This window comes from Hakea prostrata, chromosome 8 (assembly GCF_041222555.1).
Source record: "Hakea prostrata isolate BN-2017 chromosome 8, UWA_Hpros_2, whole genome shotgun sequence".
NCBI classification, from domain to species: Eukaryota; Viridiplantae; Streptophyta; class Magnoliopsida; order Proteales; family Proteaceae; genus Hakea; species Hakea prostrata.
In genome coordinates this window covers 27,383,876-27,455,964 of record NC_142607.1, presented here as the reverse complement: position 1 = coordinate 27,455,964, position 72,089 = coordinate 27,383,876, and the positions used below count along the sequence as shown (strand labels likewise).

Genomic DNA, 72,089 nt, shown 5'->3' with positions numbered 1-72,089 from the left:
GTTATTGAATATTCTTTGCTCTTGATTATCTATATTTGTCTTAAATATTGTTGATAGACTAAAACCGTGGATCCTGTGACGGATCGCACCCACAGGTTGTCGGGTGGGTAACCGAGGCTGGCGGGTGGGGTGTGACAATACCGGTCTTGAGCACCCACAAATCCACACTACTACCATGGGTTGTTCGGTCTCAATGCCCTTCCGAATCGGGTCTGATATGATAGGGACATCCTAGCCATACATCTAGACAAGTCTTATATATGTCATCCAATAACCCAGGAAAGTGTCGATGGACACCTTCGGAGAACATCCCATACTATTCCTTCCAATGTCCAAGGACAGAAGCACCAGTAGGGTACTCCTCAATCCCAAGTTATACTTCAGCAATCACATGCCCAAGTCCATCATATCAATTCATAAAATACAACCATCATAGTAAACATTTGATTCATGACATTGACATAATTCATCATATATTGAAATTGATAAACATGATAAGACATTGAAATAAAATTAATGTAAACACAAAGCTACTGTTGAAAGACATATGTAGCAAGTCTAACATGATAAGAATATGAAATAGAAACCATGTTCACCAGGTTAGGAATACCAAGTCAAAATTTCATGTCCTATGTAATTATACCGATAACTATCCTTACCTTGAATTGGAGAAGAGAATGGTCCAAGGTCACAAGCAAGTGGTCCAAATGGTCTTAAAACCCTAAACAAGCTAGGGGTGCAAGTTTGGCCCTGACCCGCCCTAAGCCCGCCCTGAGCCCGAATAGGGCTTGGGCTAAAGATTTTGGCCCTAAGGGAGGGTTAGGGCCAAAATATTTTGGCCCTGAACTAGGGCCAAGGGCGGGCCTGGGATTACTCTCTGGCCCGCCTAGCCCATCCCGGCCCATCCCTGATTTTTTGCCCTGACCCAGACCCTGATTTTGGCCCTGATCTTGGCCCTGACCCAGGCCCTGATTTTGGCCCTGACCTAGGCCTTGATCCTGGCCCTGATTTTTGCCCTGATTCTGGCCCTGATCTTGGCTCTGATCCTGGCCTTGATCTTGGCCCTGATATTAGCCCTGATCCTGACCCTAATCCTGGCCCTGATTTGAGTCTAAAGACTCTGAACCCTCCACCCACATGGAGAGGAATTAATTGTAATACATATGGGTGGATACTTGACACGTGTCAAATTTTAGAAACATGATCATGTTTTGTAGAAAATTAATAAAAATAAATTATAACCTCATTACCAATGTAATAAGCATCTATTTGATTTTGGCTCTGATCCTGACCCTAATTTTGGCTTTAATCTTAATATTAATTTGACGATGATCATGTACTACAGTACTAGATTTTTACCCTGATCTTCATACTAACATTGATATGAGTCTTGATTTTGACATTTAGGCACTTGATCATATTAGACTATAAATTCACTTTTTATATTATTTTTAAGGTAATTTTTATTTTTCCAACAAAGTCATTTTTAGTTCAATAAAATATTGATTTTGTTTTTTGACTAAGGCGAGATAATATATTATAAATAATAAAAACTATTACATAAAGAATTAATATCTAACAAATCTATACCTCAACTTCTCATCATGAATATCTAACAAATCTACTGTGATATTTCTAAAAAATTTATTAAAAACATATAGCTATGTTTGTAACTAAAACATCATTTTCTTTAACTATGAAAAAATACATTTTTTTTTTGTTGAATACTAAATTATCGTCGATTTACTTGTTAACAAGGTTTTGAATATGAATTTTTTTATATTGAATAAAGATATCAATTTATTGAACAATTGTGAATGAAAACATACACACCTACGGCTTATGTTCTTTACTTTGAAGATAAAATTTCATTTATCAGATTCCTTTTGAATTATGAATCTTTGATGTTTCTATGTTTACAAAAAGAGTTTGTGTTATATTCTCTATAATTGACTTGACTTTCAAATATGCCTAAATTTAATTAAAATTCTTCTCTCTACTTATTCTATTTTATGAATAATTTTAACTCTTTGCTGCTGGAGAAAAACCAAAGGAAAAAATAAAATAAAAGAGAGAGAGAAACTTGGGGGAAAGACAAATTGGAAATTTTGAATGAAGTTTGACCATTGTCTAAGAAGTTAGAAATTAATTGAGAATTGAGATAAATCTTTTTCTTTTTCCCTTTGAGCTTACATATAATAACCATAATTTTCATCGAATAGCAAATTAAAAAACCCTAGAAATTTGGATTTCTCTATTTCTCTAAAATCTAAATGGGTATAAATAGTTAAATACATATTGAATATAAGTTTTGGATGATTTGTTGACATCTTTACTATTTTATTTTCCAGAACTGAGTTTGGAATTTAAGAATTTAATTACTTTAATATGTATTTTAATTACTACCTATCTTACATTTGATATTTACGACCGAAGATATGGCCAATTAAAGCTAGGGACAAGGCCAATTAGGGCCTAGGCCAATCAGGGCCTGGGACAGGGCCAATCAGGGTCAGGGCCAGGGCAGGGCCAATTAGGGACAGGGATAGGGCCAATCAGGGTCAGGGCCAATTAGGGCTAATCAGAGCCAATCAGGGCCAACCCATCCCAACCTGGCCCAATTAGGGCCAATTAGGGCGGGAATGGGCTTGGCTTGGCCCTGTAGGGGTTAGGGCCAGGGACAGTAATCATTGGCCCTGAACTAGGGCCAAGGCGGGAATGGGCTCAAATTATATCATATAGGGCTGGGCTTGGGATTGCAAAAGTCCAGCCCAGCTTGGCCCAGTTGCAGCCCTAAATCAAGCATATATGAAAGGTTAGAGAAGAATTCAGAACAATCGGAGATCAAACGAATCAGAACTAGGCAAAAGTTGCTAACAGAACCTCTGTTGGTCGATACATTTGGTCGATAGTATTGACCAACAAGCATCGACCAAGAAGATTTCGGACAGCAAGCTAGCTTTTTGGGTTTTGGCCCAGATCTGGTCTTCCGGGTCTCGGATCAATACGAAACTTCAGGAATAGTCTAAGCATAACATAGAGACACTAAATATCAAGAATTTAACATAATCCAATGGTCCATTTAGAAATCCCCAAATTGATTCATCAAGGTCAAGAGTTATTAAACATGGCATTAGCAATATCTTAATGCAAATTGGGGGAAAACATAGGGGATTAGATAGGGAATCACTTAGAAGCCATATTGAACTCATATGCAAGGTGTCGATTAGGTTAATCATAGGCTTCATCTCAGTTTTGCTAAATAAAGCAAGTTGGTGAGCAATAAATCATAGAAGTGTGTAGTTAATGATCATGAGGTGAATAAATCATAGTCATATTGGTGAAAGCATCAATATATGACATATAGAAGGCTCATGGCAAGGTGTTTGCAAGGTTGCAGCACCTACCTTGCAAACACCTTGGCCATGGTCCCAACAGTAAAATAGAGAAAAGAGGAGCGAGAAAGTGATTAGGAGAGAGAGTCATACCTTGAGAGTGGAACAAGAAAGTGGAAATAAGTGGTTGGCAATGATTAATGGAGTATATGCTTCACCATTACCAAGGAAAAGTTCTTGAGAGGCTCTCCCACATTCTCAGATGTTGAAAATGCTAGAATAGGGCTCCAGTCTCGAGGAATAAATAAATAGAAAAGAATATTCCAGAGAATCTTTAAACTTGGGTTCAGCAAACCTGTTGGTCGATAGTATCGACCAATAGTATCGACCAAAACATGTTTCTGCAGAATTTAGCAGAATAGTTCAGCAACTTTAGGTGTGGACTTGGAGGGCTATACAAGGTCAAATTGCATGGGGTTTTCTCCTACAGTTCACTCAAGAGGTCTAGTTTTAGGGAGTACCTTCGGATTATGCACAGGAGTCCGTTTGATATCTCAACTGTCTCACTCTTCAACAGTGCGCAGATTCTAACTTAACACTGATAATGTGCTCAAGGAAGGAGCAGCATCATCAATGTCCATGTACTGGAGTTTCGACACCACGTCCTCAACCAGCAGGGCCCACAAGTCCCTCCTACCACCACTTCAGGTCTTTGGACCTACAAACACAACAATGACCGGGTCGGGTCAAGGTTAGGTAAAAGCTGGATTTTACAGTTACTATTATGGAAGGTTTGTTTCCAAATTTGTATCTTGTGCTTTGATCAATGTTGGTGTTTAGACTTACTCTTTAGTGTTAGAATACTATTATAGTAATCTCCTCCAAGTTTGGTGATGTTTTGGATCATGTAAATCAAGTTTCGGATCAGAAACATCAATTCTGTCTCTTACTGTTTCAGTTTATTGAATGGGTGTCGATTGCTTGGTCAACTGGGTCAGTAGACCAACCAATCGACCAAGCAAGTCAGTAGCTCTGTGTTTAGTCTGTTTTGAATGGTTTGACCTTCTATCTTTTAGACCCCTTTTCTAATAAGGTATCTATGATTGTTTAGGATCTTCTTACTAAGTTTGGAACCATTCTCCTTGATTCTTGGGATATTCTTCGAAGCTATATAAGGTAAGGACAGTTACTTCTATAATGACATAGATTGCATGAATCTTAGTTTCTATATTTGGATTCTTTTGGATTCATTACCATAAATGTATTCTTTTGTTGTTATACTATTGATGCAAGTAGTTCAACTACAGTAGCATTACACATATGTAATCTTTTGTTTATGAATATCTTTTATTGTCAGTTGTATATGAGATTGATCATGTCATTGTGTATTTTCTATATGATGAGTTACTGGAAGTGTGTATGATATGACTGATTGGTGAATGTGACTAATTAGGTATGGTTTGGGATTGAGAGATGTCCTTTTGACACTTCTGTCCTTGGACATCAACGGAAATAGTATGGGATGTATCCGGGGGTGCCCATTGACACCTTCTTGAACTATTGGTTGTCATACCTAGGGTTGTCTAGTAGTGTTGGGCTAGAATGTCCCCGTTATATCATAATCTAATCGGAAGGGTATTGAGACCGAACGACCCGTGGTAGCAATGGGGATTCATGGGCGCTCAAGGCCGGTAACCAATCCGTGAGAGGACAGGAATCACATTGTGAATACTCGCGAGAGGACATTTATTGGTAGGGGTGCAAATGGATAGACTTGGGCTCACGGGCACTCAAGATCGGTAACCAATCCATGAGAGGACGTGAGAGCTTCCCGTTTACCATTTGTGGATGACCAATAGGGTTGATGAGTCTGTAGTCAGGGACTATGAGGACTTTAGTGTGAAGGATACCGGAAAGGATCGCCAGGGGCGAGGAATGGACGTATCTAGATCTGACATGATATAACTAAGTAGAAGACTTGCATTTGGCTAGGCTTAACCCTGACATGCGCCAATACTTAAACCAATGGTGATGTGAGAGAGCGGTGACCTATACCCCAACCATGGATTTTCCTGAGGGATGAAAGACCCACTACCAAACAGCATTGTGTGATGAGACCTTCCTAAAGAAGTATGGTGCTATGACTTAAAGCATGTCTGCCAATAGAGACCAGCATACATAGAGTTAGAATCATACATACATCGTCTATTTCATATCATATTGCATCATGTTATGCTCTGTAATCATGCTATTTATGTTGTTGTGGATTTAACTTGCCTTACTGAATTTCTTTGAAACTCACTCCTTTTGTACAATATCTTTTGTTAGACTTCTCTACAAGTTCTGAGTACTACGACGACGATCCATATGAGGTAGCGCAAGGTGAAGAAGTATACTTCACGCAAGGTAATAGCAATTACAACGATTTCGGTGAAGATCCCTCGTGTGATTATGCTTCGTACTATGATTAGCCCGACCGTGGAGTGGAAGCGTCCGTGCCTGATTTCAGAAGTCTACACTTATAAAGACATTCTTTATAAAGTTGAAAACTCTTTGGCTTAGTTTTATTACTTCCTTTTTGAGAACAGTTGTAATTTCTTTCCTTCTTTTGAGCTACTTTCCGCTGCACTTGTGGAGTGAGATTCCGCCTAACTCTACTTCTTTTGATTAGATACTTATCTATTATCTTTTGCACTCTAATTGTATATAATCTTACTCTTTCCTTATTTGGATCTCTTGTTTATATTATTACACATTGATTATGTATGTTCATGATTATGTTATTGCTTATATGGGAGGATGATTTCCTCGATACTTGATCTTTGGGGCTGTGGATCACACACTCGGGTATGCTAGATAGGGGACCGGCTGGGTGGATGTGACACTTCCTCTGAGATGACCCGAACAAAGGGGTCTTCTTTTAAAATTGAATATAATGCATCTTTACCTAAATCTTTTAACTTCAACTTTTCATCAAGTTCATCGAAAAGTTTGTTCAGATAATCATCATGTTTGTTAGGACCACCATTGTTGTTCTTATCATGTGGATCATCAGTCGGATGAGAACTGCTTCCCCACTCTTCATAGTTATCGCCTGGAGGAAGGTCCTTAGAAGCTGCCTCCCTCGATGGTCTAGACTTTTCTCCCATCTTCTCCTTTCCTTTCTCCCGATTTCTTTGAGACAATCAGGATGAGTAATCGGGTTGTTGTGCTCGTCCCTCTTTTTTCCTGGATGGTCGACCATCCCTATTGCCATCAGGTTAAGTGGATCAACTTGCTGGTTGGTCCTCCGCACTGCCACTTTTTAACGGATGCTGGGCTCGATCAATTCATTTAGATCTAAGATTTGTTTTTGTAACTCATTTAACTGACCAACTGTTACAAACTGATCATAGATGTCTACTAGGACATCTGAATGAGGAACCTTTTCAATTCCCAAAGGAGGATCTCACTTGTTGATTTCTTGATCGCCTTCACTTGAATAGTCTCACCATTTTCCCTTCACTTGAATCGCCTTCACTTGAATCGTCTCACCATTTTCCCTCTGGTTTGCATGATAACTTTTTGATCAAGTTCCCACAGAAGATGCCAATTGATGACATGAAATCTTGCTCAACCGTCCAAGCTCGGCTCCTGCAAAAACATGCTCGACCTGATTGGACGAGGTATGCCTCCAATGAGCAAGTCAGTCACGAATCATATAGAAACCCAATTACTTTTAGAACTCAAAGTAATTGATCTCACCAGAAAGCTTACCCTCCTTTTCTCGCTTGAGGAGTTTATATATTAGAAGTCAAGTTGTAGACAGAGTGGGGAATCTGTCTAAGAGTATTTCATCCCACTACGAAGTCTATCCCAAACATCTGGTGGTTGAAGTACCATAGACAACTATTACTTAACCTTTACGTTTTCCAAGTGGTCAAACCAACTGCTTGGTTAGTTCGATGAACCAAGTCGAATAGGTTTCTTAACCTGGTCTGATCACTATGTTCATTCCAGTCATTAACACATAATGACGTAAATACCTAAAAAATAGTGCATAAGACAAACCACCTAAGGATCTTGCATGGTAATTCAAGCAACTGACCCATTCGGTAAAAACTACACTAGAGATATAACCAAGGTGCAAAATTTCAGCAAGATTTTGGCGACATTTGACTTTTTCAGTCAAATTTTAATTTTTATCAACAATAATTATATTATAAAAATATACAAATATTATTGATACGGAGAAAATATAAACGAACCGGGTTCGTCCTTGGTTCGACCCTCGACCTAGGTCGGGACGAAAGAAATTGACTCGCTTCCAAGCGGGCCGGGTTCAAAGGTAGCTTGCTGAGGAAGTAAACTGACTCAGTCAATAGGCACGCCCGAATCTGCTATAATCGGAGTGGACTAATCGTCAAGGAGACAATTAACAACATTTACGGAAGATACCGATCGTTATTATATGGATAACTACCATATAACGCTCATATTATCAAAGGAGTTATCTATTAGCCCAACCTCGAATGGATCTATCATTAACGGATCTATTCGTTAAGATCTGACAGCTATCCGAAGAAGGCTCAAATACATCCAACGAAGGAGATTCGAAGGTACACACTATATAACACATCATCTGCCCACAAGGTAGGGGGAGACAGATACATACAATCTGAATCGTATTCTCAATATTCATTCTTTAGCTCTATGCTTAAGCAGAGCCGTTTATGATCAGTTCATCAACTGACTTAGCCTTCGGAGGTGGACTCTCGACCCCAACAGTCGGGCCACATCTGACGTTTGTTTTTGCAGGTCATTCGCAAGAGATCTAAGGGCTGAGCAGATTTTGGACGCATCATTTGGCGCCGTCTGTGGGAAACGCTTCAGAAAGCCATTGTTACTAGATTAGCAGCAGCAACTACAGTGGCCCAGCGAGAAGCTGGCGTTCAACTCCCCGGAGCAAATAATCTAGATATCCCTGAAGGAAGTCGAGCTCTTGAAGTACTGGAAGATGGTGGTCAGGGAGGTAATAATCCTCCTAATCCACTCCAGTACCAACTAGATCAATTGAAACTCCAGCTATTGGAGGTGAGTCAGACGCTCCGTACATTGACCAGGCAAGTGGTGGTGCCGCAAGCTCCTGATGAACGCCATGCAGGAAGGCGCGTGACATATAGGGAGGAAGTATTGACTTCACTCCCACCAAGACGTTCTCCGCAAAGGGAGTGAAGACTGATCAATGACCAGAATGTCGGTAAGAATTTCCAGGAAGGCGCCCGGAGGCAAGAAAGAGAACCTAGGAGAACTGGAGAACTCCCTAGGAGAGATGAGCGGTTTGAAGGACCGCAAGGAAGCACAACTGATTCAACTACAAGGTTGGGTGCAGGAGTACGAACTCACTCACCAACTATCAGGCTTACGGTTCGTGAGAATGATCGTATCGTTGGCGATCGATCAGCGCATATTGGTCAAGAATTGGCCAATATCAATCAAAAACTCAGACAATTGGCGAGAGGGAGAACAACTGATGATATTTATTCGGTTATTCATAAGACTCCATTTGCCGAGGCCATAGCCAGATATCAATTTCCTCATAATTTCCGGTTGCCAACCTTTTCCACGTTCGATGGTTCGGGAGATCCCATCGCTCATATCAGTTACTACCAGCATACTATGGCTGTTGTGGGCAATTCTGATGAAATCCTTTGTAGGGCTTTCGGTTCATCTTTGACTGGAGCAGCACAGAAGTGGTTTTCAAATCTCCCGTCGGGAAGGATCGTGGACTTCGAAGAGTTGGCGCAAAAATTCATAGGACAATTCCAAAGTGGAATCCAGATCAAAAAGACCGAGGAGACCTTGTTTACTATTAAACAAGGGAAAAGCAAATCGATTCGGGAATATCTGAAAAGATTTAACAGGGTCACAATGGAGATAGAGAATCTAGATGAACAGGTAGCTAAAACTGCTTTGTTCACTGGACTCACTAACCAACGACTCTTGGAGTTACTACTTCAAGACATGCCTACCACCTATGTTGAACTAGTGCAAAGGTGTCAGAAGCATGCGGAGGTGACGGAGATCCTGGGTGCACGCCAGGGGAACAAGGCCTCTACAAAAGAACAGAAGGCCTCTGAGAACAAGCAGAGGTCGAGGCAAAATGTTCGTGACCAAATTGGAAAGCCCCGCCAGGCATGGTGGCAAAGATCTCCCAACAAGAGTGAGAATACTCCATTAAATACTCCTCAAGCTAACATCTTAAACATTATCAAGAGGCAGAATATCTTGAAGTGGCCACAAAAGCTTCCCACGAAGCCTGGGGAGCAAGATAGGGAGAGGTATTGCCGTTTCCACAAGGATTACGGTCATTATATCAATGATTGCAAGCACTTGAAGGCCGATATCAAGAGATTGATATCGCAAGGACACTTGTCCAATTTCGTCAAAGGGAGACGAATGGAACCACAAGACAAAGGTAACAAGAGGGAACGTTCGGTAAGTCCAGAACGACCGACCGAGGCTCCTAAATCTAAGAAAGGTAAGGAAGTGATCGATGCTACTCGATCACCCATACTGACAATATTTGGAGGTCCCGAACTTGAGTCGCTTCGGAAGCTAAAGGCCAAATCCAAGTTCATTGGGACTGGAGAAACGCAGAAGCGGAAAAGGCCGAATGGTGAGGGTTCGATCACCTTAGGTGAGGAAGATGAAAGAGTCGTATGTTTACTTCATGATGATGCCATAGTCATCAAGGTAGAGATTGCACGCAGAGAAGTACACAGAGTGTTAGTTGATACAGGGTCTGCTGCAGACCTTTTATATTATGCAGCTTATCAAAAGCTTAAAGTGGATGAAGACTTGATGGAACCGTCATCCATGCACCTATATGGCTTTGCTAGATCGTCCACAATAGCTGAAGGATCAATACAGCTAGATTCATCAATTGGAAGCTTCCCTAAAGAGGCTACTATTCGGGTAAACTTCTTGGTGGTTTGAGAACTTTCGGCCTACAACGTCATTCTCGAAAGGCCATCCCTATCAAAGTTGGGTGCTATAGTTTCAACAAAGCACCTAAAGATAAAATTCCCGATTGAAATGGGAATTGGTCAAGTTTCTTTTGACCAAAGAATCTCTCGACAGTGCTATGTAGCATATTTGAAAGATAAGGAGGGCCCGAGGAAGGTAACTGCATTACCAATAGAAATACGAGATGATCGGGACGAGGCAGAGATGCAAAGGCACGAGCCAGTCGAGAAGTTGGAACAAATCTAGCTGTATCCCGATAATGAAAAAAGAATTACTTACATCGAGTCTGAGCAACTAGAGGAGTTCAAAAAAGAGCTGAAGTTTTTTCTTCAACAAAATAGCGACGTGTTCGCGTGGTTTGCAGAGGATATGCTGGGAATTGATCGGCAGGTTGCAAAGCATAAACTTTGGATAGGTCCAGGTAAAACCAGTAATTTAGAAGAGGAGAAATTTATCCATAGAAAAGCACGAAGCCATTCGAGGTGAGGTTGAAAAATTGAAGAACTCTGGTTTCATTGAACCCATAGAATGCCCAGTCTGGTTGGCCAACGTGGTAATGGTCAAGAAGGCAAATGGAAAGTGGAGAATGTGTACAGATTACACAGATCTCAACAAGGCTTTTCCAAGAGATTGTTATCCGTTGCCCAGGATAGATCTGTTAATAGATGCCACCACAGGATATGAAACATTGAGTTTCATGGATGCATACTCGGGATACAACCAGATACTCATGAACAAAGAGGATGAAAAGTTTACTGCTTTCATGGCCGATCGTGAAAGCTTCTATTACAAAGTCATGCCGTTCGGCCTAAAAAACGCAGGGGCTACTTATCAGAGGGCTGTCAACAAAATATTCAAAGACCTGATCAGGAGAAACGTGGAAGCGTATGTTGATGATATGCTGGTAAAGAGCACCGCAAGGTCAAAACATATTGAAGATTTAGCAGAGGTATTTTCAGTACTACGGAAATACCAGATGAAACTGAACCCGGAAAAGTGCGCCTTCGGTGTCTCATCGGGCAAGTTCCTGGGCTTTATGGTGTCACAAAGAGGTATTGAGGCTAATCCGGCCAAAATACAGGCTTTGATAGACATGGAGCACCCAAGACTATTCGAGATGTGCAATGCCTAATAGGAAGAGTAGCCATGTTGAACTGGTTCATATCACAGTCGGGAGAGAAGTGCCTACCTTTTTTCAAAGCACTCAAAGATTTCAGAGGTAGTAAAGAGGCGAAATGGTCTGAGGATATCAAAAGGCGTTCGAAGATCTGAAGAAAATAGTAGGAAGACCACCGCTCCTGTCACGACTAGAAAAAGGAGAAATTTTGCAACTATATTTAGCAACATCCCCTCGGCAGTAAGCGATGTGCTCGTTCGGGAAAAAGACAAAAAGCAGTGGCCAATCTATTATGTTAGCCACGTACTACTCGATGCGGAAACGCGATATTCCCAGATTGAAAAGCAGGCTTTGGCTCTTATGATAGCAGCCAAAAAACTACGGCCATACTTTCAGGCGCATCCAATCGAGGTATTTGCTACTTTTCCCCTTAGTAAAGTTCTTCATAAACCTGATTTGTCTAGGATAATGGTGGCACGGTCGGTCGAGCTAAGCGAATTCCAAGTAAGCTTTAAGCCTCAAATGGCAATCAAGGCCCAAGCATTGGCTGACTTCGTAGTAGAAACTACTGCACCAATGGAGGAGATTGTCGAGCCTAGTATTCCGACAATGTGGGAGGTATACGTGGATGACTCGAGCAATAAACAAGGAGTAGGGGCTGGAATTCTTTTGAAGAGCCCAGCATGTTTTATTATTCGGTATGCATTAAGATTCACATTTGAAGCAAGTAATAATGAAGCGGAGTTCGAAGCTCTAATAGCTGGACTTCGCTTGTCAAAAGCATTGGCGATAGCGGAGGTAACTATCTTTAGTGACTCGCAGCTTATTGTCAATCAAGTACAAGGGGAGTATGGCGTCAAAGAACCTGACTACAAAAATATCAAGAGATTGTGCAAACGTTGCAGAAAGAATTTAGGAATCTGAAAGTATGTCAAATCCCAAGAAAAGAAAATATAATGGTAGATGAGCTATCAAAACTTGCTAATGCGAAGGAAAAGAATTTAGACCCTTCGGTCTATATAGAGAAAGTAACATTCCCAAGCAATCAAGAGAAGGAGATATCCTATATAGAAGTTGAACGATGCTGGATGGATCCGATCGTGGAATATCTGAGAGACGATAAGTTACCAGAAGATCCAAAAGAGGCAAGATTAATCAAGATACGGGCAGCACGATTTATAATACAGAATGGAAGGCTATATCGAAGGTCCTATGCTGGACCCCTCTTGAGATGCTTGGGTCCCGAAGGATCGGAAATAGCTCAACAGAGGTTCATGAAGGAATTTGTGGGGCTCACATGGGTGGTCGGGCTTCTAGCCCAAAATATTTTGAGGCTCGGCTTGTATTTGCTGGAGCTCCAACAAGCTACTATGGAATATGTTCGTCGGTGTAGCAATTGCCAGATCCATGCTACGGTATCAAAAAGACCGGCTGAAACCTTGACATCAATTCTAGGCCCCATCCCTTTCGCAATGTGGGGAATCGGTATCATGAGAAATTTCACCAAGGCATCCGGTGAAAGAGAATATCTAATAGTAGCAATTGATTACTTCACCAAATGGGTCGAGGCTAGTTCTCTGGCAACCATCACTGAAAGAAAAGTGGAGAAGTTCGTGTTAAAGTCTGTCATTTATCGGTTCGGGATGCCAAAAATTCTCGTGACTGATCATGGCACAATTCAATAATCCACAATTTTGAACAATTTTGCAATAAATATCTGATCGAGAATTGTATGTCATCAGTAGCATACCCCCAAAGCAATGGCCAAGTGGAGATTACAAACCGAACACTACTTGAGGGGATAAAGAAGAGACTTGAAGCTGATAAAGCTTTATGGGTCGAAGAATTGCACAATGTTCTGTGGGCCTACCGAACTACGGTTCGAACTCCCACAGGAGAAACTCCTTTTAAACTGGCCTATGGGTCTGAAGCATTGGCGCCTATCGAGGTAATGGCTAGAACACTACGGGAAAGAGAGTTCGAGGAAAAAGCAAACGAACAAGGATTGCTAGATAGCCTTGAATTATTAGACGAAGTTCGTACAAAAGCAATAGCACGAACTCAACATTATCAAAGAAGGATAGTGTCACATTACAATTCCCGAGTGAAAAATCATCAATACCGAGCGGGAGACTTGGTATTAAGGAATACCTTAGCTTCAGACCCACACCACCAGAGGAAATTGGACCCTTCATGGGAAGGCCCATATATGGTAATTAAACCAGTCGGTTCAGGAGCATATAAGCTGAAGAACATGACAACAAACAAAGAGCTGGATCGTTCGTGGAATGCTAGACACTTGAAGAAATATTATCCTTGAGAAGATTATCATTTTCATTCATGATGTAACAGCATTCAACTCAATCAATACAATTCTCAGTTTTCAACACACTATCTTTTGATTGGGGGCAACACACAATACTCAAGATCAGATTCAGTGACAAAATCAAAAGGCATCGGTTTAAAACCCGTGTGGGACCTTCTACAAGGCGTCGGTTTAAAACCCGAGTGAGACCTTCTCAAACTTATTGAATTTCTCTGAAAATCCTTAAGTAAAGGCATCGGTTTAAAACCCGTGTGGGACCTTCTACAAGGCGTCGATTTAAAACCCGAGTGAGACTTTCTCAAACTTATTGAATTTCTCCGGAAATCCTTAAGTAAAGGCATTGGTTTAAAACCCGTGTGGGACCTTCTACAAGGCGTCGGTTTAAAACTCGAGTGAGACCTTCTCAAACATATTGAATTTCTATGGAAATCCTTAAGTAAAGGCTTGTTCTAAAACAACTAAGACCTATAGCAGCAGAGACTCAAGTGGCTGATTTCACATCCACCCAGCCGGTACCCTACCTGGCATACCCGAGTGTGTGATCCACAACCCCAAAGATCAAGTATTGAGGTAATCAACCTCCCACATAGACAATAACATAATCATGAACATAAATAATCAATGTACAAAGTATAATCCAAAAGATCCAAATAAGGAAAGAATAAATCATATATCATCAGAGTACGAAAGACAATCAGAATGTCTAAATCAATAAAGTGAAGTGAGGCGGAATCCCACTCTACAACCAGCGGAAAAGTAGTTCTAAAAAGAAAAGGAAAAGGGATGAAAACTAATCCCAATAGCAGGTACAATAAGTCACTAAATTGTTCTCAATCTTATAGACAACATCTCTATAAGTATAAATCTCAAAAATGGTGCAAGGGTGCTTCCACTCTATGGTCGGACTAAGCATCGTACACAACATAACCACCCGCAGAATCTTCAGTGTAATTGTCGTAATCGCAATCACCTTCCTGGAGATATGCCTCTTCTCCTTGCGCTTCTTCATACGAGCAGTCATGATACTCAGAACCTGTAGAGAAATCTAACAATACATTGCATAAAAGGAATGAGTTTCAAAGAAACCCAGTAAGGCAGTTAATCCATAACAACATAAATGACAGGATTTCAAAGTAAAGTAAAATGCTATATGATATGAAACACATGATGCAATATGATTCTAACTCTATGTATGCTAGTCTCTATTGGCAGACATGCTTTAAGTCATAGCACCGTACTTCTTTAGGAAGGTCTCATCACAGTTGGCCTTTTGGTAGTGGGTCCGGCCTCCCTCGGGACATTCCATGGCTAGGGGTTAAGTCACCACTCTCTCACATCACCATTGGTCTAAGTACTGGCGCATGTCAGGGTCAAAGCCTAGCCAAATGCAAGTCTCTTACTCAGTTACATCAAGTCAGATCCAGATACGTCCATTCCTCGCCCCTGGCGATCCTTTCCAGTATCCTTCACACTAGAGTCCTCATAGTCCCTGATTAATCAACCCTATAGGTCATCCACATATGGTAAACGGGAAGCTCTCACGTCCTCTCACGGGTTGGTTACCGGTCTTGAGCGCCCGTGAGCCCAAGTCTATCCATATGCAACCCTACCGATAAATGGTCCCCACAATGTGATTCTTGTCCTCTCACGGGTTGGTTACCGATCTTGAGCGCCCATGAATCCCCATTGCTACCACGAGTCATTCGGTCTCAACACCCCTCCGATTAGGGTCTTACATAATGGGACATCCTAACCAAACACTACTAGACAGTCCAAAATATGTCATCCAACAGTTTATGAAGGTGTCTAAAGGGCATCTCCGGAAACATCCCTTAATATTCCCGTAGTTGTCCAAGGACAGAAGCGCCAAAAGGAAACCTCTCCTTTCCAAACCATACTTAATCATTCACAAACATAAATCCACAACATCACATATATGGCAACTTCTTATATGGAAAGAAATCAATAATAACATCCAACTTGCATATATTTGGTAAGTAAATCATACATGAATCAATTTAACATATACAATTAATGCTACTGTAATTAAGGTAATGCATCAGTAGTATATCATTATAAGAATCTAATTAAAGAAATAAACCAAAGATTCAAATATAGAAACTAGATTCATGCAATCTATGCAATTAAGGAAATAACCATCCTTACCTTATATAAATCACAAAGGATCTTGGGGAATCAAGTAAGACCTTGACTAAACTTGGGAAGAAAGTCCTAAACAAGTGTATATAGCATATTAGGAAAAGATACCTAAAAGGAAAGATATCAAAACATCCAAAACAGACCAAATATGAGGTTGTTGTACTCATTGGTCGATTGGATTGGTCTACTGCCTCAGTCAACCAATGAGTCGACCAACAGAGACAGTGGCCTTCAAAAATCAGAGTTTTAGAATATGAAACCGAATTTGGTGGTCCAAAAGGGTACTAAACAAGGGGGAAACTACAGTGGTAGTATACTAGAATATAGAGGACTCCAAAACACTAATCAAATCAAGTCTTCAAGTTACAAATTAGGAAACAAAAAGTTACCATAATTAGATCAATCATGGTTCTTGAAGAATTCATAGTAAAAATCATGGACAAGAACAATAGGATGATGGATCACTAATTGTGGTAAAGAAATCATGAAAAGCGTGCTTAGATCTTCAAGAAAAATATATCTAAGACTGAAGAGCATCAATCTAAATAAGGAAAGAGAATGAATACAAGCTTTCCTTCAAAAGCGAGTGATGATCTTGATGAAGATCATCCACCAAGCTTTAGATCCTTAGGAAAATAGAGGGAAAGAGTATAGTGATGGTTGCAACAAAGATACAACATCACTACTATCATCAATCAGAAAAGGAAAGAAAAATAATGAAGAATCAAAGATGAAGCATAGAAGAGGATGATCACATACCTTTTTGTGTAAAAGCATGAGTTTTGATGAAGATCCGTCAAGATAATCACCAAGGATGCAAGGGAGATGACTTGCAGAGGGCTCTGGTACATTCCAAAGAGTTTGGAGGCAGAAAATATGAAGTAGACTCGAGATTGAACTTAAATAAAGCAAGCAAAGACCTAATTAGCAAAATCAAATCCCATTGGTCGATTGGATTGGTCGAACAGCAAATCCAAAACAGGGAATTGAAGGCTCAAATCAAATCCAAACATAAAGGGGTTTTGCACACAGACCATGTGACTTACCTAGTAGGTAGAAATGCCTTCGAACCATGACAGAGAACACTCCAAGTCCATCAACTAATTCCATCTTCATTAGGGTGCAGTTTCCATAAATGGAACACTGGCATCAACACTCATGGATTATAAGCGAGCCACCAAGTCTTCCACTGGGATGGCCCATAGCTGACTTCTTGATTTACTTCGGGTTGTCGGACCTACAAACAACAGGGTTTCCGAGTCAAGGTTAGGGCTGGGTTTCCGAGTCAAGGTTAGGGCTGGGTTTCACAGCTGACAAAGTTCAGAGATGAAGTTAATTCTTTATTCCTTTAAACGACCAGAAGGGGTCAGCCTTTACATCAAATGTACATATGAGATAACAAGTGTTGAGATACAATCCTCGTTCGGTCAAAAGGAAAAATCATCATCAGTGATTATGAAGAACTCCAAAGACAGGATTGAAGCAGCTTTGTCAGAAGCAACACAGAGTCAAGAAGAACAGAGTCGGGAAGACATATGATGGCTATTGGCCATGGAGACATTGGTCCTCTCATCATTTGGTTCTCTTCCTCAGGGATTGTGAAGGATTCCGTAAACTCCCACCTACAAAATCCTCCGCAATTCCATACTCATTATCCAGCTTTTTATGAAGAGGCCTAGCCTTTGATCAGACATGCATTCAAGGCAAGCTCTTCATAGTTGAATCCTTTAAGAGGAGACAAAGGAGGAGAGTCATCAAGTGTAATATCCAGCCCTATTCTAACCTTGACCCTGACCCGGATCCACTGTTGTATTCAGGTCCGAAGACCCGAAGCGGTGGAAGAAGAGATTTGTGGACCATTTTGATTGATGATCATGATTCGGAGACCGAGCCCATGGACATTGACAATGATACCCCTTGCTTAAATGTATTGTCAGTGTTTAAGGAAAGTTTGCGCATCGGAGAAGATTAATATAATTGATGTACCAAATGACCTCTTGTGCACAATCCGAAGGTATTCCCCAAAACTAGACTTCTTGATTGAATTGTGGAAGAAAACCTCACTCAATTTGACCTTGTATAGCCTTTCAAATCCCTACTTGAAGTTGATGTTCTAAACCTGAGTTTTCTGCTGAAAATATTTTGGTCGATCCTTTTGGTCGATACCATCGACCAAGGACCATCAACCAAAATATCCCAGTCTGCCAAGTTAATGATTCCATGGAATATTCCTTTTCTATTTAATATGACCTTGAGCCTTGAGCCTTTTGCAATCATTTTTCTCACCTGGGAACGTGGGGAGAGCTTCCCAAAGCAGCTCCTTGGTTAGTGTGAAGGGTATCTCATCAAAGACACTTAGTTTATCATTGATTCTTGTCTTCATCTTCCACACTAAGGTATGACTCCTCATTCCACTCTCTACCCTACCATTTTCTACTCTTTTCTATTGTCACCTTGCTGATGAGACATTTGGAATGGTGCTGCAACCTTGCAACCACCACTCCAAGTGCCTACTCATGCTCAATCCATGATTCCCTTAGCTATTCATTGATGCTATGCTTATATCTCATGCCTAGCATATGTATTCCATGATTTACCTATTAACATCATACCATTTGATATCAAACTGAGCTATAGAGTGTATTATGTTCATGTTTAACATTGCCATATGATTCCAATCGAATTTCTATTAGTTCCTCTAACTATTGCATGCTATTCCTCATCAATGCAATCAATTCCAACTCATGCCATGATGTTTATCACTTGAACTTGATAGCTCAAATTGGGGCTTTTTAATTAGACCATTGGATTGGGTTAGTTCCTTGATTTATAGTGTCCTACTACTGTTGTTAAGTATGCCTCCAAGTTTCAGATTGATGCGAACACCGGAAGACTCATTTCGGACCAAAATCCCCAAAATCCACTATTCTGCCCCGAGGACAATTTTGGTCGATACCATCAACCAAGACTATCGACCAAAGTTGTTGCTGACAGCAACCTTGGTCAGTTTTGACCCAAATGACATCCGATCTTCCCGATTTCTTTTCTAACTTATTATTGATGTTTGTTTAGGGCCTTAGCAATTCTATTGGACTATTCTTGGTATTCTCAATTCATCATCAATTCATCCAAGGTAAGGATGGTTATATCCATAAACATATAAGTCATCAAATATTGAACTGTGCTTTATTTAAAGAATGAAATCCCTAAATTTCCTTTCAATCATTATGAGACTGTTACATATGTGTTAGAATAGTAGCATTTAAATCTTTATACTCTTGTTGTGTTACTTTATCATTTTGATTTGCTTATGTTTATAATGATTCGTTTCAATATCATGATTTGATTACTATTATGAATATGCATTGGATGCTTGAGAAATGATCAGATTGGATGTGTGATTGCTTACGTATGACTTGGGATTTGGGGGTGTCCTACTGACACTTCTGTCCTTGGGCATCGGAGGGAATAGTATGGGATGTTCTCCGATGGTGCCTATCGACACTCTCCCGAGTTATTGGATGACATACATAGGATTGTCTAGTTGTGTGGCTAGGTTCATCCTTGTCGTGTCAAACCCGAATCAGAAGGGCATTGAGACCGAACAACTCGTGGTAGTGTATGGTTGGATGGGCGCTTAAGGCCGGTAGCCAATCCGGTAGGGGACATAAACCATGCTACGGATACCTGAAAGGGGCCATTTATTGGTAGAGTTGCATATGGATAGACTTTGGCTCACGGGCGCTCAAGACCGGTAACCAATCCGTGAGAGGACGTGAGATCTTCTCGTTTACTATCTGCGGATGACCAATAGGGTTGATGAGTCCAAAATCCGGGCTTTCGCTGACTCTAGTGTGAAGGATACCGAAAAGGATCGCCGGGGGCGAGGAATGGACGTATCTGAATCTGACTTGACCTACTGAGTAGATGACTTGCATTGGGCTAGGCTTTACCTGTGACATGCGCCAAGATTTGACCAAATGGTGATGTGAGAGAGTGGTGACCGATCCCCTTACCACGGCTTTTTGATGACTTTACCGATCTTCCCCGGGCATTCCCAATATATGGAAATGGGAGAGTGACTGACGACCCAGAGAAGTACGGTGCTATGACTTAAAGCATGTCTACCCTAGAGACCAGCATTCATAGAGTTAGGCTCATATCTGCATCATATGTTCCATATCACATTGCATTATTATATGTTCTGAATGTGTATGATTTCTAATTATGGAATAACTTCCTTGCTGAGTTCTTCGAACTCATTCCTTTTTGTGCAAATGTTTTAGATTACATTCCAGGTACCGAAGATTACGATGGCACCTCCTATGAGGCGGACTATGATTCCACATACTACCCTCTGGGTAGTGGCGTCGGTGAGGATCCATATATTGGAGCCGAGGAGGATTACTATCCGCACCAGGGTTAGCCCCACAGTTCTGCGGGAGCGGCAGCGTTGGGTTTACTTCATCCGTACTGTTGAGGAGACCACCATTAGTATAGAAGAAACCCTAGCATAGTGCCCCATTCCCCTGGTGTATTTGTGGAACCTTGGATCTTGTAATTAACTTGTCTTTGAATTATTCTGGTGACACTTGGATATGTAACTAACTTGATTTACTTCTTTTCCGCTGCTCTGAGAGGGTGGCTACCACACCTTCTCACCCTTTATGATTTTGATCACACTTTATTATTATCTATATTCCGTACTCTGATTTAGTTAATCTTATCTTATTCATGATACTTAGTATTAGCTGTTTTTACCATTGATTATTACTGTTCATGATTGTGTTACCGTGTATGTGGGAGGCATGGACCTCAGATCATTGATCCTTGGACTGTGGATCACATCCCGGGTATTCCAAATGGGGTACCGGCTGGGTGGATGTGACATCAAGATAATGCATTATATCCAGATCTGAAGGAGGGAGGTCCACCACGTCCTTGGCCCAAGCAGGAAGAGGAAGTCCCAGCTTTGCAAACACTTCGGGATGACAATTTGCGCGGTGGGGAGTCGTGTTGAAATAAGGATTTCTCCTTAGTATCAATTCCCATACCTCGTTCTCACTGTCCCGATATGCCTGCAAGTTATAAGCGTTCAGCATGTCAACAAAAGGCTTACTCTGCAAATATTTGAAGATGCAAGCCCTGCGAACATCAGTCGGAAGGGAATCGGGCAAAAGGGTAACAACTTGCCTTTGTGGCATTGATAAGGCTCCAGACCCTTTTGCCCCTGCCTAAAGCTTCTCAACTTCCCGCTCCAGCTTTCTGATTTTCTCCCTAGCACCGTCCAAATCAGAACGAAGTTGCTCGTTTTCAAAATTCTTTACTCAAGCAGCCTCCCAAGCATTGTTTCCAAGACGAGCAATCTCAGCATCCTTGGCTTTGGATTCTTCCCGAAGCTTGGAAAGCTCATCACTCAGTCTATTCAATTTAAAAGCTACTTCCACCTGATTGTGGGAATTACCAACAAGGCTCCTGCAACAACTCAAGAGTTAGTCAAGAGCAAAAAATCTTCAGAACAAAGGGCAGCGAAGAGAAACTTACATCACCAGGGAATTTACAAAATCCCTATCCAGGACCGTAGAGAAGGCTCTACTCTCGGTATGCATCTTGACAGAAGTGCACCATTCTAGTGCCTTGTCAAAATCGCCTGTCACCAAGTCAGACCTCTTCAATGACCAGGAAGGTTGGAACACATCATCATTTAACCAAGGGCGATTTCTAGAAGCAGCACCCTCGGCCTCCTCGGAAACCTCCACAACAGTTGGAGGGTTGGAGGAGGATGCCAAACAAGCACTAGAGGCAGGTTCAGGAACCCGAACGATGACCACAGGAACCACATCTTCCTTATAAGACCAAATGGTCTTCATCATGGAAGAAGACGCCAACGAAGCGCTAGCAGGGGTTTCGGCAGTGTGAACAGCTACAGAAGGAGCCACATCCTTCTTGGGAGACCGAACGGTCTCCATCAACGAAGTAGACGCGGGAGAGGCACCAGCGGAAGCTACAGGAATCCACACTTTAGAAGATTCACCAACAACAATCTCCCCGCGTTTAGAAGATTCACCAATAGCAATCTCCTCACATAGGACAACCTTCGTCAACATTATTCGTTCTTATCTATAGATAACGCAAGAGAGAACTTATGACCTCGCGGATGGAGAGGGATTCGAACCCCCGGTATTTTGGAGCAGTCTTCTTAAAAGATTTCACCCTAATATTATCCAAGTTAACTCTTGGAGGCACTACAAAGGAAAAGAAAGCATCGTCAGTATGAGAGATCAACCAAAAATAAAGAAGAAAAGGGAAAACCCTAGATTTTTGAAGAACAGACGAAGCAAAGAATATCCAACAGGGAACTTCTGGAATGAGTAAACCCCAAGTATACTATTGTGGAGATTACTCAGGGAGAAGAAGTTCATATTAAAACTGAATCACAGAGGGGAAACTCACTTGTTCAGGTTCTGATCGAGATACCGTCAGAAGATAAAAGCACAGAGGCAGCAAAGGCAAAACAATACTTTGCAAATGATGAAAACAAAAACGACTTGTAGATAGAGAAGACAAGGATGAAGCACGCCTGAGGAACTTAAATAGCCTCAAGGAGTGACGTGACAGTTGAAAACCCAAGTAAATCAAGGGTTAAAACAGAAGGGATGTTTCGAATTCCGAAAAATGCAGGATCAACGGTCAGGAGATAACGGCGCTTCAAATTCGAAACTTAAAGATTGTCCTAAGTTTCCACGTGGAGCAACGTGCACCTGATACAAGGATACTGCCAAATACCAACCGTCACACATGTATTAAATAAGAGAGTATTCCCAATCCCTTGGGAAGAACAATTTATACGTGAATACGAGGAAACGTTTGGGCTCCGTCATAAAGAGGAAGCAGTCAGGGGAGAAATGCACCAAGCGTCATAAAAGGTTCGGTAAGAACCAAATCAACACTCCCGAGGCATATCCCTCGATGTCCCGAGCGTTGTCTTCAATTAAGGTACAAGTTTATAAGAGCTTATCTCATTCCTAAATGTCATTCTACGTAAGGGAACAGAGAAAATTCTCTAAGTGCGCTATGAGAAAGTATTATCAGAACTTTATAGCAATCATTGAAAGAGTTCGAGAAGGAAGGAGGCAAATGTCTATTTCATTATCAATAGGCCATGGGGGCCAACCCTTACCAAAAAAAAAAAAAAGACAGCAGGCAGCTTCCTATTATTCTTTAACGGTTTGAGCCGAATGATCCTTGTCTAAGGCAGGCTTTGGAGGTTCTTCGAGAAGAGGTGGCGAATCATTAAGATACTTCTCTATATTTGGATCCGCTGGAATAAGGTCCTCTTCCCCCCAAACCCAATCAGGAAAAGGCAGTTCAAGCTTCTCAAACACTTCCTTGTGGCAAACACTCTGGAAAGGATTTGTGTCAAAAGAGGGGTTAGCCTCGAGAATAGCCATCCTGACGTCATTTTGCCCCACTCGATAAGCTTGAAGGTTGAATGAAGTCATCAGATCACTGAAGGGGACGCTGTTTAGATACTTCCAAATGCAATCTCTTCGAAGATCTTGAGAAAGATGTTCAGGTTTGCTGGGAACTACCATCCCCTTCAGATGCTCATTCTCTATGGCTTGAAGTTCGAGTCTGTCAATACTCTCAGTAGCAAGCATTTTCTGCTTCTTAGCCTCGCGCTCGGTAGCAGCAGCACGACTGATTGACAAGTCAAGATCTTTTTTCAAAGAGTTGATAACCTTGTCATTCTCCTCCTTCGACACTTCAGCTGCTTTCTTCAGCCGGTCCACCTCAGAATTGGCCTTCGCCAAATTCTCTTCACAAGTCTACAGTAAGGAGCCGCTACAACCAACTTGGCTCAAGGCCTCCATGTGTTGGTAGAAGCTTAGCACGGCATTCCTGAGAAAGCAGGCGAATCATCAAAAATCCCAGGAGAGATTACAAAACAAGTACCAAAAGACCAGGAAAAATAATACCTTGAGGAGAGACAAACGAGAGAGTCGTCTTGCAAGGTTTCAAAAGCTTGGCGATCAGCCAGCATGAGGCCGAGAGAGCTCTACTCGGTAGCCTTCTCATGGTCCTGTGTGACCCGATCAGACACCACCAATGACCATTGCGGAACAAAGACCTCTTCAGAATCTTTGTTCTTTTTGGATTTCTTCGGGGCAGAAGCATCGATCGAGTCATGCTTCCTTTTGGTTCAAATGGGAGAAGGGACTTCGACCTCTTCCACCATCGGTATTTTCCCCCTCCCCGAGACCTCAACTATTGGCCTCAAGTTTCTTATACCCTTGTAGGAAGGAGGCATAGAGGCCACCTGATATGCAATCAATGCTCGAGGAGACCATTGCTCTGCAGTCACAACGGCCTTAGCAGCCTTAACCCGAAGGTTGTCTGGGTTAATTCTTGGAGGCACTGCAAAGAAGGACAAAAGTCAGAAAGTTGAATAAGGTTGCAGTACACTCAAGAAAGATGAAACGTGACAGTTAGAAAGCTCACATTGAGCTAGCCCCCAACATTGAAGAATGAGGTGTATTCCATCTCATAACCATGTATCTCTTGATACCGTGGAATTGATTTGATTTTCCTGATAGCTGCTCTCTTCCTTGGATAGTGGAGGGACCTGGTTGCCCTCAGAATATGAAGTGAACAGCTTCTAGGTGGTCGGGAAGTTAAGGTCTGATTGAGGCGCTCGGCAGAAGAAATACCGCTTGTGCCACCCCTTGTGATTGGAAGGACAGGTTCCCCTGGCAAGAATGCTGCCCGACTAGTCAAGCTCAACTTTGTTGCGCTTGGAAAGAACAACCCAACCCGGAGGGTGAGAAAGAGACAGGACATGAAAATGTACAAAAAGAGGAAGAGAAGGTGTGATGCCAAGTTCGAAACATAAACCCAGAAAGTCGACGATGAGACGCCAACTATTGGGATGGAGCATGCCAGGACAAATCTCCCAGTGATTTAAAATGGCAGAAAACAAAGTATTAAAGAAGGGAAAGCGAACTCCACTTTCCAGAGTATCTATATACAGGGAAAATTTGTCAGGAAGGATCAAATTAACCCTCTCATCAGGAGTGGGGGCTCTAAGGTGGAACGAAGAAGGAAAGTCGAAGCGTTCGATGGCCGAAGGAAGGTTCTCCTCAGTAAAGGAGGAGGGAACAGAACCAGGTTCATCAGTGGACTTGATAGGTTGTTTGGAATGCCCAAAAGATTCAGTAGTCGTCTCTGGAGTTCTGGATGGTCCAGACTCAGGAAGCGTAGAGGGGGCCTCAGCACTTTCTTCTGCTCTTTTCTGTTGGCTAACTTCTTCGAAGTCACGCCAAAGAGAAGTTATGGTTTTCTTGTCACTACCTGACTGCTCAAGAGAGACAGAAGCAAAGGCTTCATCACCAGAGTCGCCCTTACTAGTGCTATGTTCACAACTCACGAATCAGAACAGGCGATGCAGAAACCGTCGTCTCGATTTCGTGGACAATGATGGTTTCGGCTGCAGAGGACGTGTGGCATCACCCCCATAGAAAGTGAAGACATTCACGATGCTCGAGGAAAAAGCAATACAGCCTCATTAAATGCGATAGACATTTAATAAGCTGAGGATTATGCAAAGCCCTCTTTCAACAGATTACCAAGTTCAAAACCAAGCCCTCATAGTTGCCCAAATGCTTGGTCTGGGGGGCTCGTGATACAGAGAAAATATAATCGAACCGGGTTCATCCTTGGTTCGACCCTAGACCCTGGTCGGGACGAAAGAAATTGACTCGCTTCCAAGCAGGCAGGGTTCAAAGGTAGCTTGCTGAGGAAGTAAACTGACTCAGTCAACAGGCATGCCCGAATATGCTATAATCAGAGTGGACTAATCGTCAAGGAGACGGTTAACAACATTTACAGAAGATACCGATCGTTATTATATGGATAACTACCATATAACACTCATATTATCAAAGGAGTTATCTATTAGCCCAACCTCGAACGGATTTATCATTAACGGATCTATTCGTTAAGATCTGACAGCTATCCGAAGAAGGCTCAAATACATCCAACGAAGGAGATTCGAAGGTACACACTATATAAGACATCATCTGCCCACAAGGTAGGGGGAGATAGATACATACAATTTGAATTGTATTCTTAATATTCATTCTTTAGCTCTATGCTCAAGCAGAGCCGTTTATGATCAGTTCATCAACTGACTTAGCCTTCAGAGGTGGACTCCCGACCCCAGCGGTTGGGCCACATCTGACGTTCGTTTTTGCAGGTCATCCGCAGGAGATCTAACGGCTAAGCAGATTTTGGACGCATCAATTATCTTATGATTTGATTTCTAATTATAAATTAATAGATTTAATCAACCTTACCTTTAAATTTTAATTTCAATTATAATTTTGATCAATCTTATCGGTTTTTTATTATGCATTTCAAATTTTCAATCAATCTTACCATACTTTGTGTTTCTGTCAATCAACCATACCTTTTGCCCTAATTTGGTATATAAATGACAAAAGGTCGCCAAAAAAATTTCCTTGACAAAAGAACAGACGAAAAATCAGTGAGAAATCAACAAATCAGATATTTCACTGATTTTTCCTACTATGATTATAACAAAGTTCTTATCAAGGAATGACCTCTCGTTGGGATTCACCGGTTCGCCACCTAGAGAACCAGGCGAACCGGCGAAATCTCGTTCAAAGAGATTTTGCCGATATTTACCTAGGCTGAAAGGTTCCCTGCAAATCTGCTATTCTGCTACTCATGGAACGTTTTCCCTATATTTCTGCAACTGCTTTTGTTCTTCCGTGCTTCCAAGACTGTCCAAGCGCCATCACGACTCGGAAGTTCTTTCATTCTTTGTGTCCCTTCTAGAATTTGAATATCTTCGTTTTTGTTCTTGTTTTCATTCTTATTTGTTATCGCCTCACACGACGAATTCCCATTAGAAATATCCGATTATCGTTTCTTGTGTCTTACTTTCTTCGCTTCTTCATATTCTCACCCTTGAGATCTCTTTCAGAAGGTAAATCCTTCCTCTCCGTCCACCTTTTTTGGCTAAACATTAATTGAAACTCGCTGGTTTATTGTGCCCTAGTTGGGTCTCCAACTGCGGCGGTGCTAAATAGCACTGCTGCTGCTACTACTTTTCTTTTGTTTCTTTCTCTCTTTCTTTCTTCTTCTTCTCCTTCAACGATCCGGCGATTTTCGCTGATTCGCCGGAAAATCGTCATTAAAAAATTTAATTTCGTTTCACCCCCGAGTTTCGGTTTGCCAAGGGGTGAAATCACCGAAATTCGGCAATATTTTCGCCGAATTTCAGTGATAAAATGTTCCAAGGTTGTTTAGATTGTCAAATTCCATGAATATCCCTTTCTAATATCTACTTAAACCTATGTGGCACCCGACTTTTGCTTTGAGAATTAGCACAACTACAATTTAATGTTGCGTCAAAACTATTTCTTGAAGCAGAAATTTTCATAAATTTTAATTTGTTTTTCAAAAATCACCTGAAATTAAACAAAATCACCTTTATTTAATTTCACCGAACGGTTATCAGCTGATTTTTTTGTTTCTCAAAGTAAAAAAACACAAGACTGTTTTTCTGTAGGCTATCAAACAGGTCCCGAGACAACAAGCTCTGTTTCTCATTAAGTACAACACCAACTAGAAAAGATACCACAGGGACCAGCGCTAATGGGTGAGGGGTCAAAGCATACTGCAAAAGACAAGGTTACCATTGCTAATCTGGATGAAGTGGTAAAAATGAATGACAATATCCATATTTCTCTGAATTACTTGCAAACTTATAGAAACAGCTGGGTAAAGCTAACAGAACTCCACAAAGTACGGTAAAAAGTCAACACCAGAATCACAACATACAAACTCAATCTCTGAAAGAACTGACATAAGCATGTTCACAAAGTAAACTATCTCTATGAAGATAGTCTTTTCAAATTAAAATACAGAAGTTATTTCTTTGGTAAACATACAGAACTTATTATTACTACACTAAACCTGCGGTGATCAAGGAAGATAAGAGATAGTGCTGCTCTTTAAGTAGATGATCCCATTTAAGTAGTGAGGATTGGAGGCAGATAGTCAGATTTGGCACCAAGAATGCGAGCCTTAGTGTCTGGGAAGTGTTCCACACCTGGAAATTCGGTGACAGTCCCATCATTAGCAATTGCAACTGGGTAGCTGAGAAGATGACCTGGTAAATCACGATCCAGAGAATCACTGGAGTAAATATCCCAATACTTCTCAGCAATCTTGTTCACCTTTTGCACGCATTGCAGATTCTCAGGCTGGAGGAATGAATCATCAAGCATGCCAAGATGCTCATACCATAATGCCATCCGGAAGCCATGGATCTGACCTCTAGCTGGCTCCCTCCTGGCTAGATGATATGGTTGGTATGCTCCCATGGCTATCTCAGAGTCCCTAGCACCATCCATTGACCTCTGGTTGATATTTGCAGAACCGATGATTATGTATTCATCATCAACTGCAAGAACCAAAGCATGAGTGGAGTAAGAATTCAGCATCAAATTTTATCCAAATGAATACCACAGAACTGCCAGAGTGAGACATATTAGACAATTGAAATGCTATGACAGATCGTACACGTCTAGGAGAGAAATCTAGGATTCCTGTGAACCTGCATTTTCAACTAGACAGATTGTACATGTAACAACTCATTTTTCCAGTTCCCAACTAATATCCGTCCAACCAAAAATTAAAGCATAATCATTTTACAACTATCTAAGGGTACAAACCAGGCAAAGAGTTAATGAATTTGCAACAGCAATAAGTTAGGGATTCGCAAACAGTTCTGCAAGTAAGGTGTGCAAAGAGATGCATTTTTCTGCATGTAAGGGTGTGCACAACACATGCACCTTTTATTTTCTTTTATATTTGGCTGTGTGCAAGAACATACCTATCATCATCTTAGCATGAACATATATCATGAAACGCCGTGCTTCCTGAGCTCTGCTGTAATCTGAATCTGACTCTGGTTGTTCTGAAGGTTCATATTCACCACTCTTCTTCATCTCTCTATTCCCAAGGCAAAAGAATGTCAAATAGTCCTTGGGGTTTGCCTCAATCCCCTTGGCATGAAGGGCCTGAATTACATCAGTATACATCATTTCCATTGTCCTCCTCTGCCAATCTAAGATTGCCAGTACTGATCCACTCTCTGGAATCCCTTCTGGCCACATAGGGACCACAACATAGACAGTAAACCTCTCCCCTGCTTCAATCTTACTGACAATCTTAAGTGAGAGTTCCTTCGGAATAAGATGCAAGGCACCAATATCCTCAACCTTGATGTCATCTGCCTTCCAACCAAATGAGCTTCCAAGGAAATATTGATTTTCAATATAAATGAAGTCCTTCGCTCGTCTAATGGCATTTATATAAGCATCCTGGATACTTCGATCAATGATGTTGTCCTTTCCACTGACAAGCCCAGCACGGGCTGCATCCTCTGGTGTTTCAGGGAAACCAAAGGCAGCACCGCCATCAATGGAGCGAAATAACTGGACATTCCACGATTCATGGTCTTCTGCAAACATAACTGGAGATGGCGGAATAATAATGTCACTGAGGTCCCTGAGCTGAACAAGCAAGTCCTTCCCACCTTGCTTTCGCCACCTCTGCTCAAAATTGTACAGGACATCCCAGGCTACAGGTCCTTCTAGCCGGCAATGGATATCATGCCAAGGCTCCCTAGGGCCACCTTTATTGATTGAAGCACCAGCAAAGTTGGGCTGATGGAAATCATCATGGTGGACCGTGTCCAAGGTTCTAAAAAGGGAATGGAACTGTGTATCATACCTTCCATCACAAAGATCTATACCACCAACAAAACTCACGATGCGCCTCTGCTCTGAAGCTCCACTGGGCAATGAAGCATCCACCACCACAATCTTCTGGTGATGAGTGAACATTGTTGAAATCTCCAAGTCTTGAACAATGCTCCCCCCATCATCAGGATTACGAGGGCACAAGACACAGTGAACATCAGTGTCATGGAAGAACTCAGCAGTTTCTTGGTCATGGGTGGCCATCAAGCCATCCTTCTTTAGCAAACCAACAGATGTCCTATCATCCCAGACAAGCATTAGGACCCGCACACCTTCACTAGCCTTCTTCTTGAGCAGCTCACCCAGGGTAATATCTCCTCCAGGCTTTGGCCTCGCCGAGTCCCTGATCAAGGTTATCTGGGTATACACTGACCACCCAGTTATATAAATCAAGTGCTTCGCGTTGGTGATTGCATCAAATACATCCTCCCAGCATCTATGGGGTTCATAGTAGTTGCCTCCAGAGAGAGGTATTTTTGGGATAAAGTTGTCTGGGACATGGGAATCTTGGTAGAGAGATACCCTACATCCCTGTCTCTGTGTGAAGAATGTGTAAGGGACACCAGGGTATTTGGCACTTCTGACACCCTTAGCCCAGTTACGATCTTTTGTAATATCAAAAAACTGCAGCTTCACATGTATCTTTGGGCCTCCATGTATAGGATTGTGGTCTTCATCCAATATCTCAACCCATCTATCCACTTCTTCCCCATCTAAGATATCCTCCACGGGTACATAAGCTCTTCCAATTAGTTCTGCCCCAATGGGCTTATCATCTTTGACAGTGAAGATAACATTAGAAGCCATATGGCCACAGTATATATGAAAAGACTCATACCACCTGGGATTGACAGATTCATTTTCAAGCAGTCTAGTTCGGCCAACTCTAGCTTTTTCCAGATCGATTGTTGCATAAAGTTTGCTGGCTCCTTTTCCAACACCAATAGTCTCCTCAATTCCCTCCATAAGCTGCAAGTAGAAATTCGCTGATGATAAGAATAAATTAGAAAAGTAGAAATAAACACTATTACTTACTTTTATTGACTAGAATGTCAAATTGACAACCCTTCTAAAACATTCCAAACTTAAGAGCAACATTTCAGGTAGTTGAAGGCCATCATACGATTCCTCGCATTATAATTTTCCAAATGCAAATATAAAAGCCTATACAATGTCTAGAAACAAAGCCACTGGGGATCACATCATAAAACAAAGATAATACATAAACAACATCAGGCTGCCACTGGGGATAAAACTAAAAGTGGAAACTGTGCAAGACTCAATCTAACATCCAGAACCAGCCTTCAAGAGAGCAGATCCTAAAACCAGAAAGAGAAATTGAGATATTGGTCCCATTTTCTCGATATGCAAGTCACAGATACCAGAGACATCCAAATGCAGAGTCTGAGAAGGCCAGCTGGGGTGGGCTGCAGTGAGGGAAGATTAGAAGGATAGGAAGAAGAAGAAGAAGAAGATTGAGAAGGGGAACATACACTCATGCTAGATTTCTCCAACAAACTGCAATATTCAAATTCTGAAAATTCTCATGCAATTACATAATAAATAGGCAGTAAGCATTGTCTCAAAAATAGAAACTTCTCTGGAATAGAACTAGCTGAAATAGGAAACTATCATACTAGGTTACTGCAGAGAAAAGGAAACAACTTATGTGATATTCCACATAATCTACCCAAATACTTAAAATGAAAAAATACTAATATTTTATTACTCATATTACTAATTCCAGCCTTTTTCCAGACACCCCAATCTGGTTTAGGCCTAGCCCTTGGTCTGGGTTTCCAAAGTGGATCATGTTGGTCCAGCCAAGCCAAGGCTACTGCATCACATCGTTCCAACATACATCACTTTACCTCCTAAACTGTTTTTACATGGTAGTGAGTGAAAAAGATCTGCACACATCTCATACAGATATATACATTGACAGACTGTAATTTTCAAGAAAGTGAAGTATTGTCAAGACTAACAACCTTTGGGTTGGCAAGTCAAGCCACAATAGACAATTATATTTTGTATTGAAGTACACAATGAAGCTGCTATGTGGAAAGGACATCTTTGCATGTTAACTCCCATAGTGTTTACATTGGTAGGAAACAAGAAAAAGGAAAAACAATAAATAAATAAAATGGATCAACAACCATTTATGTAACAAGACACAAAATGTTCTTTAAGTACCCCATGGCATTAACAACCCCCCACCCCACCCAAAAAAAAAAGGTTATCCATTATCATACCATCTCAGTTGTTTCATAAGATCTAATTTATATTAGTCCTTAATATAAACATTGCAATAACCTAACATTTATGCACTTGTGACGGTTGAAGTATCCAAAAATAACATAGAAGCTTCAGAAATTGAGATTTCACTGACCAGAACTTAAAAGAAGCTAAGAAACATAGGGATTCAAAACAAGACATGTATGCAAATAGAAACTTTTGCAGCACTGTACATTGAAATGTAGCTTTGGATTTATAAGCTTCACATGAAAATACCGTTGTTTTCCAGTTATTGCAATTTTATAAACATAATCAGTCATATTGATAACTTGATAGTTTTATGAGTGTGAACAAGAAAACACATAATCAGTTCAGAAGTAAAAAAGGAAAAATTTAGAGGTAACTGATGGCCTACAATTCATGATATTGTGAGATTTATTAGTGCAATCATCTTCCAGAATATCGCTAGTCCAGCTTTGTTACAATAAAATGTAATCAGTACAGCCAGTTCACCATTAAAAGACTAAACAATTAGAATTTGTCTGATAAAAAATTTGAAACCAAACAAATTTTTGCAGGTTTTTCATCTATTTGATTTATTTCATCGAAAATTAACTTCAGAAGCAATCAAACTAACGACCATATCCATAAAAGTATGTAAATAAAAAACCGATGATGCAATCAAATTAATTAGGAATAAAGGAAGAAAGAGACAGGGGGTAAGCTCTGTATCGTCTGTTCCAAAAAGAAGCAACTGCAATTAACGATCAATCACTGGTTTAAAATTTAACTGACCAATAAAAAGCCAGTAAAAATGTACCAAATGATCCTAGAGAACTGCAAATCACAAATTCCACGGCAAACTTTCAACCGAAAAAAAGAAATAAAGAGAGAGTGAATGCCCAAATCAAAGGTTCAAAGTTGAGAATTCTTGAAGTGAGATTTTCTTTTTGCAATTTAAAGTAACTTTCACATCATAATACCTTCCTGAAGATCTTGGGGCCACCTCTATGATGCAACCGATCAATCTCAAAGATCGTGGCATGAAGAGTCCCATGAAGCAGAATCTGTGCCATTACTAAATTCTGCAACAGAATCAAACTTAATCGATAAAAAGCGCCACAACAGCCCTGTAAGACAGTTCAGATGATCTATACGAAAGAAAATAGACTATTAGCAGAATAATATCACACGAACTTCTATAGACTAAAAAGGATCTAGATCTCAGTACCCAAGCTAGATCAAGCAAACCCCCTGCAGAAACTATCTCAAGTGACTTGAACTAGTCGAAACAGCTCAAGATCGGTTCTTTTTACACTGATTAACACTTCAACAATCAGTCTAGTGCCGCGACAGATCCTCAGATCTTTGCTTGGAAAGATAGATTCAGAGCTTAGACCTACACCAACGAAACAGAGACACAACGAAATGAACTAAAAACAAGAGATCAGCATCGATCCAGAAGGAAAGTGAAGAAAGGAAATGATTTTTCTAAGCAGAAGAAGTCGTACTGGTGCAAAGGGTCGACAGTTAAAATAGTGAATTGAGGTCTAAGGAAACGGGAGAGACGAGATTTTGAAATCGGCGACGAAGAAAAATAATTCGATTTTTTTTGGGTAAACCAAAAAAATAAGTAATAATAATTAGATGCTTCAGATCCGCGGATAAGAAATCCAAGTTCCGCGGTACTTTTAGCATTAAACCGAAAGAAAGAAGAAAAAAAAACAACTTTAGACACTGACCACCTTTTTGTTGGTAAAGGATAAAGGGTTTTTTTTTTTTTTTTTTTTTTTTTTTAAGAGTTTAATTGCATTGATCACTTACATGAATCAAATAGAGTTGAGGAATTCGTGCCATATAAGGTTCAAGAGCGCTTCGTGGCCTTTTTACCACCTTTTTGTTGGTAAAGGATAAAGGGTTTTTTTTTTTTTTCTTTTTTTAAGAGTTTAATTGCATTGATCACTTACATGAATCAAATAGAGTTGAGGAATTCGTGCCATATAAGGTTCAAGAGCGCTTCGTGGCCTTTTTATGCTCATGTTGGAGTTAGTTCATAATGCGTCCAAAATCTGCTCAACTCTTATATCTCTTGTGGATGATCTCAAACAAACAACAAACGATGGATCACGTTAGATTTGTTGGGACACTTCCAAGATCAGGGTCCGAGAGCGGTTAGAACATTCAAATTGATCCTTCATGTTCATCTAAACATGGATCACTTATTTTTATTCCATTCCTATGGTTTGTACTCACTTACATACATTCCACGAGGAAACACCATTACTACTGGATCAAAGTTGTCCGTAAGATTGGGTGCAAATCGGGATTGGGAGTCCACCTCCAACTCGGTGTTGGAAGGAAGCTATCGCCATGAGAGCTGGTTGTTTTCCTTTAAGGGGGGGAAAAACGGGCAAAAAAAACACCCCCCCCCCCCCTATGCTTAGCTCCTCCGGTGGAGGATATTAGGAGTTATGCTCATCTTTCCTCTCGTGCTCATTCTGTTTGTTCCAAGGCTACCAGCTTGAGGGCCTCCGTGCCTAGCTTCGGGTTGCATTTCTTTCGATCATAAAAATCAATAGGGCTCAAGAGCGCTCGCTTGAGTTTAGAGCAAAGGAATGAATACGAATATTGAGAATACGATTCATATTGTATGTGTCCTCTCCCTACCTTGTGAGTAGGTGATGTCTTATATAGTGTATACCTTCGAATCTCCTTTGTTGGATGTATTTGAGCCTTCTTCGGATAGCCGTCAGATCTTAACGAATAGATCCGTTAATGATAGATCCGTTTATGGTTAGGCTAATAGATAACTCCTTTGTTAATATGATCGTTGTATGGTAGTTATCCATATAATCACGATCAGTATCTCCCGCAAGTGTTGTTAACCGTCTCCTTGACGATTCTTCCACTCCGATTATCACGGATTTGGGCATGCTTGTTGACTGAGTTAGTTTACTTCCTCAGCAAGCTATCTTTTGAACTCGGCCCACTCGAAAGTGAGTCGGTTCCTTTCTTCCCGACTGGGGTCGAGGGTCGGACCCGGTTCGATTATAATTTCTCCGTATCACGAGCCCCCCAGACCAAGCGTTCAGGCAATTCTGAAGGCTTGGTTTTGAGCTTGACTCGTCTGTTGAAAGAGGGCTTTGTATAATCTTCGGCTTATTAAATGTCGTATCGCATTTAATGGGGCTGCATTGCTTTTTCCTCAAGCTTCGTGAATGTCTTCACTTTTTGTGGGGGTGATGCCACACGTCATTTGCAGCCGAAATCATCATTGCTCACGAAATCGAAACGACTGTTTCTCAAAACGCCTATTCTGATTTGTCTGTTCAAGCTTTTGAAACATTTTCAAATCACGATCGTTGAAGCTGAATTCATCTTGACCATACACGTCCTCGATCATCCATGTGACTGCTTAAAAGCGGTTCGTTGTCTTCGTATGTTTCATTCTTTTTGTCTAGAATTTTGAAACTTCATCGTCTTCCTCGCGCTATAACAATCTTCTCGCTTTTAGGCTTTCTGCTTCGATGAATCAGTAAGTTTACTAACTCCTTTGTACCCTTTACTTATTGTCTCGATCTTTTACTTTCATCTCCGCTTTCTTTTTGTTAAAAACCACAACCAGACCTTTATAGTAATGGAAGGTGGTAGGGTTTCTTCTGAAATTCCTTCTGAACATAGTGCCAGTAAGGGTGACTCTGGTGGCGAGGCCTTTGCTTCTGTCCCTCTCGAACAATCAGATAGTGACAAGAAAACCTTAACTGCTCTTTGGCGCGACTTCAAAGAAGTAAGCCAACAAAAAAAAGCAGAAGGAAGTGTTGAAGTTCCTTCTGCGCCTCTTGAGTCTGGACCATCCCGAACTCCTAGAGTGATTGCAGAATCTTCTGGGCAGTCCAAACAACCTAGTCGGTCTAAGGACGAACTTGGTGTTCCTTCCTCCTATACTGAAGAAGGCCTCCCTTCAGACCTCTAAAGTTTCGACTTTCCTTCTTCATACCATCTTAGAGCCCCCAATCCTGATGAGAGGGTGAATTCGAACCTTCCCGATGAGTTCTCCATGTATATAGATACTATGGAAAGTGGAGTTTGTTTTCCCTTCTTCCATACTTTGTTTTCCGCCATTTTAAATCACTGAGAGATTTGTCCTGGAATGCTCCTTCCCAATAGCTGGCGTCTCATCGTCGGCTTTTTGGGCTTATGCTTCGAACTCGGTATCACACCTTCTCTCCCTCTTTTTATACATTTTCATGTTCTGTCTCTTTCCAACCCTTCGGGTTGGGTTTTCTTTCCAAGCGCAACAAGGTTGAGCTTGAATGGTCGGACAGCATCCTCGCCAGGGGAACATGTCCTTCCAATCACAAAGGATGGCGCAAATGGTATTTCTTTTGCCGAGCGCCTCGATCAGACCTTAACTTCCCGATCACCTGGAAGCTACTCACTTCATATTCTGAGGGTAACCGGGTCCCTCAACTATCCAAGGAAGACAAAGCAGCTATCAGGAAGATCAAGTCAATTCCATGGTATCAAGAGATACATGGTTATGAGATGGAATACACCCCAATTCTTCAGTATTAGGGACTAGCTCATTGTGAGCTTTCTAACTGTCATGTTTATCTTTTTTGAGTATACTGCAGCCTTATTCAACTTTCTGACTTTTGTCCTTCTTTGCAGTGCCTCCAAGAATTAAACCAGAGAACCTTCGGGTTAAAGCTGCCAAAGCCGTTGTGACTGCAGAGCAATGGTCTCCTCGGGCACTGACTACAGACCAGGTGGCTTCTATGCCTCCCCTAGACCCTTCCTATAAGGGTATAAGAAATTTGAGGCCAATAGTTGAGGCCTTGGGGGGAGGAAAGAGACCGACGGGGGAAGAGGTCAAAGTTCCTTCCCCCGCTCAAACCAAAAGGAAGCATGACTCGGCCGATGCTTCTGCCCCGAAGAAATCCAAAAGGAACAAAGATTCTGAGGAGGTCTTCGTTCCACAATGGTCGCTGGTGGTATCGGATCGGGTCACGCAAGACCATAAGAAGGCTACCGAGTGGAGCTCTCTCGGCTTGATGCCGGCCGATCGCCAAGCCTTTGAAACCCTGCATGACGACTCTCTCATTCGTCTCTCCATAAGGTACTTTTTTTCTTGGTCTTTTGCCACTTGCTTTGTTATCCCTCTTGGGATTTTTGATAATTTGCCTGCTTTCTTAGGAATGTTGTGCTGAGCTTCTACCAACACATGGAGGCTTTAAGCCGAGTTGGACGTAGCGGCTCCTTGCTACAGGCTTATGAAGAGCAGTTGGCGACGGCCAATTCTGAGGTGGACCGGCTGAAGAAAGAAGCTGAAGTGTTGAAGGAGGAGAATAACAAGGTCAGCTCTTTGAAAAAAGATCTTGACTTGTCAATTAGTCTTGCTGTCGCTGCGGAGCGTGAGGCTAAGAAGTAGAAAATGCTTGCTATCGAGAGTACTGACAAACTTGTGTTTCAGGGCGACGAGAATGAATGTCTGAAGAAGATGGTAGTTGCCAGCAAACCCAAACATCTTTCTATAGATCTTCGGAGGGACTGCATTCGGAAGTATCTGAACAGCGTCCCCTTCAATGATCTGATGACTCCGTTCAACCTTCAAGCTTACCGAGCGGGGCAGAATGACGTCTGGAAGGCTATCCTTGAGGCAAATCCTTCTTTTGACACAACTCCCTTCCAGAGTGTTTGCCATAAAGAAGTCTTCGAGAAGCTTGAGCTGCCCTTGCCCGACTGGGCTCTGAAAGAAGAGGACCCTATTCCGGCGGATCCAAATATTGAGGAGTATCTTAATGATTCGCCACCTCTTCTTGAAGAACCTCATAAGCCTGCTTCAGACAAGGATCCTTCGGCCAAACCTGTTCAAGAACAATAGGAAGTTATCTCTTTTTTTTTTTTTTTTTTTTTCCGTAAGGGTTGGCCCCCCATGGCCTTTTCACAATGGAATTAATGTCTGCTTCCCTTTTCTTAAACTCTATCACCAATGATCTAGTAGTAATTCCTCATAGCGTACTTAGAGAATTTACTTCTTTTCCCTTCTTATAATAATGTTCGGGAATGAACTAAGCTTTTTCTGAAATAACCTCGTACCTTAGTTGAAGATGACGCTCGGGACATCAGAGGGATACACTCGGGAGCATTGGAATACATCCCAATCTTTGAGTTGATTTGGTTCAAACAGAACCCTTTATGACGCTTGGCGCATTTCTTTCCCTAATGCTCCCTCTTTATGACGATGCCCAAATGTTTCCTCGTATTCGCGTACAAATTGTCCTTCCCAAGAAATTGGAAATACACTCTTTATTTAATACTAGTGTGACGGTTGGTATTTGGCAATATCCTCGTATCAGGTGCATGATGCTCCACGTGGAAACTTGGGATGAGCTCAGTTTTTAAGTTTTGAATTTGAAGCGTCGTTATCTCCTAACCGTTGATCTTGCATTTTTTAGAAATTCGAAACGTCCCTTCTGTTTTCACCCTTGATCTGCTTGGGTTTTCAACCGTCATGTCACTCCCTGAGGCTATTTAATTCCCTCAGGCGTGCTTCATCTTTGTCTTCGCTATCTGCAAGTCGTTCTTGTCTTCACCATTTGCAAAGTAGTGTTTTGCCTTTGCTGCCTCTGTACTCTTATCCTCTAACGATACCTTGATCAGAACCTGAACAAGTGAGTTTCTTCTCTGTTATTTAGTTTTAACATGAACTATTTCTTCTCCCTGAGTAATCTCCAAAGTAGTGTACTTGGGGTTTACTTATTCCGGAAGTTCTCTACTGGATATCCTTCGCTTCATCTGTACTTCAGAAATCTAGGGTTTTCCCTTTTCTTCTTTATTTTTGGCTGATCTCTCGTACTGACGATGCTTACTTTTCCTTTGTAGTGCCTCCAAGAGTTAACTTGGATAATGTTAGGGAGAAATCTTTCAAGAAGACTGCTCCAATGCTGACAAAGGTTGTTCCACACGAGGAGATTGTTGTTGGTGAATCTTCTAAAGTTCGATTCCTACAGCCTTCCGCTAGTGCTTCTCTCACGTCTCCCTCCATCATGGAGACCGTTCGGCCTCCTAAGGAGGATGTGGCTCCTTCGATCATCGCTCGGGCTCCCGAAGTTGCGTTTGGTGCCTCATTGGCATCTTCCTCCAACCCTCCAACAATTGTGAGGGTTCTTGATGAGGCCGAGGGTGCTGCTTCTAGAAAGCGTCCTTGGTTTGATGATGAGGTGTACATGCCTTCCTGGTCGCTGAGGAGGTCTGACTTGGTGACGGGCAATTTTGACAAGGCACTAGAATGGTGCACTTCTATTCAGATGCCCTCCAAGAGCAGAGCCCTCTCTGCGGTCCCGGATAGGGATTTTGTAAAGTCCCTAGTGATGTAAGTTTCTCTTCATTGCTTTTCGTTTTGAAGATTTTTTGCTCTTGACTAACTCTTGAAGTGTTGCAGGAGCCTTGCTGGTAACTTCCACATTTAGGTAGAAGCAGCTTTTAGACTCAGTAAACTGAGTAATGATCTTTCTAAGCTCCGAGAAGAATCCAGAGCCAAGGATGCTGAGATTGCTCGTCTTGGAGACAAAGCTTGGGAGGTTGCCCAAGTGAAGAATTCTAAAAACGAGCAACTTCGTTTGGATTTGGATGGTGCTAGGGAGAGAATCCGAAAGCTGGAGTGGGAAGTTGAGAAGCTTTCAGCAAGGGCGAAAGGGTCTGAAGCTGCACCTACGCCTCAAAGGCAAGCTGTTACCCTTCTGCCTGAGTCCCTTCCGACTGATGTTCGCAGGGCTTGCATCTTCAAATATTTGCAGAGTAAGCCATTTGACATGCTGTACACTTATAATTTGTAGGCATATCGGGATGGTGAGAATGAGGTTGGGAATCGATACTAAGGAGAAATCCTTATTTCAACACTGTAAAATCCAGCTGTTACCTAACCTTGACCCGACCCGTTCATTGTTGTGTTTATAGGTCCAAAGACCCGAAGTGGTGGTAGGAGGGACTTATGGTCCCTACTGGTTGATGACGTAATGTCGGAACTCCAGTTTATGGACATTGATGATGCTGCTCCTTCCTTGAGTACATTACCAGTGTTAAGTTAGAATCTGCATACTGATGAAGAGTGAGACAGTTGAGATATCAAACGGACTCCGGTGCAAAATCCAAAGGTACTCCCTAAAACGAGACCTCTTGAGTGAACTGTAGGAGAAAACCCCATGCAATTTGACCTTGTATAGCCCTCCAAGTCCGCACCTAAAGTTGCTGAACTATTCTCTAAAATCCTGCAGAAATATGTTTTGGTCGATACTATTGGTCGATACTATCGACCAAATGTATCAACCAACAAGTTTTCTGAACCCAGATTTAAAGATTCTTGGAATATTCTTTTCTAATTATTTATTCCTCGAGACTGGAGCCCTATTCTCGCATTTTTAACATCTGGGAACGTGGGAGAGCCTCCCAAGAACTCCTCCTTGGTAGTGGTGAAGCATCTTCTTCATCAATCGTTGCCAACCACTCCTTCCTACTTTCTTGTTCCACTTTAACGGTATGACTCTCTCTCTCTCCTAATCACTTTCTCACTCATCTTTTCTCTATTTTACTGTTGGGACCATGGCCCAGGTACTGCAACCTTGCATACACCTTGCCATGAACCTTCTAAACCCCATACAATGATGTTTTCACCGATATGACTATGATTGATTCACCTCATGATCATTAACTACACATTTCCATGGTTTATTGCTTACCAACTTGCTTTATTTACCAAAACTGAGATGAAGCTCATGATTAACCTAATCTATACCTTGCATATGTGTTCCATGTTACTTCTAAACGATTCCCTACCTAATCCCCCATGTTTTCCCCTAATTTGCATTGAGATGTAGACAATGCCATGACCTACAACTCTTAACCTTAATATGTCGATTTGGGGATTTCCAAATGGACCATTGGATTATGAAAGTTTCTTGATAATTAGTGTCCCCATGTTGTGCTTAGACTATCATCCAAGTTTCGTGTCAACCCGGAAGACCAAATCTGGGCAAGAATCCAAAAAGACAGCTTGCTGTCCTGGAATTGATTTGGTCGATACTATCGACCAAATGTATCGACCAATAGAGTTGTTGTCAGCAACTTTTGCCTAGTTCTGATTCGTTTGATCTCCAATTGTTCTGATTTCTTCTCTAACCTTTCATATATGCTTGTTTAGGACTTTAAGGCTATTTGGGCCACTTGCTTGTGATCTTGGACCATTCTCTTCTCCGATTCAAGGTAAGGATAGTTATCGATATAATTACCTAAGATATGGAATTTTGACTTGGTATCCCTAACTTAGTAAATATAGTTTCTATTTCATATTCTTATCATGTTAGACTTGCTACATATGTCTTTCAACAGTAGCTTTGTGTTTACATTATGTTATTTCAATGTCTTATCATGTTTATCAATTTCAATATATGATGACTTATGTCAATGTCATGAATTGAATGTTTATTATGATGTTGTATCTTGTGAACTGATATGATAAACTTGGGCATGTGATTGCTTAAGTATAACTTGGGATTGAGGGGTACCCTACTGGTGCTTCTGTCCTTGGACATCGGAGGGAATAGTATGGGATGTTCTCCGAAGGTGTCCATCGACGCTTCCCGGGTTATTGAATGACATACATAGGACTTGTCTAGATGTATGGCTAGGATGTCCCTATCATATCAGACCCGATTCGGAAGGGCATTGAGACCTAACAACCCGTGGTAGTAGTGTGGATTTGTGGGCGCTCAAGACCGGTATCCACTCCGTGAGAGACATAAATTGCATTACGGTTACCCGAAAGGGGCCATGTATTGGTAGGGTTGCAAATGGCTAGACTTGGGCTCACGGGCACTCAAGACCAGTGCAATGATACGTGAGAGGGACGTGAGAGCTTCCCGTTTACCATTTGTGGATGACCAATAGGGTTGATGAGTCCGGTGAGTAATATCCGTGACTCTAGTGTGAAGGATACCGGAAAGGATCCCGAGAGGGGAGGAATGGACGTATCTGGAACTGACATGATATGATTAAGTAGATGACTTGCATTGGGCTAGGCTATACCTTGACATGCGCCAATACTTAGACCAAACGGTGATGTGAGAGAGTGGTGACCGAAACCCCCAACCATGGATTTGTCCGAGAGGGATGCAGGACCCAATTTCCCCCGGTGATGAGTGACTGAGACTACCCAAAGAAGTATGGTGCTATGACTTAAAGCATGTCTACTATAGATGACCAGCATACTTAGAATAAAATCATATTGCATTATATGCTTCATATCATCTGCATCATGTTATGATTATCTTGTGGTTTATGTGTGATGGAATAACTTCCTTGCTGAGTTCTTTTGAACTCATTCATTTTTTGTTGCAATATTTTGTTAGGCTATTCTACAGGTGATTACTCTGATGGCACCCTCCCTGAGGCGGACCCGGATACCTCATACTACTATCCGGAGGCTAGCTACACTGAAGACTTCGGTGACCATACCGAAGAAGATCACCCGGCGTACTAGGGTTAGCCCTGGAGTTGTATGGGAGCAGTCATGTTGGATCTCCATGGTCCCCACCTTTGAGGAGGACATATCCATTGTGGAGGAGACTTATGAGTAGTTACCACTTCTTTTTGTGACAGTTAAACTTAGAAGAATTGTAATAACTTTAACTTACTTTCATAACTTGAGACTTGTACTTAACAAAATTTTGACCTCACTTCCGCTTGGTGAAGGAGTGGATTCAGCCCACTGTCTTCTTATTTATCTGATTTGATATTTATTTCCGCACTTTGATTATCCTTGATATCTTATTCCTGAATTCTATTTTATTGATTATAGCTTAATATTGATTGTTCATGATTGTGTTATTGTCGATGTGGCTGATGTGGTCTTTGAACTATGGATCTTCGGGGCTGTGGATCACATCCCGGGTATGCCAGATAGGGTACCGGCTGGGTGGATGTGACAAACACGGCTCCCCACCGCGCAAATTGTCATCCTGAAGTGTTTGAAAAGCTGCGACTTCCTCTTCCTGCCTGGGCCAAAGACGTGGTGGACCTGCCCATTCCAAATCAGGATATAATGCATTATCTTGATGACTCTCCTCCTTTGTCCCCTCTCAAAGGATTCAGCTATGAAGAGCTTGCCTCGAATGCAGGTCTGATCAAAGGCTAGGCCTCTTCATAAAAAGCTAGATAAAGAGTATGGAATTGTGGAGGATTTTGTAGGTGGGAGTTTACGGAATTCTTTGCAATCACCGAGGAGAACCAAATGATGAGAGGACCTATGTCTCCACGGCTAGCAGTCATCATATGTCTCCCCGACTCTGTTCTCTTGACTCTGTGTTACTTCTGACAAAGCTGCTTCGATCATGTTTTTGGAGTTCTTTGCAATCACCGATGATAATTTTCCTTCTTGACTGAACGAGGATTGTATCTCAACACTTGTTATCTCATATGTATATTTGATGTAAAGGTTGACCCCTTCTGGTCGTTTAGAGGAATAAAGAATTAACTTTATCTTTGAGTTTTGTTAGTCACTGGAGTCTTTGCTATAATAGGTCTTAGTTGTTTTAGAACAATGCCTTTACTTAAGGATTTCCATAGAAATTCAATAAGTCTGAGAAGGTCTCACTCAAGTTTTAAGCCGATGCCTTGTAGAAGGTCCCACTCGGGTTTTAAACCGATGCCTTTACTTAAGGATTTATGTAGAAATACAATAAGTTTGAGAAGGTCTCACTCGGATTTTAAACCGATGCCTTGTAGAAGGTCCCACTCAAGTTTCAAACCAATGCCTTTATTTAAGGATTTCTGTAGAAATACAATAAGTTTGAGAAGGTCTCACTCTGATTTTAAACCGATGCCTTGTAGAAGGTCCCACTCGAGTTTCAAACCAATGCCTTTACTTAAGGATTTCCGTAGAAATACAATAAGTTTGAGAAGGTCTCACTCAGGTTTTAAACCAATGCCTTGTAGAAGGTCCCACTCGGGTTTTAAACCGATGCCTTGTAGAAGGTCCCACTCGGGTTTTAAACCGATGCCTTTACTTAATGATTTCTGTAGAAATACAATAAGTTTGAGAAGGTCTCACTCGGATTTTAAACCGATGCCTTGTAGAAGGTCCCACTCAAGTTTCAAACCGATGCCTTTATTTAAGGATTTCTGTAGAAATACAATAAGTTTGAGAAGGTCTCACTCTGATTTTAAACCGATGCCTTGTAGAAGGTCCCACTCGAGTTTCAAACCGATGCCTTTACTTAAGGATTTCCGTAGAAATACAATAAGTTTGAGAAGGTCTCACTCAGGTTTTAATCCAATGCCTTGTAGAAGGTCCCACTCGGGTTTTAAACCGATGCCTTGTAGAAGGTCCCACTCGGGTTTTAAACCGATGCCTTTACTTAAGGATTTCCGTAGAAATACAATAAGTTTGACAAGGTCTCACTCGAGTTTTAAACCGATGCCTTGTAGAAGGTCCCACTCAGGTTTTAAACCGCTGCCTTTTGATTTTGTCATTGGATCTGATTTGAGTATTGTGTGTTGCCCCCAATCAAAAGATATTGTGTCAAAAATTGAGAATTGTATTGATTGAGTTGAATGCTGTTACATCATGAATGAAAATGATGATCTTCTTAGGGATAATATTTCTTCTGGTGTCTAGCATTCCACGAACGATCCAGCTCTTTGTTTGTTGTCATGTTCTTTAGCTTATATGCTCCTGAACCGACCGATTTAGTTACCATATATGGGCCTTCCCACGAAGGGTCCAATTTCCTCTGGTGGCATGGGTTTGAAGCTAAGGTATTCCTTAATACCAAGTCTCCCACTTGGTATCGACGACTCTTCACTCGGGAATTGTAATGTGATGCTATCCTTCATTGATAATGCTGAGTTCGTGGTATTGCTTTTGCGCGAACTTCATCTAATAATTCAAGGCTATCTAGCAATCCTTGTTCATTTGTTTTTCCTCAAACTCTCTTTCCCGTAGTGTTCCAGCCATTACTTTGACAGATGCCAATGCTTCGGACCCATAGGCCAATTTAAAAGGAGTTTCTCCTGTGGGAGTTCGAACCGTAGTTTGATAGGCCCATAGAATGTTGTGCAATTCTTCGACCCATAAAGCTTTATTAGCTTTGAGTCTCTTTTTTTATCCCGTCAAGTAGTGTTCGGTTTGTGACCTCCACTTGGTCGTTGCTTTGGGGATATGCTACTGATGACATACGATGCTCGATTAAATATGTATTGCAAAATTGTTCGAATTGTGTGCCATGATCAGTTATGAGAATTTTTGGCATCCCGAACCGATAGATGATAGATTCTAACACAAACTTCTCCACCCTTCTTTCAGTGATGGTTGCTAGAGCACTAGCTTCTACCCATTTGGTGAAGTAATCAATTGCTACTATGAGATATTCTCTTCCGTCGGCAGCCTTGGTGAATTTTCCCATGATTTCGATTCCCCACATCGCGAAAGGGATGGGGTCTAGAATCGATGTCAAGGTTTCAGTTGGCCTTTTTGATACCGTAGCATGGATCTGGCAATTGCTACAGCAACGAACATATTCCATTGCAACTTGTTGAAGCTTTGGCCAATACAAGCCGAGCTTCAAAATTTGTGGGCCAGAGCTGGACCGCCCATATGAGCCCCACAAATTCCTTCATGAACTTTTGCTAGAGCTATTTCCGATCCTTCGGAACCCAATCATCTCAAGAGGGGTCCAACATAGGACCTACGGTACAGCCTTCCATTTTGTATTATAAATCGTGCTGCCCGTACCTTGATTAACCTTGCTTCCTTTGGATCTTCTGGTAGCTTATCATCTCTGAGATATTCCACGATCGGGTCCATCCAGCATCGTTCGACTTCAATATAGGATATCTCCTTCTTCTGATTGCTTGGGAATGTTACTTCCTCAATATAGACCAAAGGGTCTAAATTCTTTTCCTTGGCATTAGCTAGTCTTGATAGCTCATCTGCCATTATATTTTCTTTTCTTGGGATTTGACATACTTTCAGATTCCTGAATTCTTTCTACAATGCTTGCACAATTTCTTGATAGTTTTGTAGTCGGGGTTCTTTGATGCCATGCTCCCCTTGTACTTGATTGACAATAAGCTGTGAGTCACTAAAGATAGTTACCTCTACTATTGCCAATGCTTTTGACAAGCAAAGTCCAGCTATTAAAGCCTCGTACTCTGCTTTGTTGTTGCTTGCTTCAAATGCAAACCTTAACGCATAACGAATAATAAAACCTACTGGGCTTTTCAAAAGAATCCCAGCCCCAGCTCCTTGTGTCACATCCTCCCAGCCGGTACCCTAACTGGCATACCCGAGAGTGTGATCCACAGCCCCGAAGATCAGGTATCGAGTAATCAACCTCCCACATAAACAATAACATAATCATGAACAATAATAATCGATGTGCAACAGATAAACCAAAGATCCAAATAAGGAAAGAATACACCATGTATATGATCAGAGTACGAAAGATAATCAGAATGTCTAAATCAATAAGTAAAGTGAGGCGGAATCCCACTCTACAACCAACGGAAAAGTAGTTCTAAAAGAAAAGGAACAAGATAAAATATAATCCCAATAGCAGGTACAATAGGTAACTAAATTGTTCTCAATCTTATAGACAACGTCTCTATAAGTATAAATCTCATAAATGGCACAAGGGCGCTTCCATTCTATGGTCGGACTAAGCATCGTACGGAGCATAACCACCTGCAGAATCTTCAGTGTAATTGTCGTCACCGCAATCACCTTCCTGGAGATATGCCTCTTCTCCTGTGCTTCTTCATACGAGCAGTCATGATACTCAGAACCTGTAGAATAATCTAACAAAACATTGTACAAAAGGAATGAGTTTCAAAGAAACTCAGTAAGGCAGTTAAACCGTAATAACATAAATGGCAGGATTTCAAAGCAAACATAAATGCAATATGGTATGAGACAAACAATGAATGTATGAATCAACTCTATGTATGCTGGTCTCTATTGGCAGACATGCTTTAAGTCATAGCACCATACTTCTTTGGGAAGGTCTCATCACACAACGCCTTTTGGTAGTGGGTCCGGCATCCCTTGGGACATTCTATGGCTGGGGGTCAAGTCACCGCTCTCTCACATCACCATTGGTCTAAGTACTGGCGCATGTCAGGGTAAAAGCCTAGCCAAATGCAAGTCTCCTACTCAGTTACATCAAGTCAGATCCAGATACGTCCATTCCTCGCCCCTGGCGATCCTTTCCGGTATCCTTCACACTAGAGTCCTCATAGTCCCTGACTACGGACTCATCAACCCTATAGGTCATCCACATATGGTAAACGGGAAGCTCTCACGTCCTCTCACAGGTTGGTTACCGGTCTTAAGCGCCCGTGAGCCCAAGTCTAACCATATGCAACCCTACCGATAAATGGTCCCCACAATGTGATTCCATACCTCTCACAGATTGGTTACCGGTCTTGAGCGCCCATGAATCCCCATTGCTACCACGGGTCGTTCGGTCTCAATACCCCTCCGATTAGGGTCTGACATAATGGGACATCCTAGCCAAACACTACTAGACAATCCTAAATGTATCATCGAACAGTTTAGGAAGGTGTCCAAAGGGCATCTCCGGAAACATCCCATAATATTCCCGTAGTAGTCCTAGGACAGAAGTGTCAAGAGGACACCTCCCCTTTCCAAACCATACTTAAGCATACACAAGCATCAATCCATAACCTCACATATATGGTAACTTCATATATGGAAAGAAATCAACAATAACATTCAACTTGTATAAAACTGGTAAGTAAATCATACATCAGTCTATTTAATATAAACAAGTAATGCTACTGATATCAAGACAGTACAACAGTAGTATAACATTGTAAGAATCTAATTAAGGAAATAAACTAACAAGATTCAAATATAGAAACTAAGATATACAATTTATGTTGTTAAGGAAGTAACCATCCTTACCTTTTATAACTTGCAAAGGAATCTTAAGAATTCAAGTAAGACCTTGACAAACTTGAGAAGAAGGTCCTAGACAAGTGTATACAACATATTAGGAAAGATCCCTAAAAGAAAAGATATCAAAACATCCAAAACAGACCAAATCTAGAGTTGTCTGTACTCATTGGTCGATTGGATTGGTCTATCGTCCTGCCGACCAATCAATCGACCAACAGGAGACAAGGCGTACAAAATCAGAGTTTTAAGAATAAAGAACCAAATTTGGTGGTTCAAAAGGGTACTAAACAAGGGGTAAACTATATTGGTAGTATCCTAACATAAAGAGGACTTCAAAACATCAATCGAATCAAGTTTTAGAGTTACAAATTAGGAAATAAAAGTTACCATAATTAGATTAATCATGGTTCTTGAAGAATTAAAAATACAAATCATAGACACGAACAATAGGAGAATGAATCATTGATTTTGATAAAGATATCATAGAAGGCATACATAGGTCTTCAAGAAATAGATCTAAGAACCTGAATCTAAATAAGGAAACAAAACTTACCATAGATGTATCAGTCATGATACTTGAAGAAAGCATGGTATGATAGAGGAGAAACAACTAGAGATTGATAGATCATGGATCATGTAAGGAAAACACAGCGATTGACTACTAATATGATCAGTAAAATAGATCTAAGAAGATCAGAATTTAAATCAAAGGCAAACAAAGACAAGATCATGATTCCTTCAAAAGCTTGCAATGATCATGATTGCGGACATTGCTTTAGCCATTAATCCTTAGGAAGATCATGAGAGATAAGTTTAGAGATGTTTGCAACAGAGAATGCAGCATCTCCTCTACTGTCTCAATTGAAAAAGGAAAGAAAACAAGGATGAAGAAGAAGAAGAGAGTGTAAACATACCTTTTTGTATAAGAACACGAGTTTTGACGAAGATCCGTCAAGATAAACACCAAGAGCGCAAGGGAGATGACTTGCAGAGGTCTTTGGTTCGTTCCAAAGAGTTTGGAGGCAGAAAATACGAAGTAGACTCGAGATTGGACTTAAAATAGAGCAAGCAAGACCTAATTACCAAAGACAGAACCCATTGGTCGAGTGGATTGGTCGACTGGTCCAGTCGACCAATTAGTTCAGCAAGTTCAAAACAGGGAATTGAAGGCTCAGATCAAATCCAAACATAAAGGGGTTTTGCACACACACCAAGTGACTTACCTAATAGGTAGAAATGCCTTCAAACCATGATAGAGAACACTCCAAGTCCATCAACTAATCCGATCTTCATCAAGATTCAGTTTCCATAAATAGCACATTGTCATCAACACTCATGGATTCAAAGTCAGACACCAAGTCCTCCACTGGGATGGCCCAAAGCTGACTTCTTGCTTTACTTCGAGTTGTCGGTCCTACAAACAACAGGGTTTTTTTCTGGTCAAGGTTAGGGCTGGGTTTTACACCTTGTTTATTGCTTGAGCCGTCCACGTATACCTCCCACATGGTCGGAATACTTGGCTCGAGAATCTCCTCTATCAGTGCAGTAGTTTCTACTACAATGTCGGCCAATGCTTGGGCCTTGATTGTTGTTCCAGGCTTAAAACTTACTTGGAATTCACTTAGCTCGACTGACCATGCTACCATTCTTCCAGACAAATCAGGTTTATGAAGAACTTTACTAAGAGGAAAAGTAGTAAATACCTCGATTGGATGTGCCTGAAAGTATGGCCGTAGTTTTCTGGCCGCTACCATAAGAGCCAAAGCCTGCTTTTCGATCTGGGAATATCGTGTTTCCGCGTCGAGTAGTACGTGGCTGACATAATAGATTGGCCATTGTTTCTTGTCTTTCTCTCAAACGAGTACCGCACTTACCGCCGAGGGGGATGTTGCTAAATATAGTTGCAAAATTTCTCCCTTCTCTGGCCGGGACAGGAGTGGTGGACTTCCCAATGTTTCCTTTAGATCTTCGAACGCCTTTTGACATTCTTCTGACCATTTTGCCTCCTTACTGCCTCTCAAATCTTTGAGTGCTTTGAAGAAACGTAGGCACTTTTCTCATCACTGTGAGATGAACTGGTTCAAAACAGCTACTCTCCCTATTAGGCATTGCACATCTCGAACAGTCTTGGGTGCTTCCATGTCTATCAAAGCCTGTATTTTGGCTGGATTAGCCACAATACCTCTTTGAGACACCATAAAACCTAGGAACTTGCCCGATGATACACCGAAGGCGCACTTTTCCGGGTTCAACTTCATCTGGTATTTCCGGAGTACTGAAAATACCTCTGCTAAATCTTTGATATGTTTTGATCTTGCAGTGCTCTTTACCAGCATATCATCAACATATGCTTCCACGTTTCTCCTGATCACGTCTTTGAATATTTTGTTCACTGCCCTTTGATAAGTAGCCCCTGCATTTTTCAGGCCGAACGGCATGACTTTTTAATAGAAGCTTTCACGATCAGTCATGAAAGCAATAAACTTTTGATCCTCTTTATTCATGAGGATCTGGTTGTATCCCGAGTATGCATCCACGAAACTTAATGTTTCATATCCTGCAGTGGCATCTATTAAAATATCTATCATGGGCAACGGATAACAGTTTTTTGGGCAAGCCTTGTTGAGATCTGTGTAATCTGTACACATTCTCCACTTTCCATTTGCCTTCTTGACCATTACCACGCTGGCCAACCAGACTGAGCATTCGATGGGTTCAATGAACCCAGAGTTCTTCAATTTTTTGACTTCACCTTTGATGGCTTCGTGCTTTTCTATGGAGAAATTTCTCCTCTTTTGAATAACTGGTTTTATTTTTGGATCTATCCAAAGTTTATGCTCTGCAACCTGCCGATCAATTCCCGACATATCCTCCACAGACCACGCGAACACATTAGTGTTTTGCTGAAGAAAAAACTTCAATTCCTTCTTGAATTCCTCTAACTGCTCAGATTCGATATGGGTAGTTCTTTTTTCATTATCAGGATACAACTGTATTCATTCCAACTTCTCAACTGGCTCGGGTCTTTGCATCTCTGCCTCGTCCCGATCATCTTGTATTTCTATTGGTAACGCTGTTACCTACCTCGGGCCCTCCTTATCTATCAAATACGCTACGTAGCATTGTTGGGAGATTCTCTGGTCAGAGGAAACCTGAGCAATTCCCATTTCGGTTGGGAATTTTATCTTCAGGTGCTTTGTAGAAACTATAGCACCTAACTAGGGATGGCCTTCTGAGAATGACGTTGTAAGCCGGAAGTTCCCAAACCACCAAGAAGTTTACCCGAACAATTGCCTCTTTGGGGAAGCTTCCAATTGATAAATCCAGCTGTACAGATCCTTCAGCTATCGCGGACGATCTGGCAAAGCCATATAGGTGTGTAGATGACAGCTCCATTAAATCCTTATCCACTTTAAGCTTTTGATAAGCTGCATAAGATAAAAGGTCTACAGCAGACCCTGTGTAACACTCTGTGTACCTCTCGGCGTGCAATCTCTACTTTGATGACTATGGCATCATCATGAGGTAGACAGATGCCTCTTTCATCTTCTTCACCGAAGGTGATCGAACCCTCACCATTCGGCCTTTTTCACTTCTGCGTTTCTCCAGTTCCAATGAACTTGGATTTGGCCTTTAGTTTCCGGAGCAACTCCGGACCTCCAAATATTGTCAATATGGGTGACCGAGTGGCATCTATCACTTCCTTACCTTTCTTAGATCTAGCAGCTTTGGTTGGCCGTTCTGGACTTACCGAACGTTCCCTCTTATTACCTGTGTCTCGTGGTTCTATTCATCTCCCCTTGACGAAACTGGACAAGTGACCTTGCGATATCAATCTCTCGAATCGGCTTTTAGGTGTCTGCAATCATTGGTATAATGACCGTAATCCTTGTGGAAACGGCAATACCTCTCCCTATTTTGCTCCCCAGGCTTGGTGGGAAGCTTTGGTGGCCACTTCAGGATATTCTGCCTCTTGATAATGTTCAAGATATTAGCCCGAGGAGTATTCAATGGAATATACTCACTTTGGTTGGGAGACCTTTGCCGCCACGCCGTACGAGGCTTTCCAACTCGATCAAGAACATTTGGCTTTGGCTTCTTGTTTTTCTCGGGGGCCTTCTGTTCTTTTGTAGAGGCCTTGTTGTCTCCCTGACGTGCATCCAGGATCTCCGTTACCTCCGCCTACTTCTGACACCTTTGCACCAGTTCAGCATAGGTGGTGGGCATGTCTTGAAGTAGTAACTCCAAGAGTTGCCGGTTGGTGAGTCCAGTGAACAAAGCAGTTTTAGCTACCTGTTCATCTAGATTTTCAATCTCCATTGTGACCCTGTTGAATCTTTTTAGGTATTCCCAAATTGATTCACTTTTTCCTTGTCTGATAGTAAACAAGGTCTCCTCAGTCTTCTTGATCTGAATTCCACTTTGGAATCGTCCAATTGAATTTTCGCGCCAACTCCTCAAAGTCCACGATGTTTCCCGATGGGAGATTTGAAAACCACTTTTGTGCTGCTCCGGTCAAAGATGAACCGAAAACCCTGCAAAGGATTTCATCTGAGTTACCTGCAATAGCCATAGTCTGTTGGTAGTAACTGATGTGAGCGATGGGATCTCCCGAACCGTCGAACGAAGAAAAGGTTGGTAACCGGAAATTATAAGGAAATTGATATCCGGCTATGGCCTCGGCAAACGGAGTCTTTCGAATAACAGAATAAATATCCTCGGTTTTTTTCCCTCGCCAATTGTCCGAGTCTTTGATTAATATTGGCCAATATGCGCTGATCGATCACCGATGATACGTGCATTATCCTGGACCGCACGTCTGGGGGTTGGTGAGTGAGTTTGCACTCCTGCAACCAACCTTGTCGTCGAATGAGTTTAACTTTCTTGTGGTCTATCCAATCGCTCTTCTCTTCTAGGGAGTTCTCCCGTTCTCCTAGGTTCTCTTTCTTGTCTCCGGGCGTCTTCCTGGAAATTTTGACCGACATTCTGGTCATCTATCAGTCTTCACTCCCTTTGTGGAGAACGTCCTGGTGGGAGGGAAGTCAATATTTCCCCCCTCTGTATTATGCGCCTTCCCGCTTCACGTTGATTAGGTGCTTGCGGCGCCACCACTTGCCTGGTCAACGTACGAAGCGTCTGATTCATCTCCAATAGTTGAAGTTTCAGTTGATGTAGCTGATACTGGAGTGGATCAGAAGGATTATTACCTCCCTGACCACCATCTTCTCGTACTTCATGAGGTCGACTTCCCTCAGGGACTAGAAACCATGGCTTTCTAAAGCGTTTCCCACAGACGGCGCCAAATGATGCGTCCAAAATCTGCTCAGCCCTTAGATCTCCTGTGGATGACCTGCAAAAACAAACGTTAGATGTGGCCCAACCGCTGGGGTCGGGAGTCCACCTCCGAAGGCTATGTCAGTTGATGAATTGATCATAAAAGGGCTCTGCTTGAGTTCAGAGCAAAGGAATGAATACGAATATTGAGAATACGATCAGATTGTATGTGTCCTCTCCCTACCTTGTGAGTAGGTGATGTCTTATATAGTGTATACCTTCGAATCTCCTTTGTTGGATGTATTTTGAGCCTTCTTCGAATAGTCATCAGATCTTAACGAATAGATTCGTTTATGGTTAGGCTAATAGATAAATCCTTTGTTAATATGATCGTTGTATGGTAGTTATCCATATAATCACGATCAGTATCTCCCGCAAGTGTTGTTAACCGTCTCCTTGACGATTCATCCACTCTGATTATCACGGATTTGGGCGTGCTTGTTGACTGAGTTAGTTTACTTCCTCAGCAAGCTATCTTTTGAACCCCCCACTCGGAAGCGAGTAGGTTCCTTTCTTCCCGACCAGGGTTGAGGGTCGAACCAAGGTTGGACCCAGTTCGATTATAATTCTCCGTATCAGTTCATGATTTATATAGCTAGGCAAGGTGATTGATTCACTGATAATGACATGTTTGTCTTTGTCAATGCACGCCTTGATTGTGGTGGAGGTGAATCCCCCTCCAAATTATGGGGATTTCATTTACTGGAAGGAGCGGGTGGACGCAATCTCTACCTTAGGAAACTACCCCAACCTATCTCACTTCTAGAAGGGTATTCTGATCGTGCCATCGGCTTAGGAGCTTTATTGCGTTGTGGTTCTTAACATTTATTCGGCGGTAGGGCATCACAACAAGACCTCCCTCATGCAGGCATTGATTACCTATGTTTTGTATGCCAATCGTGCCATCGGCTTAGGAGCTTTCTTGCGTTGGTTCTTAACATTTATTTAGCGGTAGGGCATCACAACAAGACCTCTCTCGTGCAGGCATTGATTACCTATGTTTTGTATGCCAACATGCACCTTTACTTGGATCATATCTTGATGGTGTTTGATGGTGGATTGCATTGAGACTCCTGGTGGAGCTCATCTCCCCTTTGACCGACTCCTCACCCAGGTTTCCAAATCCTTAATGTGGATATTGGGGATGAAGAGACTGCCACTAATATGGGTCGCCCTATAGTTAATTGGTCATTCAGAAGATGAAGATTAGTGTGCCTAACCCACCAGTTTATGTGAGCGAGGGTGAGGGTGATGTGCCAACGAATGCAGAGTAATAGGAGGGCAATCGAACTGGGACTAGTGATATCCCTACAGTTCATACAGTTCCTAAGAGTCCTGTTGATGCAACCTAAAGGGGGGGGGGTGATTAGGTTGCAACTAGTGGATTGTCCCAATTTTTCAGTTTGATGATTTTGCCAAGCCTTGACACAAAGTTCTAAACATTCTTCTATAGAAATGTCATTAGTCGCAGGGTGTTCATGTTTCACTTCATCTTTACTCTCTCTGCTTGATACATCCCTTGGAAGAGAAAATTTGTTTTGTTCTTCTAAAATCCTTGCCATACACGTTGCCACCATTATGGCTGAAGTCCCACCAGGCATGCCGAAAAAATGTTTCTCCAATTTCTTCTTAGATTTGAGGTGGCATGGCAGGGTCGCAAATGACCCAAGGGAATTCTAGATAATCAATGTGAAATCCAACCCTAACCCTAACCCGGTAACCCTGTTGTTTGTAGGTCTGAAGACCCGAAGTGAAGGAAGAAGGCAACTATGGGCCATCTCAATGGAAGACATGGTGTTTAACTCAGAACCTATGGAAATTGATGATGGTGTTCCATACTTGGAAATTTTGTCTGAGTTGGAGAAGAAACTGCACATTGATGAAGGGGAGCTTGGTTATTGGACCTAAAGCCTAGTTGGACATGGTTTGAGGCATCCCTCCATGCTAGGTAAGTTGTTTGATGAGTTGTTAGAAGCCCATTCAAAAATATTGAGGTTTGGACCTCGAATTCCCTAACTTGGGCTTGCTGTCAACATGGGTCGACTAGGCTAGTCGACCAACCAATAGTAAAACTCTGATTTTTTTAGGGCTTTATTGTTTTATTTGAAGGAACTCCGTGTTTTTCACTCACTATCAATTCTAAGCCTCTGGAGAACGTGGGAGGAAACCTAGAACCTCCTCTTCGAAGCCAAGGAAGATCCCCAAGCATCCGGTTGAGTTTCTTCATCAATCTTCTTCTACAAAGGTTAGTAATTGATCTGTTTCTTCTTTGATCTATTCTCTCTTCTATTTCTTCTAATTGCTTGATTATGAGGAAGGTATTACACTTTTGTAATGGCCTCTTCTCTGATCCTCTTAGCCGTAGAGAGAATCCCCATTCACTCTATTCACTTTATGTTCTTGAAGCCATATGGTGATGTTCCTTGTATTTGATCTTACCTGAGATCTTGATTACTCTTTCCTTAATTTTCCTACCTATCTTTTTGATTGTGAGGAAGGTCTCATACCATTACCATGACCTTCCTTTGTATCCCCATGATTGTTGGGTGAATCCCGTTTCCCCTTCTTCTTTGTGAATATACCATGGGTTTATTTTTAAGAAAAATTTAGGGTAACCTTTAAGAAAGGGTATTCAATTGGGAACCCTAATTTTCTTTATTTTGTTGGATCCTTCCCAACACATTTTCTTGTTTGTGAATTACTATTATTTATTTCCCTAAAGTGAATCCACATTCTCTCTAGTCTTTCCGTGAGATCCACAGACTTTCTGCGATAAAACCCTGATTTTATGGTTCAATTTAGAAATATATTATTTTGACCATGTTTAATGCTTAGACCTTCTTAGATAGTCTTAGTATGTTTCTGGGGAACTCCCCTTTGAATTTCAAAGCAATCAGACTTCAAACGAGGAAGTTATGACCGATTTAGGGTTTTTTGCCTCGTACTATTCCTTGGGTCGACTGAACCAGTCTGCCCACCAAGCTGCCCAAGCTGACAGTAGCTTGTTTCTTCGTCCGATTTGATCCATTTGACTTTTAATCTTTTAGGGTTTATTCCTAATGATTAATTTATGCTTGTTTAGGGTTTGTTTGCTAGCCTTGGACCTCTCCTCTTTATTCTCCGGAATGCTTTGAAGATTGTTTAAGGTAAGGATAGTCGATCCCTAATACCCTAATACACTTGTTTACTTGTAATTGATTGGAGTACATGAGAATACTACTATCATATTAATTTTCTTATAATTATATTGCTGATGTAGTTTCTTCAACTACAGTAGTAATTGTTTATGTGATTAAATTATTATTTCAATCATGTATGAATGATCATTTACTTATGTTTTGTATTATCAATGGTGCTTGTGAATGACTAATTCGGGAATGTGATTGCTTAGGTTGTGATTGGGGAATGGAGAATACCCTTTTGGCGTTTCTGTCATTGGACACCAGTGGAGGTGGTATGGGACGCATTCCTATGGTGCCCCTTGGCGCTTTCCCTGATTACTAGTTGACTTACTTAGGACATGTCTAGAAGTGTTTGGCTAGGATGTCCCTATTATATCAAACCAGATCGGAAGGGTATTGAGACCGAGCAACCCGTGGCAGCAATGGGGATTTGTGGGTGCTCAAAACCGGTAGCCAACCCGTGAGAGGACATGGATCACATTGTGAGGACCATTCATTGGTAGGATTGCAGTAGTAGGCTTGGGCTCATGGGTGCTAAAGACCGGTATCCAACCTATGAGAGGACGTGAGAGCTTCCCGTTTACTATTTTTGGATGACCAATAGGGTTGATGAGTCCGTAATCTGAGTTGGTTGTAGCCATAGGATATGCTGACTCTAGAGATAAGGATATCAGAAAGGATCGCGAGAGGTGAGGAATGAAAGTATCTGGATCTAAGTTGATATAACTAAGTAGAAGACTTACATTTGGCTAGGCTTAACCTTGACATGTGCCAATACTCATACCAAATGGTGGCGTGAGAGAGTGTTGACCTAAACCTTAGCCAAGGTTGTTCAAGAAGGTTTTAGGACTCATTGCCAACCAAAGAACCCAAGATATTGAGATGGTTGAGGGAGAGTTATTTAGACCCTACCCAGAGGAGTATGGTGCTATGACTTTGATGCGTTCATAAATTGTTAAGCCTCAGGATCTGTTAGATAATCTGCAAAATAGGGTTAGACGTGGCCTGACCGCTGGGGTCGGGAGGCTATGAAATCCAGCCCTAGCCTAACCCTGACCTTGACCCGGAATCCATGATGTTTGTAGGTCCGAAGACCCGGAGTGGAGGAAGAAGACGGTTGTGAGCCCTCTCAGTAGAAGACATGGTGTTTGATTCCGAACCCATGGACATTGATGGTGGTGCCCCTTACTTGGTGGATGCACACTGTCAGTGTTTGGTGAGAAGCTGCACCTAGAAGAGGGGGAGATTAGTTGAAGTACTTAATGCACTTCTAAACTTGATTCGAAGGTAATACTCTGACCTAGACTTGTTGATTGAGTTGTAGGAGAAAGGCCAAGTGAATTTGAGTTGATCTGGCCTTCCATTTCCCTGATCTAAGTTGTTGTTCTTGCTTGGTCGACTAGGCCACCAACCAGCTAGTCGACTAGCTGGATATTAAATACGAAAATTGTGATTTTTGGATTATTTTATTGCTTTCATAAGGGAACCTCATAGTTAGAACCCTATTCTATTCCTTTAGCCTCCTGAGAACGTGGAGAGAGCCTCCTAAGACCTCTCCTTGGTAGTGGTGAAGTATTCTTGCAATAATCATTGTCTCTCTACTCAAATCTCTTCTACAAGGTATGTATTCTCTCATTCTCTCTCTAATCTACTCTCACCTCTTCCCTTTCTTGCTGTTGAGACTATTAAGATGGTGTTGCAACCTTGCAACCACCTCTTCATGTGTTTCCTTCCCCCTTTCATTTGCATAAACCTCTCTCAATCTATGTATGTTATGCTCCCCTTATTGATTCTTAACCTTGCATTTCATGATTCTCATCAGAGCAACATGATTTCTTAGCCTAACTGAATTCTAATGTATGCTAAGTCTGATTTCTTATTAGTATATGATTCTAATCTATTGCTTATTATTCCCTTAATTGATTCTCTAATGTTCCTTGTATTTGCAATCGATTTCATTATAGAAGATGATGTTAGCATATAGAAGCTAGGGTTTCAAATTGGTGATTTCTAATTAGACCATTGATTGATGCTAAATCTTTGCTAGATAGTCTTCATTTATTGTTCCTAACATTCCCTCCAAATTTCAGAGTGATGCGAGCCCTGAAAGATAGGTTTCGGACCAAAAATCCATATTCAACCCCGACACTGTTCACTTGGTTGACTGAGTCAGTCAACCAGCTGAACACAGCATTGATTTGATCCGTTTGACCTCCGAGTTGTTTGATTCTTCTTCTGATGTTGCACATGTGATTGTCTAGGGTGCAAATACTAAACTTGGGACCATTCTAATTGATCTTTGGATTATCTTCAATTCGATTTAAGGTAAGGATGGTTATTATCATAATTACATGGATTATGTGAATCTTGCCTCTATGTTGGAAACTTAGTAGATTTACATTCTTTGTTGTATTTTAATCATCATATGCCTGCTATATGTACTTCAAGGCAGTAGTATCATGTATGATGGCACCCCCTTCGAGACGGACTATGATTCCGCATACTACCTACCCTTCGGGTAGTGGCATCTGTGAAGATCCCAGTGTTGGTGCCGAGGAGGATTACTATTTGCACCAGGGTTAGCCCCACGGTTGTGTGGGAGCGGCAAAGCTGAGTTTACTTCATCCGTACCATTGAGGAGACTATTATTAGAGTAGAGGAAACCCTAGCTTAGTGCCCCATTTCCCTGGTGTATTTTTGGAGTACTTGGACCTATAATTAACTTACCTTTGGATTATCTTTAAATACTTGGACATGTAATTAACTTTATCATACTTCTTTTCCGCTGCTCTGAGAGGGTGGTTATCATACCTTCTCTCACCTTTATGATTATGTTCACACTTTAATATTATCTGTCTTCCGCACTCTGATTTATTTAATCTTACCTTATTCATGATACTTAGTATTAATTGTTTTTACTTTGATTATCTTTGTTCATGATTATGTCATTGTGTATGTGGGAGGCATGGACCTACGAATCTTGATCCTTGGACTGTGGATCACATTCCCGGGTATTCCAAATGGGGTACCGGCTGGGTGGATGTGACAGCATGTGAGTAAAGATCAGGGTCAGAGATACGGGCTGTCTCCCTTTTGTCATGAGGGATTCTTCCTTTTGTGCCCCATTCGCGGGCAACTTCCCAGTTCCACCTGGCTGTGTGGTTCTCTTTCAAATTCCAGGCAAGGTGAAATTGATTCCCAGAATCAGCAACACTCTGGACTTCATCTAACTGATCAGGGCCAATTGGTTGTGGGTTGGCGGCCTCAACAATTTCATTATGGTTAGCATCTACGACAACATCATTAGAGTCAACTTGCATGTCAGCAAATTCAGCGGTAATGTTCTCTTGGCCTTCAAGACCAATTGGAGAATCAGCTGGCATATCAAACTCAGGGGGAGCAGCATTAACAAATTCTTCATTTGGTGGGACACTTTGGATATTTTCTTCATCAATGACATGAGCAATATTAATGTCTGGGATGACATTATTCAAAACAGGTTCTTGTATGACGAAAGTAAAAACAGGAGTGTTATCAACAACAACATTCTCATTTTGAGGAATATTCTCAGGAATATTCTTTCCAAAAGCAATTTCAGGAGGAGGAACATGAACAGAAGTATTCTCATCAAATAGCTGATTAGCTATTTGTTCAATAATGTTGCTTGCAGCATGAGCAAGAATTTCTTCAGCAATTTTCTTCAGCTGGTCAAAGGAGTAATCAGGAATTTCCTTACCTTGATCTTCATTCTCAACCATATTTTCTGGGAGAACAAAAGCATCATGAGATAACACCGGTGATATAGGGGAAGTGCAAACTTCATTTCTGGGAGAGCCAACAGGTTCAGCAATTTCTTCAACAACATTGACAGTGGCAGTAGGAATTTCTTCTTGAAGATTGTTTCTTTCAGCAGGGATTTCAGCAGGAGTAGGAGCGGATTCTTTTTTCTCTTTTCTTTTCTTGGTGCTAGACAATTCCTGACCAAAAGAAGGACTTGTGGACCGGAGTCTACATCTCAAAGTTCTGGAGGTCCTTGAAGTTCTTGTTTTTACAGCAGGATTATTGCTGGCAACTGTTTTGACAAACTGGACATCAGGGTTTTCTTAAGTAATTTCTTCTTCAACAAAATCTTTTTGTGCCTGGTCTTTCTTTTACTAATCAGATGGAAATTTCTTCTCAACAATCTTTTTCTTAGAGGATTTTTTGTGACTTCGGTCACTGGAAGGACGAACGGCAGAGTGCTTTCTTTTCTTACCTGATTTTCCAGGTTCGGAATTGGATTTCTTTTCTTCGAAGCGGCCTTTCGAAGTTCCAGAGATGTTGGGAACTTGATGAACATCAGTTCCTATATATATATATATATTTAGAGAGAGAGAGAGAGAGAGAGAGAGAGAGAGAGAGAGAGAGAGAGAGAGAGAGAGAGAGAGAAAAGGAGGTCAAAGTGCAAAAAAAATAAAAATCATCCTCATTGTATACCTGGAAAAAGACCATGGTTGGCAAGACCTGCATCGGTTTTCAGATCAACTGCATCAATTGTTATTCTGGTGGGAATCAAGACCCAAGTCTCTTAATCATAATCATTGAGTTCAGGATGCTTGTTCAAAGGAAGAAGAGAATTCAAAGAATGCAGACACCATCGGGAACGGTAGTTTGGACTGTGTGAAATCCCCCAGATTTCTACCCCTTTAACCCATGGTTTTAAGACCGAGAATCTGGGCCTTGTTTAGGCAATAATTGTGGACCATTCAAATCAAGCCCGAAGGATTGGAAATTGAACCAATGTTGGTAGATAACCCTTATAATGACTCAAAAACTCTCCTAGAGTTTAAGTGAAGAGAGAAGATTAGTCTCGATAGTGTAAAAAGGGTAATTTTGGAATATCTGTAGATCAGTGATGGAGAATCCGATTGACACAAATAAGGTATCAAATTGAAGATCGTCGAAAGGCCTTTCCAACGAGCCAAAAATCATCAAAATCGGAGTTCGTTTGGGGGTCCAACCATGGACTAGAAGTTTGGACCGTTTGGGTGAACCAACCCCCACCCCATTTTCTATTTAGGGGCAAAATTGGAAATTCGGATTTTTAAACCCTATTTATGTTTTATCTCATCCGTAAACGCATTTTCGGAGGCTAGAAAGAGGCGGAGGCTTTGGAGAAAAGGAGAAACGAAAGAGAGGAGCGATTTCCATTCTTCCGAAGGTGTCTGTGATCCGAATCTTAGCAAAATTGTTAGGAAATGTTAGTTTTCTGTAACCCTTCTCTTTAATTATAGTTGGCGAGAATTATTTTCTCTTCTTTCCTTTTGAGAGATCTTAAAGGAATGCATGTTTGGTATATTGGATGATCTTCTTTTATTGTATTAAGGTTTCCCTTGAGCTTGGAAGTAATGGTTTATTCCCTTGCAAAAGATTTTATAATTTGACTCTCTAGGTTACCCACGGGTGATTTATGAGAGCCAATTTGGGGCATTTTGATTTTGGTCAAATTGGATAAATTGAAGGTACCGGTAGGATCCTTTTGTTGTCAATTAGGTTTCCCCAAAATTTTGTTTCGTTTAGACTTTGAATTGGTGGCAAATTAGTGACCATTCACTAGTGAGGTTGAGAACTACCCTTTTTAACCTAGTTTTCAGATTTGGGTTTTTGTGGGAAGATTTTAGGATATCCTTTGAAACCCAAATTGGCTCTAATTTATGATAATTATTTCTTTTGCATGAATAGGTTAATATATCTTTAGTCACTAATTTGTGAGAAGGAATTACTGATCATTGGAGGAAGAACAAAGTAAAAGGTGAAGAATATACTTAACTTTATATTACATGTGTAATGATGTTAGTTACTTTTCATTATTGATATCTTGTATTGCTTTAGTATTATCTTGTTGGTTATTTTATGTCTTTTTTTAAATATGAATTGCTATAATTTATGTTTATTATTATTTCTGATGTTGCTCCTTGCTTTGAAATCTATTATTGTTGTTATGAAATGGAATTTGATTGTATGAGAGGAGAAATATTATTATTTCTTCTACCTTGTATTTTCTACTAGGGTTGTGGGTTCACCCATTGCCCTAGTGATATTATATGATTGCTTATATTGTGGTTGGGAATGGGGAATGCTTTTTTTGCATTTCTGCCATAGGATACCAGAGGAGGCGGTATGGGACGCATTCCTATGGTATCCTTGGCTCTTTCCCGATTACTAATTTACATATTTAGGGCATGTCTAGAAGTGTTTGGTTAGGTGACCTCATGAGTACTACTACTCAGCAGGGGTATTGAAGCCGGTTAACCAATGATGTTAGTGGATGGGTCCTGTATGTCAAGCAGGCCCACTATCATCATAGAGAGGTAGGGTTGCATATAATAGATAAGAGCTCATGGACGCTCAAGACTGGTGAAATGACCCATGAGAGGACATGGAGATCATCCTATCCATTATATGTGGATGATCACTGGGTTAATGAATGGGGTCCAACAGATGCCTCCATTGAGGATTCCATTCATATGTGGGATGGTATTGAACCAACAGAGCACTAGGTGTGAGGGGAAATATCCGGACCATATGTAGTACGAGACCATATGACTTTGCATTGGGCCTAAGATTATCCTTGACACACGCCAGATCTTATACCAATGGTGATGTGAGAGAGTGGTGACCTAATCCCCGACCATGGCTTGACAGGACTTTACACAACAACCGCGGAGAACCCAACAGACGTGCTTGAGTGCCGTGAGGGAAGAGTGATGAGACCGCCCAAAGAAGACTGATGTGTGACTTAATGCGTGTCTACCATAGAGACTTCATGATAGAGTTAGGAGCATAATCATTCACATATCATATCATTGTCATTAATTACATTATTGATATTCATGTTATATGTGTGGCGTAGAATCTTGAGAATGAATGTGTGATATGATGTTGAGTTGACCTCATTGAGTTCTGTTGAACTCAGTCCTTTTATATGTCTTTTCCTTTTAGATTATACTGCAGGTTATGAGGACTTCTTCCAAATGGAGGATTCGTTGCTAGTATATCTTTTTGAAGGAGTGACCGAAGAAGAAGTGGATGCACATGGAGCTTCGTGCCAGTATCAAGACTATTCTTTTGGGTGGGATTCCATTAGAGAACTAGTCTAGTTTAGTTTTCCGCTGCGTTGAAAATTACTCTCTATTCTTTTCAAAACTCTGATGTTATATTTTTATTTTGAAGTAATGGATGATTGTAACCATTATTTTGGTTTTGATAACTTAGTATGATAAACTTGATTTATTCTTGTCCATTTAATTATGCTATATCATGTTTTGTATGGATTTGTCACTGAACCTAGATCTTGCGGTGTATCACCCCCACGGGCATTCGGGTATGACCGGATCCGGCTGGGTGGGGTGTGACAGACTGGGAATGGCACAGAAAAATATTTCTCTCGCCATTGTTTGTTGTCATGAGGAATGGAGGAATCAGTGAAAATTCGGGTTTCTTGACCCAATTCACTTGCAATACATGTTCTTCTGGCAAAGTGAATGTAACCGCGTTCGCGGGATACTTTCAAAGTGTAGTAATTTCTAAAAACTTCGACGGAGGGGAGATGCTTCATTTTGTGAATGAAAGCAAAAAAGCAAGACACTAATCTCCAACAGTTTGGAGTAAGTTGACTGGGACAAACATGGTAGTAGTCAAGTAGGGATTGGACTATTGGGACCAGAGGAACTCTATAACCAACTCAAGGTGGTCAAGATAAATGGTAATGACCCCAGGTTCAACACCGTATGGATGATCAGAATGTTCAGGGACCCATACCTTGGTATCGGAGGGAAAATGTTAATCTTCCAAGTAAGATAGCAGATGAGACTTCTTCACCTTCGTTGGATACCACTCTGGACCGGCATATCATGGATCTTTCTTTTCCTTAGACATGTCTATAGGTATGTAACGAACAATAACTTCATCATGAGCGTAAGGAGTGGGTTTCCAGTCTAAGGAAACTTGATCGGGGGAGAAAATACCTAGGGTTTTTTCTAGTTGGTTGGCACTCGAAAGAATAGTGGGTTGCTCAGAAGTGTGGGATTTTGAAGGATTAGTTGAAGGGCCCATGGCAAAGAAGGAAAAGTAGGAAGTGAAGATTTGCAGAATAAAAGTAGAAGCAGGAAGAACAATGGAAATGGCGGATGAATATGTTTGTTTTCGAAGAATGCAAGACGAGTACGGGCGAGAGTAGATAGCAGAAGATGAATAAATATAAGGGATGAAGTGAGGCGAAGGAGGTTTCTTGAAAAGTGGAGGGAAATACACCATGTTTCAAGATCAACGGTTGTAGCTATTCGTAATCGACGCGTGGAGTCAATTGGTGGATTTAGAAGCATTACGGTTGAACACGAAGACAATATAAAGGGAGTTGGGAAGGATGTGATAACCGTACATTAGGAAGAGACCAAATTTATGATCAAACGGCGCAAAGAAGGATAACGTCAAGGAAGACAAAACGTTATATTTAAGAAAGAATAAAAGGCCTGACAAGATAAAGATTTCGACTAATCTACAGGATGATTTGGGGGCTGAGCACAGTAACCTTATGATTACGAGGGATGGTTTGATTTCCAAGAAAATTACGATTTTATATAAGAGATGGACCATGGATCAATGTTCGAGTTAATGATGACTTGGGAACCTGAGGCTGCAGTTTTGAAAATCATATTTTCTTGGGAAAAGTTATAGGATGTTGATCTAGTGAAGTTCTACCATGTGGAAGAAATTTTGGAAAGATTAACATGGGATATCAAGAGTCAACATTAAAAGAGAAAATATGGAGAAATTTTTTTATTCTGGTTGTATGATTCTGATGAAATCTACGGGATCGTGGCAAACACAGTATTTTGGAATTATTTGGAAGAAAGATTCAAACCTCCTGATCAGAGTCTCATACAAGTTCGACCTGATCAACAGGCTTGGGGGCTCGTGTTGTGACTAAAATATCCCAATCCCGGTTAAGGCCGGTTTGCTCTGATTTTATAATTCGATTGGTTTTAATTAATCAAGTAAAGCAATCTATGGGTCCGCCCAAGAACTCTGAGGAAGGCCTAATCATGGCCATTCAATCCTATGCTATAATCCGATGGTCACAGTTAAAAGTAGAACAGGCGGGAAATCTATATATAAAAAAGGATGATGAACTCATCAAGGGAGGTCTCTCAGATCAATCTGGACACCAGTACTTTTCTGATTTTATTCCATTAGAACACCTCAGAAGCTCCTTCGAGCTTTAAAGCATTGTCTTCATTATTTCTGACTAGACTGTCGGAGACGCGACGATTGGCTCCGTTTCTCACTGGTGTTCTATTTTTCAGGAACGAGATATTGATTGATTGTGGAGCAAACCAGATCGATCTAGATCTGAGTATCTGAGTATATATATATATATATATATATATATATATATATATGCACTTCTGATTCCCGAACGAACCTCTCAATGTTGCATGAGTACCGTTGATAACTTTCACAAACAGGTGGAGGCGGCCTATCAGATCGGGAGAATGCATTCTGATATTTCCAGGCTTCGGGTAGAGTCTTCGGCCAAAGATTGGGAGATTGAGCATCTTCGAGATAGACTTTGGGAGGAGGTCAAGGTAAGGAATATTGAGATCGAGCGTCTTTCCAAGGATCTGGATGTTGCTAAGGGGAGCATCCGTAGTTTCGAGCGGAGGATCATGAGGCTTATGGGGGAACTAAATGATTCCAAAGCAAGGTTGCTGAACTACGGAATCAAATAGTTCCTCCCGATCTTGATTGTATCCCTGCCGAGACCCGGAAGGCTTGCATCTATAAGTATTTGGACAATAAGCCTTTTTATAAGTTGTTGGACATTTTCATTGATCGGGCTTATCGAGATGGTCATAATGAGGTATTCCAATCAATTATGAGGAGGGACCCGAACTTCAATACGGCTCCTCATCAAAAACATTGTCATCTCAAAGTCTTCTCCAAATTACAGCTTCCTCTTCCCGATTGGGCCGAAGACATTGTAGATCCGCCAATTCCCGATCCGGATATAACGCTCTTTCTTGACGATTCTCCTCCAGTGACTTTGATTATAGAAGAGTAGAAGAAGAGGAAGAAGAAAACGCTCCAAATGTCAATCCCACGGGTGCCAATCGTTCTTCCACAACGATCGGAGGGGCTACAGGAGACAAGATCTAGGACTCGTCGTTTGGCTCGTTCTTCATTCTTCTTACCTTTACTTGGTGGAAGTTTACAGAACTCTACATAGCGACCGAAGATGAAGTCATTCTGCCAGACGAAGGGCTTGAGGTCTGGAAAGGCTAGATGAAGGGTATGGGATTACTCTTCCCAGTCATTGGTCAAGCTCTTGTTCTTGTTAGAGAAACGTTCCTCCTTTTAGATACTATCTTCGCTCGAACGAAGAATCTTTAATGACATTCGTCTTTGCATCAGAAGCTCCTTTTATCGATCGAAGAGGCTAGCTTGCTAACATTCGTCTTTGCATCAGAAGCAGTTTGTAATTGAGATACAAAAGTTTCCTTAGTCTTGTAAAGTTTGGCCCCTGTTGGCCCTTCTATAAATGAAAAAGAACTTATTAAATAACTTTAATTTTCATCTTGAAATCACCTGATTGTGACTGTTGTATTTCAACCTTCGAGGGTCAATTTGGCCAAACTTTATTATTGGTTTTTCAACGTAATAACAATTCCTTGGAATATTTCAAAGTGTTAGAAGGACTCACTCGGTGTTACTTGGAGCCTTTTACCTAGAAAATTCCTTGAATTTTTACAGGCGTTCGAAGGACTCATCGGTGTTACCTGTCACATCCCCCAGCCCGGTACCCAATCTGGATTACCCGAGGAAGTGATCCACAGCCCAAAAGATAAAGTTTAGGAACGATCATATCCATTTCGCACAATAACATAATCAAAAGCAAGAACAAATCATTGTATTCTAATAAGTTAATAATAAAATTCAAGAAAAGATCTCAAAAGGATCACTAAGAATATCAGAGTGCGGAAAACATGATACCAAATAAAAAGGCAACTGTAGAGTATAGCGGAAATATACTCCACAAACATATGCGGAAGGTAGATCGAAATCTAAGTAAAGCTCTAAGCTAATACAAGTAAAATAAAAGATAAGTCTAGAAGAAACAAGAGAAATCTAATCCACATCTTTAGTCAACTCTTCTTCATCTTCTTCACCTTGCGCTTCCTTATATGGACCGTCATCATATTTCAAACCTACAGAGAAGTCTAACGAAAGATATGGTACAAAAGGAGTGAGTTTCGAAAGAAACCCAGTAAGGCAGTTAAATCCATAATAACATAAATGGCAGGATTTCAAAACAAACATAAATGCATTATGGTATGAGACAAACAATGAATGTATGAATCTAACTCTATGTATGCTGGTCTCTATTGGCAGACATGCTTTAAGTCATAGCACTATACTTCTTTGGGTAGGTGTCACACCCCGCCCGCCGGGCCCGGTTACCCGCCCGACGACCCGTGGGTGCGATCCGTCACAAGATCCATGGTTTTAGTCTATCAATAATAATAAATACAAATACATGTATTCAAGAGCAAGAATAGTGCAATAATTAATTAAAAGGTTACAGGAGTCCAAATACTCCAATAAATATCCAAGAAAGAACGAAAGAAGGAAGATCAAATGTAATATCGAGATCAGCGGAAGCAAAAAGAATAACTAAATAATCTTCATCTTCAGGAGGCTTCATGCTCTGCAATTTCATTTATCACTGTTTGTGCCACATCAGCTTCATACGAGGAGGCTCTTTCATATGAATCATCTCCAACTTCCGACATTGTGCAACCATCTGTACAGTTTATATAATACATACAATGAAAGGAATGAGTTCCAACGAACTCAGTAAGGAACAAGCAATTCTCATATATATGTCAATACAATCCATGAATGCACAGATGAAATGATATGGATGGTATGCAGAAATATGAATGCTACTAAGATCTAACTATGCAAGTCTCTAACAGCTGACATGCTTTAAGATATACACCAGTCCTCCTTTGGGTAAGTCTCGTCACTCTGATCTGGCAAGGACTGGTTACCTCTGTAGGGATCCTAGGCAAAGGGGTAAGTCCACACCTGGCTCTCAAAATGAGACCTTGGCAAGGACTGGTTACCTCTGTAGGGTTAAGTCAACACTCTCTCACCACGACCATTGGCAATGAGTACTGGCGCATGTCGGGGTTTCTAATCCAATGCAAGTCATAATGGTAACATACTATATGAATTCCAGATACTTCCCCTATGGCACCAACCAACTCGGTTCAGTATCCTTCGCAACCTAGGAGTGTGAATCCTCATGGACTGGCTACCTCTGTTGGACTCCACTCCTTAACCCTATGGTCATCCACATATTATTGGGGCGGATGCTCTCATGACTCCTTGCGACACCCGGTCCGCTCCTTGGACATCCATGAGCCCAACCCTAACATATGCAACCCTACCATTACATGACCAACAGTGGACCACTGAGTCTCCGCACGGACTGGTTACCGCTGTTGGATGAAACATAGTCACGTCACCATTGTCACGGGTCACCCGGCTTCAATTCCCCTGCCGATAGGGTAATAGCATGTGGGGTACCTAGTCATGCAATTCTAGACTCCCTAAGTATGTCATCAAGTAATCATGATAGTGCTGGAGACATCAACAGGCATGTGTCCCATTCCACAGCCTTCTGATATCCCAAGCCAAGATATCCCAATGGAATACCCCTTCCATCACAATCACACTACATCACTCTTTATCATATCATAAACAGTTATGCAATATCATAAAAGATGAAGTACATCAAGGAATACCACAAACAGCGAGTATACGATAAGATTCACATGCTTTATACAATTACAGCAAGATACATGATCAAAGAATAGTAAATAGAACAACTGAATCATCATGTATATGTAATTGCATATAAATAAGAATGCATGTCCTTACCTGTAATTATGTAAAACTTCTCTAACTTGAATTCCAGAAACTATTATAAGACTTCTACTTGAAATAGAGAACACCTATATAGAGGGTTACAAGAATATAAAAGAGTCAAGAGTCAAAATAAATCTAAAATCAAACTTACACAGACACTAGAAACCGGCTGGTCGCTTGAGCCGGTCGCTTAAGTTGAGCGACCGCCACTAGTGACCGCCCCAAAAACAGAGTGTTTCAAATCCGAAACTCAGGCTTCTAATCATCCGTTTTCAATCCGGATTTCGAGTGATCATGGCCAAAGTCTTGAATCTAACACTCCAAGAGACACTAGGTGAAAAGAAACCTAACAATTATCATAAATGGATTACCCAGAAACTTTCCCCTTGACTGGATTTATCCATTAACAAATGCAAGGATTCGTTTCTGGACAGGATCTCATCAAGAACATTGGAAAGGGAGTACAACAAATCAAATGGGTAACCACTAACAAAAAGGAGATGGGTTCATATCAATTAGAGGTTAAAAAGAAGAGAATTGCAGATGGAGATTCATTACCTTAATTAGAATCACCAAGAATAGAAGAGAAAAGGTTTCATATCATTAACAGCACTTCAGACCTGAATCCCGTACGTTTCCACAGCCGCCTAATCGCCCAAAATAGCAATCCCGAACATAATAATGCGTTAATAGGGCGAGGGATGTTATTTATAACGAACAGGGGGCAAAATAGGGTAAAACCCCGAAAACAGAACGGGCGGTCGCTCTAGGCGGTCGCTTGGTTCAATCGACCGCCACTAGCAACCGCCCCCATGTATATTGCTATACAAGGGTGCTTTGCTCATGGGGTTGAAGACCAAGTACAACCTAACCCAAATGAAGACATGGGGGAGATCATAGTCCGAAAAATCAATCTCAATAGGTCAATAATAAAGGGGTTAGGGTTTCATCATAACATATGGCTCATTAAAAGGTTATGATCAAGGAAAGAGAGGGAATGATTGTTATCAAGAAAATAACAAGAAATCATAGGAATATAGTTTAGGTTAATAGAAACATTACCCATGAGGTTTCCCTCACATGGAAGGTTACAAAAGGTTTCCAGAAAGATCATTCAAGGGTTAGGGTTAAGGTTTCAAGAATCTATTAGCTAGGGTTAAGATCATGATGATGATCATAGATCTCAAAGAATAGAATGAGATCATGGAATAGATGGTTGCAAGGATGCATCATCTTTTTCCTGATCTCAAACAAGAACAAGAACGAAGAAAGAATAATTAGAAATCCTAATTAGGTTAAACATGGATCATGAAGAAAATATAGTGATCAAGTTTAGGTTAACACAAATATCACCCAAGGGAAAGAGAAACAAAGAATGCACAATCTGAAAAAGTGTTGGGAAGTTTCCAACAGATAAAAGAACAATAGGGTTTCATATATGGTTACCTCTCATAAGAGTTAGTTACCTCTCATGAGAGTTACCCATAATTTATTCTCACAAAAACAACCCAAGATAGTAAAGGAATATCTCATTAGTATTTCAAAATAAAGAATGGAATTAGGAAGGGTCTACCAATGAGAGAAAAATAAGGTTCACAATTAAAGTGAAAGGAAAGAAATTCAAATCATACAATTAAGGATTTACTAACAAGAATCTGTGTATCCCACGAAAAGACTAGGGAGAATAAAGATTCACCCTTAGGGCAAGGAATTTACAATCAAGAAAGGTTTTGGGGAGAGTCCAATGAATTAACAGAAAATAAAAGGGTTGCTAATTGGTTACCCTCTCATGAAGGTTACCCAAGAATTTCCCCTCAAAATCTCACCCTTTTGGTTTCCAATGGTCCAAGGAATAACAAGGATCAACCCCTCAATCATGAGGACACAAGGGAAGGTCATGGTAATAATATGAGACCTTCCCCACAATTATAAAGATAGGTAGAAAATTAGGGAAAGTATCATTAAGAGCTTTGGTGGAATCAAATTCAAGAATCATCGCCATGTGGCTTTCAATAACATAGAGTGAATTGTGGAATTCACTCTAGGGCTAAAAGAATTAAAGAAGAGGTCATTACAGCAGTGTAATACCCTTCTCATGATCAGAAAATCAGAAGTAGAGAAGAAAGAATGAATTAAAGAAGAAGTGAATTGAATACCAACCTTTTAGAAGAGAAACCGATGAAGAAATCGAACAGGATGCTTGAGGATCTTCCTTGGCTTCGAAGGAGAGGTTCTAGGGATCTTCCCACGTTCTCCCAAGGCTTAGAAACAGATTGAGAGTGAAACACATGGAGTTCCCCCTTTTAAATAGCACAAAGAGTCAAGAATTACTAGGGTTTCACCAAACTGACCAAACTGACCCTGTTGGTTGATTGGTTGCCAAAGAGGAAGTTCAAAGGTCGATCCCACACTATCAAGAGGTTTAGAAACATAATGGGAATAGTTTACCACGAAATTAAAGAAATAATGCTTTTGAAAACCTTCAAAACAGATGTTTACCAAAATGCCACTACCCGGACAGCTTATTCAAAAATAGGGATTTAATGGGCCTAACTTCAATATTTTTGGATGGGCTTCTTTCAACA

At 41.2% G+C, this 72,089-nt stretch overlaps 1 protein-coding gene across 2 annotated transcripts; it reads right to left on the bottom strand.

The window, feature by feature from the left end:
- Positions 1–27,848: 27,848 nt before the first annotated feature.
- LOC149007488 (phospholipase D alpha 1) lies at positions 27,849–33,687 on the bottom strand. Of its 2 annotated transcripts, none has more exons than XM_089165173.1 (4): positions 33,269–33,687; positions 33,021–33,188; positions 28,872–30,771; positions 27,849–28,439 (listed from the first exon to the last, which is right to left on the bottom strand). In XM_089165173.1, the coding sequence occupies exons 2-4, from the start codon at positions 33,111–33,113 to the stop codon at positions 28,006–28,008; spliced, it is 2,427 nt and encodes an 808-aa protein (XP_089021299.1). In that variant the 5' UTR covers positions 33,114–33,188; positions 33,269–33,687; the 3' UTR covers positions 27,849–28,005. The 2 variants fall into 2 exon arrangements, with proteins under 2 accessions (XP_089021299.1, XP_089021298.1); XM_089165172.1 differs by having other exon boundaries at positions 33,021–33,122; positions 33,269–33,686.
- Positions 33,688–72,089: the final 38,402 nt, after the last annotated feature.

What these genes read in the sequence shown, in the direction of transcription:
- LOC149007488 (XM_089165173.1), bottom strand. Translation starts at nt 33,113, where the DNA reads ATGGCACAGATTCTGCTTCATGGGACTCTTCATGCCACGATCTTTGAG. An exon ending in GCCCCAAGATCTTCAGGAAG is followed by an intron (nt 30,772 to 33,020) that starts GTATTATGATGT and finishes TTCTACTTGCAG; the next exon opens with CTTATGGAGGGAATTGAGGA. An exon ending in TCATGCTAAGATGATGATAG is followed by an intron (nt 28,440 to 28,871) that starts GTATGTTCTTGC and finishes TGGTTCTTGCAG; the next exon opens with TTGATGATGAATACATAATC.